We start from the raw sequence: 72,089 nt of genomic DNA, 5'->3' as shown, positions 1-72,089 counted from the left end.
CCTTATCTAGAGCCAAATTGGGGGGTTATCTATGCCTGCTTGTTTATTTATTCTCCTTCTGTTTGGAGACTTTCCTTGATTAATTACTTTCTAGTAATAGAGGCTGCTAACTAATGTCTCATCCGATTAACCTGTAATTTAGCCCTTGGTCCCAGAGGGTGGGCAGGCCATCCTGCCCAGGGAATGAAGGAGGTCATTGGCTAACGGCCTCTGGGATGCTAGTTCTGGGCTCATTTATTTACTTTAAGGCTTGTTTGCTATTCCTGCTGCAGTGACTGGAGACAGCCCCTCCTCCCCTCACCCCCAAGTCCCATCCACTCTAATTGGCCTGCTGAAACAGCAGTGGACATAAGATTTAAGAAATGTTTTCTTTGAAAACTTCTGGTCCGACAGACACTTTGAGCTCACATTTCACCCTGTTTCTATTGTACACCCTTCCCTGGGACTTCTGGGAGAACCTTTTTGAGTCTCACAGGAGAACGGCTGTTCTGTGATTTGGGGGATTGTGGAAGTAGGGGGCTGATGAACTGGAGGGTGGGGGGGGCAGGCTATGCTGAGGCAGCTTCGCATCTTCAGAATCTCAAGAGCATGCCAACGTTAACACATCTGAGGAGGTATTCAGTATCAAAGTCTCTAATATTTGGCTCCATAAACACGATACTGGTTGCGAAAACAAAGCTAAGGAGCTCATGCTGATTACTTCAATAAGAGCTGTTTAATTATGAACGTTTGGGAAATGAAGTTACCAACGGGACCAGGAGTGTTCTGGTGTCCCAGCGTTTCTGCCCTCGGCATCCCGCTGCCAAGCCAGATTGTCCACTCAGCTGAAAAGTCTGACATTGAGCAGGGCACGCCCTCAGCCCCACAGGAGACTACTGGCTTGCCAACAACTCCCTCTGACTACAGTGGCAGTTTTCAGGAACTTATTAGCAACAGAACCATCAAACTTTATCAGGGTTACTTTTGGTGGTGATCAGAGCTTCGTGGAGACTGGCAGTTGGGAAACCACTTACTCTTTGAAGGTAGTCTTTTCTTCCCGAACTCAGGGCTCCAGAACGGAGGGATGCAGAGCTGAATTGTGAACACAGAGATGATGGGTGTGACCATGACAGCAAAGTTTTAGTTCAGGAGCGAATTATTCTAAGCAACTTGGGGAGAAATATGATTTTATAAATGATTCTGAATAATTTTCTTCTGTGTTATTTTACATCAAGTGCAGTGAGCTGAAATATATATACATATATTTATACATATATAAAGTTTTAACTAACAAAAATGTATTTGAATTTGTGAAGGTAACAAGAGAAACTACAGGGCATACATAATGTCAACGAGAAAAATTTCTATTGTGGAATTTTAATTAACTGGTTATTTTATATGGCTGCTTTATATTTTATTTTTTGTTAAAACCTTTGAACATAAACATATTCATGGGCAGATAGGGATAACATTCTTACTCAACCCTGGTGGTTGTTTTACATAAGATAGTGAAAAGCTCATGAGCTAACAGTGGATCCCTTACTATTAAACCTCTGTATGGAAAGCCACTATCATCATCATCATCATCATCATCATCATCATCATCATCATCATCATCTTGCTTCATTGTGGAAAGCAAGACAAGTGCAACTGCTTCATGGAGCAATGATAATGGTGCTGATGATAGATAATTTTGAAAGTATATCAGACAAAACAGTGTAGGGTCCGGAGAAGTATCTCATGGGTGAACAGTTGCTATGTAGCCAAGAGGACTTGAGTTTGGATGCCAGCAATTCATACCTGCAATATCAAGGATAATGAGTAAAGACAAGCTGATCTCAGTCAGTCAGTATAGCCAACATTGTGAGTTTCAGGGTCATTAAAAGATCTGGGCTAGAAAAGTAAAGTGTAGTATGATAGATGACACTTGATGCTCTCTGGCCTCCGCGGGTGTGTGCTTGGGCTCGCACCCTTCCTCCCACAGATGTTTATTCCCCGTCTCCAAGCATACATGCTTAATACATGCACCAAAATTAAAATGGGTAAATATACTGTAGGATGAAAGCTACATTGAAAAATACATTTCTATTGATACTATAAAGATGGCTTCACTCTTGCTTACAACTTCTCCCTTATTTTATGATTCGAATGATAACTTGAGGTCACCAAAACCAGTAAGTAATAGAATATTTGAGTCATTCAAGCTACCCTTTGACTGGAGTTGCTCCACCAAATAGAGGAAGAATCATAGACTGTGGGTGCAGGTCTTTCTCAAAGTTGAGTATCTCTGAACAATGATCATCCCCAAGGTTAGTTTTCATGTTCTATATGATATATAAGTCATAATACACATTTTGTGAGGTCTCAGTTTTGCTGGTTGGTCTAGAAGTCTCCTAAGTACCAGTAGGCATTTCATCCACCAGAAGAGTTTTCCTTTGGTGGGTTATATACAGTTTTAGTGAACTGGTTGGGATTATTGATGTTATGATGATGAGGAAGTAACATATGATCATGGAGTCTTTTCATGTGTCTATTTGGGTCAGGATTTGTGTTAAGAATCTCTTTGTTCCTGTAACACTGGAGATGTTCTTGATTTCCTTTATAGATACGGATTGATAATTCACTTCTTTAATAGAACAAGATAAAGATTATAAGTCAGACAAAAAAATGAGATTATTGGGGCAAAGTGCTGACTTCTATGTTAATATTGCTTATTATTGTTTGGATTCTAAGTGTCCTCTAAGGACCAATATGTCAAAGACTTTGTGCCTAGCATGACATCACAAGGAAATAGTAAAAGTTTTAATGGTGGGGGGGGGGTCTAATGGAAAGCCTGCAAGCCTTTGTGTAGAGAGTTAAAAAGCAAGGGTGATATCCCCCAATCCTTTTCTCATCTTTTCTCCTGTAAGAGGTGAGCAGCTTTGTTAAACCCTGTGTTCCCACCATGATTTACCACAAACACAAATGCAAATTGTGGGAAAAATTATCAAGGACTGATAATTCTAGAACTGAGAGAAGCACCATTCCTTTCTTCCTTAGTAATAAATGCTGTTTGTCTTGGGTATTTGTTATAGTGAAAAGAAGCTGGCTAACATACTGCCAAAAGAACTCCTGAACTCATAGGTGGCTGGAGAGAAAAATCAGCAAAAGAAAGAGAATCTTGGGTTTGTGGAACATGAAGAAAAGATGAAGAAGGGAAGGAGAGGTAGAAGGGGCTCTCTGGTGCTAAGCTTCAGGCCTGATGGCATTTTCCAGAGAAACATGTGCCTATAACTTTTGCCTGACTTATTTAACAATTCAGGCTCACTTAACTTTTTATGCATGGTAAGCAAAGTTAAAATAACACCTTAAATTCCTCTGTGCGTGGTTTTGTTTTCTCTCCAAATGACCAGAGGTACTGAGAGAAGCTTAGACAGAATGAAGGTTATTTGAGGTTCACTAGACCCACTGGGAAGAGCCCACTTAGTCTGATCATCTACTGGGACTTGGGGAAAGGCAGTGGAGTATTTTTATGTAGCTTAATCGGTTGATGACCTCACTTGGTTTCTAGGAGCTGGCATGTGCCAGTATTAAGTGCAAATACCAGACCTAACTTGTGGAGACAGGGAAGGTGACAAGGCTTTGTTCCTTGTTTTTTGGTCCAAGCTCTCTTAATGTTTATATTTTCCAGTTGTAATTTATTAACTGCTCTTAGTATGTTTTCTTATTTGTTAAATATGATGAGTAATGCCAGTGTTCTAGTACTAGAGACAAAACAAAGTAACAAGCTCAAGATCATGAGAGATAATTTTGCAGTGATCAAAAAAAATGCTATGAAACCAAGAGCTTCCTTCTACATAATTTGGTCACATTTAAATCCTTCCAGGCTCTCTACATGGTATTAAGTATCAGAACAATGATAGTCTTGACTGTCTTTTCCTTCCAGATCTTATTTTTATATAAAGGTATCTAGAGGGGAGATGGAAAGAGGAAAGAACTTGTCCACAAAGTTATATGATGTGTTAGTGTCAAGGTTAAAAGTAGAGCATGGAGAGCTGGCTCTCTTAGTTAATTCTTCTTCTCAGGACTGTCTCTGAGAGGGAAGGCACATAATCGGAACTGGCGGAGTTCTTAAAATGGCTCTCCAAGAACTGTTGAAGGTCAAGGATGCCAGTTATGATTTTAACAGTATACAGGTTTGGGCTGGACTGCTCACTTTGGCAGGTGGATGATGAGCATCAATCCTTATAGATAACCACACTTCTCAAGGTTCCTCGCTCCATGTTGAACTCACTCATTACTGCAGGTGCATTGGGGTTTCATATAGGATTTTCTTCCAGACAGGATCTTATCTATGTTTTGGAGAGGGAAATGTGACAATATGGTTGCAACATTTCAGAATGTGGTTGAAATTCACAGGTGTTTGGAGACGTAAAGTGGTAAAAAGGAGAGGCTGCCAGTTTGTGAGTGATGGGGGAACTCCTGCCCCTCCCAGTAATATAAGGTTAATGGTTTAGGAGAAGATTCAGGAGTTGGACATCAGGCCTTCGGGCATTTGCCCAAAGGGCATTTATTTTATTTTAACTGTTTAAAAGTCAAGTTTCTGTAACATTTTCTGTCCCCCAAGAAAGACCAGACTTTGGCGAAGGTGCTAGGCTGGAGGGATATCATGGACAAAGAGTTTTGTTTTCTATGTTAGGAAGGTCTGTGAAAAGCAAAGTTGGGGCAATTACCTGCTCTTCTCCTGTCCTTTCATCACAGGATTGTCTTCCTTAATGAACTTGTGTTTGTCACTCTAGAAGTCGTGGGACCTGGAAGAATGGAGCTGCCAGAGGATGAGGCCATTTATACTCTGAGGGTTGAGAAATCTCACATGAGTAAAGTTCTCGTGAGTTCAAGCTATAATCAATGACAAGGACAAGCTGCACAGGGCAAAAGTATGTTTTTCTATAGAGGTAATTGAATAACATCAGCAAGCAATAACGAATACTCTAAAGTAAACTCATTCTTATCTGCTACTCCAGAGGAGCATAAAAACAGATTCCAAGAACAATTCCACGTTTTGAAGAAACTGAGGTCACAAGACTCTCATGTCTTTTTTACTTGGAGTTTCTAGCAAGCACTAAGAACTCTTGTCACATGATTCCATTCTTGGACCATGTTCTGACTGACTTACAGGTACAGAAAACCTTGCTTTTTTATATTGGATATTTTATTTATTTACATTTCAGATGTCATCCCCTTTCTCCATTTCCCCTCCTAGAAACCCCTTATATCATTTTCCCTCCTCCTTTTTGCTTTTATGCCATTTTAATTACATGCAAGTATTAAGGTCAGTTCTAACTTGAGGGTCTTGCAATACAATAGATGTAAATAGTCAAGGAACAAGCAAGACAATAAGCACAAATAATCAAAGAACAAGCAAGACAATAAACAAAATTCCATGAACACTGCCATGATCACTGTTTCTAAGAGCTTTTCAGGATGACCAAACATCTCAGCCAACTTCCCTGTCATAGCCCAAAGTCATTTTCATGTCTGAAGCCCACTTCCTTGTTCCAGCCTAAAATTTAGATTCCTGCCTGAAATTACTTCTTCGTTGTAGCCTAAGATTTAGATTCCTGCCTGAAATTACTTCTTTGTTCTAGCCTAATGTTAGATTCCTTCCTGAAGCCTACTTCCTTATCTTGACTAATGTCATATTCCTGTTAAGCAGCCCATTTCCTTGTCTTGGCACATGTCAGATTCTTGCCAAGCAGCCCCAAAGGTTCTCCACCTTCCCTTTTTTTAAATTTCATTAACAAGGCTGAGCTTGTCTTAGGTCTTTCTGAAAAGAATGCCTTCCCTATCTGTCATGGAATATGCATTATCAAAAGCAATGCAGTTCTGTCTTACGCTGGTGAGGCTCTGTGCAGAATCTTACCCATCCTTGGCTTGCCAGCCTGTTAATTTAATAACGCTGTCTGGGGGTCTATTTTCAGGTTCAAGCCATGTACTTGGCTGCCAAAATGTTGATGTTGTTGAAGAAAATCTTTAACACAATGGGCAGGAATAAAAGTATCCCCAGGACAAAAAGAGATAGCTGTCTGGGGGTCTATTTTCAGGTTCAAGCCATGTACTTGGTTGCCAAAATGTTGATGTTGTTGAAGAAAATCTTGAACACAATGGGCAAGAATAAAAGTATCCCCATGACAAAAAGGGATAGCATGAACAAGCTATATATGCCATTCTTGAAGCTTGACCAAAATGGAAATACTGACCTCAGGCCATGGGTAATTTTATCAGCAGTATATGCTGCATCAATGCTTAGCAGAGCAGCATTCCTGAAATTGATAAGCTCACTATGTAAAGTTAAAACATCCAGAGAGGTGTTAGAATTATGCCAAATACACTGCAAGTGTCTTTAAAGTTTTTCCTAATTATAGTGACTACCACTGTAAATTTTAGAACTAACCTGAATCCAATGGTATTTGGCATGACACTTGAGATGGCTCCTTACCCTTAAATTCAGAACCTCCTTCTGATAATTTGAATAGGATAAAGAACATCCATCCATTCTTCCAAATGCCTATCTAAATCCTCTTGTATATTTAACACATTAGTAACTTTTTTGCTAAATGATTAAAAAAAGTAGCTGTCTTAACTTCTTGTGTCAAAGCAACTGCAGAAGCAGTGGTGCTGGCAATTAATGTAATTAAAGTTGTTATATCAGCAATAATCAAGCCCATTGCACTCTTGCTTCTGCTTAAAGCCTGACTTATTTCTTCCAGTACTTACAAGCTATTTTTAGAATACCAAGGTTCTGTGACACTCAGGGCACTAAAACAAAAGTTAGTTGATAGATCTCTATAACTGCCATGCCGGATTTCAAAACACAAACACAATTAGAAGGTGTAAAATCAATGAAACTTACATTAAATACTGTAGAAGAAACAAAAGTAATTTTAACTTGACAATTAAAAGAGCTTTAACACATGTGCTAAAACCTGTTTGAAATCTAGATCCTGCCCCAACTTTATGTCTTGCTAACATAACATCATAGAGAACTGCAGCTAACTTCTATATATGTCTCTGAAAATGTTCAGAACTAGACTTCCAAATGAAGACTGTTATTTCCAATATTGGATTGATTTCTAGATCAGTTCATGATTGAGCTGAATAACTGGTCACACTTAAGAATAATACAAGTGTCATTATAACTTCTCTTTTTGATTCTCTTTCCACAAGATCTAAAACTTGAGGCAAGGCAGCTTGTCCCATCAGGGGTATAGGTAAGCAAAGGTGGGTTGGGAACATATGTCCAATACAGCTTCCAGTTGCCATTGTCAGGGCACTCAGCAAGCTCACAGGTCAGCATCATTCTTTGTCCTGGCATCAGCATGTCTCACCCCTCCATGTGGAGGCCACCATGCTCCTTCAGCATCTTGTAGAAAAAAAATACAAACATGTCCTCTTCCCTACATTTAATACCTGATAGTGATCATGCCTTATGCCAGTAAGTGGATCCTTCCCTTTCACATATGCATAAGTATGCCTAGTTGTAGAGTGCCATAGACACTCAGCAGAATGTTCCTTGGCCTCCAAATTTTTTTTAAAAAAAATTAAAATAAAAAATTAAAAGAACATGATTTAAATAAATTTGTGGTATATGGGGATATATCTTTCCCTTTTTATTTTATGAAGATATTGTTTTAAAGTTCCATGGAGGGCTATACCCTTAAAGAAAACTGACTTTACATCTTCTAGAAGCCATGAGCTGTCAATAGCTTCTCCATTAGAAGTCAGGGGAGTTCCATGAAATTGTGCCCCATCTATACTAGAATGTTATCTAGATCTTGTGCAGGTACTATACAGGCAATTAGAGATGCCGTGAGTTCACAAATGTAGCAGTGAGCAGCATACAAAAGACACTCTTTTCTTCTAGTCCTCTCTACCTTCTGCCACTTACAATCTCTCCATCCCCAATTCCATCATGGTCCCTGAGCCTTGTAGAAGGAATGTGTTATAATGTGTTGTAAATGTCCCACTTACACTGAGCATGCCACAGATATTCTTTATATACTTTAGCCAATTTCAAGTTTCTGTATTACACACACACACACCTTTTCTCTAATGAAATCTAAGATATAAATTTAGAGGGCAGTTTGATGCTATATTATTGTAAAATAATAGCAGTAAGTTCACTTCTGAAGCCTATGGGCTCCCATACATTCTTGATTAGTTTTATAGCATCAAGAATGCATTTTTCCATGGGGGAGCGGTTATGTCAACTCAGGGAGCAGCTGGTTACCTCATAACATTTGTGTTACTATTGTACCCAACACTGTATCTTGCCATAGAAACAGAAAGGCTCATCAATGGAATAAAGTCAAAGACCCTGAACTAAACCCACATAACTACAGACACTGGATTTTTAACAAAGAAGCCACAACTGACTATACAATGGAAAAAAGAAAGCATCTTCAAAAAATGGTGTTGATTTAATTGAATGTCTGCATGTAGAAGAATGCAAATAGATCTATATCTATCACTCTACTCAAAACTCAAGTCCAAGTAGATCTAAGACTTCACAACAAAACCAGATACAATATATCTAATAGAAGAGAAAGTATCAACTAGCCTTGAATGCATTTGCACAGGAGGCAACTTCATTAACAGAACACTAATGACTCAGGCTCTAAGATCAACAATGCATAAATGGGACCTCATGAAACTGAAGAGCTTCTATAAGGCAAAGGTTACTGTTAATAGGGCAAAACAATAGCCTAAATATTGGGAAAAGATCGTTACCAACCCTACATCTGACAGAGGGCTGATACCCAAAATCTATAAATAACTCAAGAAGTTACACACAACAAACCAAATAACCCAATTAAAAATTGAATGCAGAGCTAAACAGAAAATTCTCAACAGCAAAATCTCAAATGGCCAAGAAGCATTTAAAGAAATGTAACGTCCTTAGTCATCAGGGAAATGAAAAACAAAACAATTCTGAGATTTTACTTATATTCACTAGAATGGCTAAGATCAAAAGCTCAAAGGACAGCATATGTTGACAAGGATGTAGAGCAAGGGCGACACTCCTCCATTGCTAGTGGAAGTGAAAACTTGTACAACCACTTTGGAAACAAATTTGGTGTTTTTTAAGAAAATTCAAAGTAGTTATACCTCAAAACTCAACTATATCCCTCCTGGACATATACTCAAAAGATGCTCCACCACACCCTAAGGTCATTTGCTTAACTATGTTTATAGAAGATTCATTTGTAACAACCAGAAACTGGAAATAACTCAGATGTCCCATAACTGAAGAATGAATAAAAAATGTAGTTCATTTACACAATGGACTACCACTCAGCTATTAGAAACAAGGTTGTCATGACATTTGCAAGCAAATGGATGGAAATAGAATATATCATCCTGAGTTTAGCAACCCATACCCAAAAGGAAATATAATGTATATATTCACTTATAAGTGTCTATTAGGCATAAAATAAATGATACACATGTTACAATCCACAGTCCTCCTCAAAACCTAAATAAAAAGGATGGCCCAAGGGAGGATGCTTAAATCTCACTCAAGGGAAAATAAATAAATCATTAGAGGTGGATCTATGGAGTGAACAGGTTGGGAGAAGGGATGGAAAGGATAACAGGGGGAGGGTTTATGTAGTGAGAGCCAGGGAGAGAGGGCTGGGACAGTGAATGGAAATTAGTGTGAGGTGGAGGCAGGAGCACCTCTAAGATATGCTAAAGACCTGGAATTGGGGAGGCTCCAGGGAGTCTATGGGGGTGACTTTATCTGAGTCTCCTAGTAGTAGAGGACATGGAACCTGAAGTGGCCACCTCCTGTAGCCATACAGGACCCTCAGTAGAGAGATAAGATCACCAACCCATCCATCTATAAAACCATTTGATCCAAACTTTGTCCTGCCTACAAGGATTACAGGGAGAAAGATAGAGCAGAGACTGTGAGAATGGTCAGCCAATTACTGGTCCAACTTCAGATCCATCCCATGGGAAAGAGCCAATCCCTGACATCATTAATGGTACTCTGTTATGCTTGCAGACAGGTGCCTAGCAGTCCTTGTAGAGGTTATACCCATCAGCTCATCCTAACTGATGCAGAGATCCAGAACCAAACATTAGATGGAACTCAGGATGTCTTGTGCAAGAGTTGGGGACAGGATTTAAGAACCTGGAGAAGATAGAGATTTCACAAGAGGACCAACAGTGTCAATTAATTTGTATCCTTGGGGGCTCCCAGAGACTGAACTATCAACCAAAGAGCATACAAGGGTTGGACCTAGTCCCCGCCCACTTCTGCACATATGCAGCACATGTGCAGCATGATCTTCATGGGGTTCCCCCCCAAACTGGGGTAGGGTCTTACCCTGACTCTGATGCTTGCCTGAGGATCCTGTTTCCCTAACTGGGCTGTCTTATCTGGCCTCAGTGGGAGATGGTGTACCTGGTTCTTCAGTGACTTGAGGTGCCTGGATCCATTTTGCAATAAAAATAATGCTAGGTTCTCTTAAAAATGAAAAACGGCAGTGATTGAATGTATAACTTTAAGTTCTATGTTTTTTGTTTTTGTTTGTTTTGAAAAAAAGGTATTTATTTTTATTTTATGATTATGTGTGAATATGCACCTCGTGTGTCTGATGCTCTCAGGGGCCTGTAGAGGACATTAGATACCTGGGGGGTTGAAGTTATAGTTGATTGTAAACTGCTATATAGATTCTGGGAACCAAATCTAGGTCCTCTGTAAGAACACCAAACACTTTTAATTACTAAGCTTTTCTCTAGGACTTCATTTTCCAACTTTTAAAGATAATTTGAAGTTTTATATTATGAGTTAAAGGCATTTCTCTTCCAAATCCACCATTTCTTTGGATACAAAAACTAGAGGTAAGAATTTTGAGTCTTTCTTAACAATTTTAGATTGTAGTTCCAGATATAAAACTATATCTGGTGTTTCCTTTTGTTTGCATATAATATTATGGAAAAGATGACTATATGTGCATGTGTGTTTATGTATAGAGAACAAGAGTGGACAGGGTGTGTGGGTTAATATTACTATGTGTTGGCACACAGGACTTATTGTGTGGTCCCTGCAGTATGTTCCTATATTCTATTTAGTCTTTGGACAAATATTTATAGTCTTGCATTTTCAAGGAATTCTGCTTGTTTTGAGTCTATGCAGTTAATTAAACCCTGGTTCCTCCAGGTACATATATTGGGATACCTTCCATTTGGTATACAGAGCACAACATTTTAAAATTATTCATTATTATATACAATTATTCTTTATTTGATACCCAAACAATGATATAATCCATGTTTAAATGTACTTTTTCAAATTTTCATTTGGAAGTGCCTTTCCCATATAATATTCTTGCACATGGCTGTCTTAGTTTTTTATAGGAAAGGAGATTTTTTATGCAGATTTTCTTTATACATTTGGAGTCATTGATGAAGTGGCAAGGTTGGATGATTTAGTAGGTGGCAGAGAGATATACACAACATCTCTAGAAGTTGCCAAGATCAATATGAGCAAGATGTTGACTATCGTAAGTTTCAACATTTGGATTCATAAAAGAACTGTGGTTTAGGACCAAGAGGCACTGACTTTTATTTCATTATAATATAGTGAATCGAGTCATTGGCAGCAGAAGGTATCATACCATTCTTTTGGCAAGATAAAATAAAATGTGGTTCCACTTCATTCTGCAGTGATGCCGTCGATGGTCTGGGGTAGATTAAATCTGCTGATGAAAGTCCAGGGCTATGAGTCTTAGTGGCCTTTCTGATTATCAATTAGATCTCAATCACTTTCACATGAAAGCAATGGGAACTCACCTTCATCAGTGGATGCCTCAAATATGGCAGCCAATGCTAATGTCATCAGACGACATGGAAAGGAAAGGAGGGACGGGATGAGGTTTTGGCTTCTTTTCCCATTACCTCTCCAGAGCAGGGTTCATTGTGTTTTATGCACTGATTTTATCTGTATGGCTTTTAGAGCTTTTGTGAAATAAACCTAGTAATTATGGTAGAGTCCAACTCACTCTAAGCAGGCCAGGTGCCATACTGGCAAAAAGCTTTCTTTGTGAAGTAGCATTATTAATATATATATATATATATATATATATATATATATATATATATATATATCATATAATACAGTATGCATTTCAAGTTCATAAATCCAAGCATTCTTACTATGTTCTTTGGGTTGTGTAATCAACATCATAATTGATTTGAGAATATTTTCATCACACAAAGAAGAAGTTTCAAAACCATGAGTGATCATCCTCCTCCGTTTTTCTCTACCTTTCCATTTCTCTTTTGTCTTCTTGCCTTAAGTCCCTCGTCTTCATGTTTCTGGCTCCAGGCAATTTCACAGCCACTTTAATCTTCATATATTTGTCTTTTGACAATTGCATTGGAGGTAGTGATGACCTACTTTGTCCTTAAGAGATAGCTTTGTTTTTAAAATATAAACTGATAAGGTTGACATTTCTTATTGCCATACCATGTTCTACTTGTACACAATTGTCTGTGTTATGCCTCATTACTGGCAAGTGGTAGGTTTGTATTTTTGGTTTTTTTTGACATAAAAGTACTACCATCAACATGTAACATGTTGGACTATGACCTTACAAAAGATAAGCCATCACTAGGCAATGGGGATATTTTAATTTTATTGTAATCTTATGAGGGTACCATTGTATCTATGTTCTAGCATTGCCTAAGACATTGTTATATAGCATGTATTGTGATTGATGTATCAGTTGGAATCAACTAAGACATACCTCTAACATAAACTCATCTCCCAGAGACAAGGGTTTAGAACCATTCTTCTCTAAAGACCCCAGCTTTTAAAGATTCCTTGTCTACAATGGAAGTTTGTTAGGACAACATGATATGCAGACTTTTTTATAGGAGACTTTTGACAAAAAGGTTTACTTTATGAAACTAAAACAGTGACCTGGCATCAAAACAGAAATATGGAACCTGTTCTTGTATAGGTGAACTTGTTATTGTGTCCCTTAGGGTGTTCAGCTAGTTCTCTCAGAAAGAATAAAATTGCCAAAACTAAAGGCCAATGGAGCATATTTTTAATTACAGTAATCATTTCAGAACAGCTCCAATACTGTGGTCATTGCCCGCACCAAGGCCTGGTGATGGTCAATTCTAACCAGTTTCATTGCTTGATGATCATTTAGCATTTGAAGGCATGCCCTGATAGTCCATCACATAAGAAATGCTAAACAAGCATGATATAGTTATGGCTTTGTTTTTTTCAGTATGTAATACAATGAAATTATATTGTTTTATTATGTGGTGTTCATTTGTAGGATGTGCTTTTCAATCTCTTGATTTTTTCTCTAGCTTATTAGTATATATTCATTGTGCAAAATTATGGGGTTTAATATAGGTCTGTCAGATGATCCTGGGCCAGAAGGCTAAAGATCGGATGCTCCAATGTTCTGTAGTATAGGGACTGTCCAGGTGTTCAGCAGCCTCTATAAATTGGCTATGTTTTAGAAGCTATGCTTTGTGCTTCATATAATTCCATTTAACTCAGTCATTCTGGATTTCTTATGGGGTTAAAAACTTATAGTCTCACAGCCAATCCTTGCTATTTACTTTGAGAGAAAAGATTTGAGAGGATGGTTTTCAGCTGACATTCATTCTAAAGCCAAGAAAAAAAAAGCCAGGTTCAAAACTAAGTCTTTTATTTAGGAGAGATGACAGAGGTTCTGCTTAGTCAACAAAATGGTGGACTGGGTATTAGGTCTATCTTGCACCTTACTGATATAAATTGGTATAGTTATGCTCTAACTGTATTTTGAGAGAAAAGTTTTATTTTAACAGGAAGGGTGATATGTAGGAGGAGCTAAGGTGGGAGGAGTAAAAAGAGGAGGAGTAAGGAGAGGAGGAGGAGAAGGAGAGGAGGAGCTAGGTGATGAGAGAGATAGAGAGAGGGGGCCAGACATGGAGGCAGATGTTCACATGTTTCCGCCAGTCAAAGTTAGTTGATATATCTAGGTTGGGTATTAGGTTACACTTCTGATTGATATTGAGCATTACCAAATTTATAAATTCATTGGTTAACATTAAAAAAAATGTATAAAAGCAAAAAGGAGAAGGGGGTATGGGATAGGGTTTTTCTAGGGAGGGGAAATGGGGAAAGGGGATGGCATCTGAAATGTAAGTAAAATATCCAATAAAAAATAAAATTAAATTAAATTAAAAGGGAAAAAAGCAACATTTTTGTACATGGATATAGCACAGTTTGATCATGTTACTACTTATTAACTTCCATCCATCTCTCCTCCTGTTTGTCTTCTTCCTCTTTTCAAGTACTCTGTATTCTTCTATTTTCTCATTGTCCTCCACCTAGTTGTCTTCCCTTCTCTCCCTCTTTCTCCTCTCATATACCTTCTGTACATGAGAGAAGAATGTGCAGTATTTGTCTTTCTGAGTCTGGATTATTTTATTTAACATGATTTCTAGTTGCATCTTTTTCCTGACCTATCTTCACCCTTTATGACTAAATAATTTTCCCGCTGTGTACATACATCATATTTTCTTTGTACATTCATCTGTTGATGGATATTTAGGCTAATTCCGTAACTTAGCTATTGTGAATAGAACCTGGGTACTAGCTCTTGATTCTCCCTACGATACTGTTGCTGGCATGGTGCTCACACTGCTAGCACTGGATGACTCTCCATCAGGGTATGTTGTTAGCAGATGTTTGTCAATCCTGACTTAGATATCTTGAGTGAGCCAAGGTCCTTCTACTGTGTATACATGAACTTGTAGGTCTCATCAGTAAGTAGGCCTCTCGAGTGTGCTTTCCAAAAATGCTACCCAAGTTTTTATGCACCCTTAGCTACGTTTTTTCTTAAGACGTCAAGAGTTTTTACAATGACCTTCTTGGATAAAATGATATTACTCAACCAAATCCAGCTTCTTGCCAAGATCTTCTATAAAATACTTAACAGAACTTCCATATAAACATTAAACATATGTGTTTGGATTTTCTGTTGGTGAAGTATTCACTGAAGGGCTCATTTTTCTAGAAAGGTAGTATATGGTGGCTGGCAGTTTATTGGCCACACTTAATTGAAGTGAGTGTGGAGAATAATAAATGTATATTAGAAAGTTGCAGAAAAATTCATACACTTATTGGCTCTTCAGGAGTAAGGAGGGAGCCCATAAGAAGTAGAGGATATGTGTTCCTTTTCAATGTAATGCTAAAGCCATTGTTCAATTAATCTTTCCATTTTGAAAGAACACTACCTAGAAGACAGTCAGGATTAAGGAAAGTGGCTTTAAAAGCACTCATTTCTAATTTAAACAATCCCATATTTAGAAAAATTACAACTCCTTTCTCTTTTCTGCACACTTTTTTTTTTATGGTTGTAGGGAAGGGAAGAAATAGGGCCCAATTCTGATATTGTCCTGATCAGCCAAGCCCATTCCAAAGCAGAGGGCCCAGACCAACGTGTATCAAGAAGCAAAATCTGTATCTTACATCAGTGCCATGACATATATTTGGGGGATGCCTTGGGGTCCACTTCTGACACATATAGGAGGCTTAGGAAGGTGATATACTGCCTCAGAATCACCAACAGTAGAAGAGCAAAAAGCTCTAGATTTAACAGTTGATGTTAGGGTGTTGTGTGTGGCACACTTGTACCTCTGTATGTGAAAGCCTGAAAGATTACTGTATTCATTGGGATCTGTAGACTACCTGTGCACAGAACATAAGGTGAAACATTGTGGGGTATATGTAATGCTGAGGCATGCACCTAAGGGGATCAATCTGGAATAAGGAAACATGAGACACCACACAAGTGTCCATTGAATCTCTGACAATAGAGGGATGGGTCAATGGAGGAAGCAGTAGTTAGTGACTCCATTAGGGGAGAATGTAGGAATGATTAAGACATGCAGAAGGAGAGGTGGACTTGTCTCCTTATGTTAGCAGTTGGTGCTAAGACAGCACCATGGTGGGGCTTGGGTTCTTACCTAAGGCCATCACCTTGAATTTATATGTGAGTGTTTACCTGAAGTTCACCACCTCATAATGCAGAAGGGTTCCTTCCTTCCTTCCTTCCTTCCTTCCTTCCTTCCTTCCTTCCTTCCTCCCTCCCTCCCTCCCTCCCTTCCTTCCTTCCTTCCTCCCTCCCTTCCTTCCTTTCTCTCTTTCTTTCTTTTTCCTCCTTCCTTCTTTTCATCTATCTGTCTGTCTGTCTGTCTATCTGTCATCTATCTGTCTATCATTTGTGTATGTATGTATGTATGTGTCTATCTATCTATCTATCTATCTATCTATCTATCTATCTATCTAATCTTATAAATTTCATTGTTATTTGCTTCTGCAGGCTTAGAGAATCCCAAAGACTAGGTTTCATTCTCTCTGTTTACCTTGAGCTGCCATGTTTGATCTCTCCAGGATTTCCCTGGATCATTTCAGTGACAAGAGGGAATTTCCTGGTGGGGTTGGAGACTATATTTTTAAAATGTGGAAATAGGACAACTACTGCAAGATTTTGAAATTTGACAGAAGCAGACAGCATTCTCCATCTCCGTGATGAAACTTTGCCCAATTTCTTGGACCTTTAAATACCACAGATAAGCTTAGCTTTCTGGCTGTCAGGGAAGGGGCTCACACAGAGATCTGTGGAAGCTCAAAGTGACACCTGCCCAGAGGCTGCCAGAGATTGGAGTCTCAACCCCAAATTCCCCTATTCCCTAATTAGCTTGATGCTAATGCTCTGCTGTAAGACTTGGCTTCAGTAAATCTAGATGTATTAATAAATTTAGCATTACTCCTCTTCCTTGCAGTGTGATCTTCTTGTAGGTGAGTTCACATCTCTGAATTCTGGTTTCCTTCTTTGTAATGTCAGAATAAATGTCATCTAGAGCTCAAGAGGGTTAGTGGTGCTCACATTTAGTTTTAATGGCTGCATTTTATCCCCCCCCAACCCAGAAGTGCATAGTTTATCACCTGCAGGTTTCACAGAGAACCATTCAAAGGGTGCTCCAAATCCATCCAGAGGAATGTGAGGCAGTGTGAACAATGATTCATTAACTGTACATGTGCATAGTACGGTACATCCACTAAGGGCCAGGAGCAAGGCATCATAAAGGTAGAATCAGTGGATCAAGAAAATCCTAAAATTCCTAGATTCCTCCTAGGCTACCAAATGACAATGGGATAGAAGGAGAGATGTCTGGTATCTGCATTACCACCAAGTTTACTGTATATATACATTTTTTTTTTTTTTTTGTGAGGACCTTGTTAGATCCTAGCCACAAATGATTTCTAGACTAGCCATATTTCTTACTTTTTTCTATTTTTAACAACTTTAGGTATATATACAATGTACTGTGCCATTCAACCCCATACCTCATATCTCAGCTTATTCCCTCTCATGTGCACTGAGTCTCTCATCCCCTCCTACTTTCATGCCTGTTTGGTGCAGGTGGTCACAGCTGCTGTGCGTTCATGATTGCAATGGCCATGAAATAGCTGGAAGATACAATTTTATAGAAAATTTTTTCTCTGTTTTTTTTTAAAGTCAAATTCTTTCCATTTTCTCTTCCACAAAGTTCTACAGGCCTTGGAGACAGTGATGTAGGTGTCTCATTTAAGGCTTTTCCTCTATTGATAACCTACTCTCAGCACTTTGTCCAGTAATGAGTCTCTGTGTCAATTCTTGCTTACTTCAATGAAGATTTCAGACCAAGAATAAAAATAGTCTACTAAAATAACAATAAATACTTAGGAAGCAATTTGAATACAAGTTCACTTGGCAAAATATAAGTAGTGTATTTGCACCTAGGACTTGTGATTCCCCCAGTGACAGGCTTTTGACTGAGTTATAGCATCAGGGTATTATCTATCCCATGTAAGAGGCCTCATTAAATACTTCTATAAAACTCTGTTGAATGACTCTTATTGTTCTATTTGCTTTTACTCAAATGCTACAGACACATTTTTGTGAGGTTCAATGACGCTTGAGGGTGGCTTGTGCTGCCTAAGCTTCTGAAAATCTGTTCCATGGCCAAGGAACTAGGACAGAGTTTAGAGGGGGAGTTTAAAGCAACCAATGAGGGTTATGCATCCAGGGACTTGTAACATAGAAAGTTAGAAGTTCTGTGAGTGAGTCAAGGGAGCTATGACTTCTGGAAGCAGGTAAGACCTCAAGGTGTAAGAGTTGATCCATAGCAAGGGAGCTAGGGCTTGGCTAGAAAACAGACAAACCCAGAAAGAAGTTGTGAAAATTCTAGTGCATGGGAAACACAGTGGACAGCCCAAACCTCTCTTCCTTTGGCCATTACTTTTTATCTAGTGCTTCCCATCGACCAACAATAAAACAAATCTACACCCAGATCAGAGAGCTGGATAGATGACAAGGACCATGGCAAACAGAGAATAAAATACTATCACAGTGAGACGATACTAATACACCTAGAAAAATCCATCCGTAGAATACAGCAGTTATGTTTTTGTAGAGTGAGGAGTCCCAGACATCCAAATAAACATATCCCTGAAAAAAAAAATCAAGAAAGAAAAAAAAGAAAAAAAAAACCTCAACCAACCAAAACGCCGAAACAAACAAATACCCCCCCCCCCAAAAAAAAAAAAAAACCCAAAATAAACCTCAGGCATCCAGTGTTTTCTGGCCCCTAGTTGAGGTCATCTTTAGAATATCCTGACACCCCTCTCTTTTGGCCAGATCTGATCATTATTGTGTTAAGTGACTAAAGTCTCAGCATGCTATGTCTGTGCATTATTGTTTTTTGGTAATCTGTAGAGTTTTGAAGAAACAGATCCTCAGTTCTCTTCCAGGGTAACTTGATAACTCTGTGGAGAGTTATCCAGAGAGTTCAGAGCCAGTGAAGGAAAGGCCTGGTTTCATTGCTTCTGAGCCTCACCTATGATCTGGGTAGACCTGCACGACCTATCTGCCACAGCACCTTTTGAGACATTGAAAAGTTTCATTTTTCTGAATTGACATTCTGAATCTCTGCCATTTATTGAAATTGATATTTAAGTCTTATGTATGCCTGCTTAATGTATTTCAATTGCCATGTTTGAGTTTCTCTAGAAATCACTGAGGCCATCTTCATGTTGTGGAAATATAATCAAAACAAAATATTTGGAAGAAAAGCTAAGCTGCAAATGACATAGGACCATTTAGAGCACCATCTTGTTTTGCAGATGGAGCAAATGGATGCAGTTCCAGCTGACCGGCTACTGCCAAATGGCCCAGTAAGGTCATCAGGACATCTGCATCACTACTGGCATGCTTTCAGTGGCAGGTGGACATGTTCTGAATATGAACTGCCAAACAGATCATATTGCTATACTCAAGGGTCCGTGAGCTCTGCCTCAGCCTCTTGCATTCTTTATAAATGCTCCAAGAAGAACGGGGAATTCCTATCCCCTCATAGCATTCAGGTGGTGCAGTTCTGAGACTCATGTTTAGTGAGTCAGGCTGCTTCAATATTCTCCACTTCACCACAAAGCCAAGAACTCTCTGCTTGCAATAATGGAAAAGGAGTTGGCTTATAGTGGGAACTGACCACAAACTAGTCATTGTTTTTAAGCAATTTACATTGACTAATTGAGTTCTCAGACACACCCTATGAGATAGATACTTTTATTATGTCTGGTTTTCCTTATGAGGAACCTAAGCTAAGAGGTCAGGTGGATTGCTCAAATTCAAAGTTGGTAAGTAAATATGCTGAAATTTAAATTTAAATGCCAACATTTTACTGTTCAGCCCTCCTTGAGTAGGGAGCTCTGGGTGCCTCTTTTTTTTCAATATTTATGCTACTGTTGTCATATTACCATATCAATACGAAATATTTTCTTTCCTGGGTTTCCTCTAATACATAGCTCCAAGTTCTCCTGTCTATTTCACGAACAAGAGGGATTAATCTTGGAGTTACAATGACTGGTTATTCTCTGTGCAATATCATCTTCAGCCTCTAATTGTGGCCTCAGAGTTGACAGATGAATAGCCTTTCAGCAGCCCCTTAAACGGACAGCTTAATGCAGAGTATAAATTGCAACCTTGAACCTCCAAGTTCAAAGTACACTAATTTGATGGGACTAGTAAACATTGCACCGTGTTCTGAGGCTCTGAAGAATCTAGCCAAGATTTTCCAGGAAGAACATCATCTAACTATTGTTAAAATGTGAGAAAGCATAATATTTACAGCAATTTTTTTTCCTCACATGGCACTGATAGAAGGACACAGTACTTTTCCCTCTGTTAGAGCTGAGAAACAGAAATCTGGCAACCAAGTTGCTTCCATTGAGAAGCCAGGAGCTATGAGGTTGTTAGCTTCACACTGTCCCCAACTAGCTGTATGGTCTAGGTCTTGTCTATTTTTAACTCTTTCTGCAGCACATAGGCTGGTTTTGATTCCTGAGTTCTTTATCACCTTTGAAATTCTATAATTTATTAGGATGAAAGTGAGTTGATCCTAATTAAAAGTTGTTTTGTAGATGGAAGTTCCAAAATTGATTTGAGGTTAGTTTCAAGCACAAAAATATATTTAAACTGAAGGAAATGTAAAAGGTACAGAATTAAAAAGTAATCAAGAGCAACAAGAAAGATACTTTTGGTACCAAGGCTTAGCACTCACTAATGCTAAGTTTAGAATCCTACAATCTCCAGTGATGCAGCTAACATTAATCTGAGATCCCATTGGCTACATGTCATAGCTTTTTAACTTTTACCCACAGAACTTTTTGCTAGTGAGAACATGCTGCTTCCCAATGAAACCAGTCTGGAGGTATCCTGGTGACTCATGGGCTTGATGACTTGATGAACTCAGAGCATCTGGGTTGCTAAGATACAAAGAGATTGAGCATATCAGCCAGGACTCCCAATTTTCAAATCAGTACATTGTCCTGGCAGCACTCTACTTCCTCCAGTGACAGTGACTCATCACCCTACAATAAAGACAGAAGTCTCTGGTATAAACTTCTTTCTATAAGCACAACCCTCTTCATTTCATTTGTCCCTGTGGAGAAGTAGGAATGATAGATTGTTGCCATAGCAACAGCAAACAAGGCAGGCAACACTTTATATTTTGCCCAAGAGCAACTGCTAGCTAGTTGAAAACTGTACCTGTACATTCCTCAGCTTCCCCATTTCACCCCCCATTATCTCTCCAACCCAGTTCCCTTCCCCCATTTGTCTCCTATGACTATTTTATTCCTTCATTCTAAGTGAGACTCAAGCATTCTCCCTTGGTCCTTCTTGTTTAGCTTCTTTGGGTCTGTGGAGTGTAGTGTGGGTATCCTGTATTTCATGGCTAATGTCTACTTATGAGTACATACCATGCCTTTCCTTTTGGGTCTGGGTTACCTCATTTAGGATGATATTCTCAAGTTCCATCTATTTGCCTGCAAAATTCATGATGTCTTGGGTTTTAATAGATGAATCATATTCCATTGTGTAGATGTACTACATTTCTTTATCTATTCTTCAGTTGAGGGACATCTAAATTATTTCCAACTGATTTTTACAAATGAAGCTGCTACGAACATAGTTGAACAAGTGTCTCTGTGGTATTGTGGAGCATCTTTTGGATATATTCCCAGGAGTGATATAGCCGGGTCTTGAGGTAGAACTATTCTCAGTTTTCTGAGAAATGGCCAAATTGATATCCAAAGTGGTTGTGCAAGTTTGCACTCCCACCAGCAATTACGGAGTTGTTCTTGCTCCACATCCTAGATACCATGTATTGTCACTTGAGATTTTGATCTTAGCTCTTTTGATGGGTATAAGATTGAATCTCAGAGTCATTTTGATTTGCATTTTTCTGATGACTAAGGGCAAGCCTAACACTGGGTGGAGCTTGGGGACTCTGATGGAAGAATTTGGGGAAGGATTGAGAACAAAGAAGGGGATAGGAACTCCACAGAAAGACCAACAGAGTCAATTAACCTGGAATCTTGGGGGTTCTCAGAGACTGAAGCACCAACCGGAGAGAAAACAGACTGGACCTATACCCCTGGACATATGTAGCAGATAACCAGAGCAGGGGCTTTCCTTAAAGCTGTTGGCTGGCTGTGGAACACATTAACCTAACTTGGCTTTCTTGTCTGGCCTCAGTGGGAGAAGTGCCTAGCTCTTCAGGGACTTGATGTGCCAGGGTTGGGGGATACCCAGGGGAGTCTCCATTATCTGATAGGAGAAAAAAAAAGAGGGATTGGGGATTGGGGAAGGGACTTTGAGGAGGAGACTGGGAAGGGGAACAGAAATCAGCATGTAAAGTGAATGGAGAAAGAGGGAGAGAGAGAAAGAGAGAGAGGAGAGAGAGAGAGAGAGAGAGAGAGAGAGAGAGAGAGAGAGAGAGAGAGAGAGAGAGAGAGACTGCTGGCTGTTTCAAATCTGCAGGTTAGGCCCTTTCACACACTCTGGCAGTTTATAGATGAAGTAGATTTCAGGGTGGGCATGGATGGTAGTTGAGTTGATCAGTCCACCAAATTTGCAGCACCTGTACCAACAGTGCAATCTTTCTAGCACTGCTCCGGGTTAGCTCACTCAATGCTGCGGCTAGTAAGAAACAGGGGCAGCTCTCCTGTTCTCATGCCCTTTGTGCCAGTTCACTAGCACCCATGCCTCAAGAGCCTCTACTGCAGGATCTTCATGACACAGGGTAAAAGCAGGTTAGAATCCAGTATTGATGACATAGCAGAAGCCAGAGGCCTTAAACCAATGACTCATTGCAATTAACATTTCCAAGTAAAGATATGTGGACAAATGGTATACTGTGGGACACACTGTGACACACTATACCACAGCTTTCACGATGAGGTGTTTTGTATGCTTTGTTTTGTTTATTTTTTGTTTTTTAAAATTTTTTTGAGGGGGTGGTTGCAAGGTCGGAGGGCATATATGTAGGTGGGGAGATGAGAGCATTTGGAGTACGTGATATGAAACTCACAAAGAATAAAAAGTTGAGAAGGAGGAGCAGAAGGAGAAGGAGAAGGAGGAGGGGGAGGGGGAGGGGGAGGAGGAGGAGAAGGAGAAGGCAGAGGAGAAGAAAAGCAGAATGCACAAGTCATGGGGAGCAAGCCAATAAGCAGCAGTCTCCATGGCTTGTGCGTCAGCTCCTATCTCTAGGTTCCTTTGCTTCTAGAGTTCCTGCCCTCACTGTTTTTAATGATGAATAGTTACATGGAACTGTGAGTGAAATAAACTGTTTCCTTCTCAAGTTGCCTTTGGCCATGATGTTTCATTACAACAATGGTAACCCTACCTAAGACAGACATGGTGACTTTTTTGTTTATCAACTTTCATAAAGTTTATTATTTCCTGTGCCCTTCTGAAGGAGATTCTGTATATAATATCTCATTAAGTGTTTCCTGGAGTTCTGGCTTGATTATCATGACATTCCTTAGCTTGGACTTTGATTCTAATGCCCTAGTCCATCAGTGTTAAAAGATTGCTTTCCTGGGTTTAGCAGTTATAGTTGCAGCTGTTTGCTTCCATGGGATGAAATGCATTGTTCCATCCTTTCCAGGCACTCAGAGTTGCTGATGAGAGATCTGATGTTTTTTCCCACCTGATTGCCATTGTAGAAAAGTTGGCAATTTTCCCTTATAGATTTGGTATTATTGATTCGTTTCATAATTTTGATACCTTGACTACGATACTCTGTGGAGAGTCAGCTATGTCCAGACTTTACAATTCGGCTTAAGTTCCCATTATATATCAAGCAGATCCCGAGACTCAGGCTGATGATTTTTTTTTTTTCCTGAGGAAAAGCTATTTTGAAGCAGGTTTAGCACTTTTGAGCACAGCAGGGATCTTTCATCACATTCAGCAGTGGGGACCATTTCTCTGGACCACATTGCTACTGAGAATGTCATCAATCAATCATTGAATATTTCTTGGGACAGCAACTTGAGACTTAAGTGAGGTCATGGATGTGGCAAGTTCGAAGGCAGCATGTACAGAGGAGGGACATGGGCTTTGGAGGCATTCATAAATATGTTGGAAGCCTGGTACCACTTCTCATGAACCATATAAACTTGACAAAATGCCTTAAATCCACAGATCTCTGCTATTCTGCTTATATACTAGCATAAGTAGCTACCTCCTCATGGGGGAAAAGCACTAATTTTCTGTGTCTTTTTCAATATGTGGAAATTTAAAAAGTAAACTGGGGCATGGTGGCAAATGCCTTTGATCACATCACCAAAAACACAGAGGCAGCAGAATTCTCTGAGTTCAAGGTCAGGTTGGTTTGTTCAGTGAGCTCCAAGACCAGCCAAGTCTCTGTAGTGAGAACCTGTTACTTTTTTTTTTTATTAAAATATGATGAATTAAAATGTGATGAATCATTGTCAAGTGTAAGCTAATCCTTTGTAAGCTCTGGGTATTGCACATGACAGTGGGAGAGTGAGGATAGGCATGGCTCCCTCTCTCCTAGCAGATTCAAGACACACTGACAGATGTGGTAAGATAAAGGTATGGAAGTTGGCTAGAGGCTTCTGGGATTCATAACTTCACAGGGGTGATGAAGATGACATGTATTAGGTACAGAAGAACAAGCCATAATTAGAGAGAACAGTTTTGGTGCATGGAATTGTAGAAGCAAGGGATGTAGATTTTATACAAGGAAGCATAAAGGCTGCTATGGCCAGACTGGACATGAAGTAAAGGAAAACAATGAATGATGCAGGAAGGAGGTTATTTAAAACCAAGTTAACAAATTTACTTACTTTACTAGCTAGTACAAAATGGTTTAAGTGTTTTCAGTAGGAGGGTGATAAGATTGGGAGCTGGAACTATTAATGTTTCTTCTGTATCAAATTCCCATGGAGTTGTTGGCGCAGAGCTGATGTTTGTGGATACCCAGTGATGATATATGAAATAATGGATAGATGTTTATGGAGCACTGGTCTGGCCATGGTATGTGTAATGTTGACAGCTATATGAATGTAGACTCTCAAGCTGGATCTAAGTAGCTGATCTTGGTCAGCAGAAACAAAGAATGCTAAACAATTAATAAGGCAAATTTGGTCAGGCTGGGTTTGTGGTTGGTTTTGTATGTCCCAATTGATTTAGGCTCAATGGAAAAAAATTTTCTTTTCATTAATAGTTTTTATGTGTGCTTTTGAAAATATGAAATATATACATGCCTACGGAAAACAAAACAATACAATTTGTTTCTTTTTAAGGTTCCTGACATTTGCACACTTTTTCTCTTTCAGACTATTTTCTAGACCTGAGAATATGTGCATATGTTTGTGCATGAGTATATGTGCATATATATATATATATATATATATATATATATATATCACATTCTCTATTGAGAATGTGTTCGTGTGAGCACACACACAGAGCACACACATAAAACTACATAAATCATAAATATTATACATTCCATAATACCCATGATAAATGAATTTGTAAAAATCTACATGGCAGTCTTAGTAACTTTTATTGTAGTATAATTTTCATAAAATAAAATGTATGATTTTACATGTAGTGTTTATTGAGATTTTTCAAAAAATAATTCTAAATAATTTTAGAATATAGGAGTGGAATCATGCTAGCTATACAGGTTCTTAATCCGAAAGTTGGAATTCATAAGGTTCAAATTAATTTAAAAAAAATTGTTGCAAACAGGATCTACAAGTAGAAAATCTATTCATATTTTTGTAAACTGCTTTATGCATGAAATTATTGAAAGCATTACATAAAATTACCTTTAGTCTATACTTAAAATATATATGAATACAAGTGAATTGTGTGTTTAGATCCCTTATGATAATTTACATATAGCCCAATATTCTGTAATTTGGAGGAATCCAAAATCTCAAACATTCTAGATGAGAGTATTCAATCTGTATTTTATTCAGGCACATAGGAATATGCCATAGACATTTTGTTCATGCCACTGAGGTTTTCTAACTGATTGCATGGATCCTTAGTATGGGGACTACAGTTCATTAACTATTTCTCTGTCGATAGATACAGAAGTTTTTTTTTCACCTGTCACAGTGTAGGTGCAGCAAAGGTGAACTGTTCTCCACCTGACATGTTTTCATTACTTTTTTTTTTAGACTGGATTCCTAGAAGTAGAATCAATTAGATGAAAAGTAACAGGAGCAGAAATATTTTCTTCTGAAGATATCAGAACAATTCAAGTCCTACAGTTAAAAGCACACCCTCTTTCAATCATTTAAAGAAGTTCAGACATCACATTTTAAAATCTTTGGCAATCTGATGGGTGAAATGTGACAGCATTCAGTTACTTTAATTTATATTTCCCAAACCAGTAGAATGGGTAAATATTTATTATGTTTATTTTTTTATAGCTTTTTTGTCTGGAGATTGCATTTTATCACATTTTTAACCTGATTTTTTCCATTGAAGCTCCTTTTAATTAAGAAAGTTTTATTATTTTAAGAATATGAATGTTTTTGTCTGCATACATGTCTCTGCAATACTTGTGTGTAGTGTCTCTAGAAAAGGTCATTGAATCTTTTGGGTCTGGAGTTACAGATGGTTGTGTAACTTCATGGGTGCTGGGAACTGAACCTCAGGAAGGGTAATCAGAGCACTTACCTGCTGAGCCATCTAGCTCTTGGAACTCCTTTTAAAGCAGGTCGTTATTTTTCTCCACTAGAGGTTCAAGTCAATAGGCCATTGTACTGCACACGGTAATCTAGTTAAGACGGAGAATCTGGTGCAGTAGGTCAGGGATAAGGCAGAGGATCTGCATCTTCTAAGAAATTTTCAGGGACTTCTAGTGCTGCTGGTCTACATAAAGTAATTTGAGTAACAAAGTCAAAGAGTTTATGAGTCTCACCTGGCAGAGTTTCACTATGCTCATGAACAATGTGTGGTATGTTTTCCTTCTGTTAAATAAAGCATTAAGAAGGTTCAGAGGAACATGATCTGTGTGGAAATCAGAAACAACAGTAGTTTTGGAGGTGACTGGAACCTTAATATTTCTAAGGAGCTGACAGAATGCTGCTGGTGTGGGAAGAAGGCCTTTGACTTTTGTGTTCAAATTCTACTTTGACTTAGCTTTAAGCCTGTAAGAGTTCAGTTTCCATCTTTATTTATAGGGAGAATAGGAACACAATAGGATAGCAATATCTGCTTTGGTTTTGGAGAGTTTAGAACTCAAAATAGAACTACTGACATGCTATTCTAAACTATCAAAAGCAGGAATTATTGCTTCTGTCCATCCAAAGCCTTTGGAAGTCCGAAGTATGGAGTACATGGACAGTCAGCACTGCTGATTTGTATATCAGCATCACACCCAAATACACACAGAGATAAAAACATGATTACTCAGTAATTATGGTAATGGCAGTATAAGTAGAATTTAGAATGCAATATGTTCTAGTTGGCTGTCCATTGAAGACAGTGACAAACCTTTCACTAAGTGTTTCTCCTTCACCTATATTACATAGGCAGACAATTTTTCCCAGATTCCTTTGCATGTGGGTGATTAAGTTTTGAATAATAGGTCACAAGTAGGGATTTGTGTGCTATTTTTGTGCAGAGAAATTTTTGAAAATACACTTGTATTTATTATTATATAATTTTATTGCATGTACATGATATAAATTGATTATATCTACTCCCTATTCCCCACGCCAGCTCCTCCCAGGTCTTGCCCCACCATGTCACTCTCCCAACTTATTTTGCTATTTTATAATTTTTTGATTCCAATTAGTGCTTCCCATATGCTTATGGCTAGTATGCTAGTCTCTGCAGAATGGGGAACCTAACAAGAACCATATCCCTAAGGAAAACAGGCTTTTCCTTTACTAGAAGTCATTCTTTGCCAATAGCTCCCTAGCTAGGAGTGAGTCTAGAAGTGAGTTCTTCTAGCTCCTGCCATATATTTAAACTGGAATTTAACTGGTCTGATCTTGTGAAGGCATCCTTTTGACAATTACACTACTGTGATGTGACAAGTTCAAGAACCCAGTCATGTCCAGAGGATACCATCCAACAGCAAACTTCCCCAAATTTAGGTTCTTAAAGAATTTTTGCCTTGTTTTGTCCTTCTCTGGTTTTCTGTGTTTTGGCTAAATATAAAGGACTTTATGGTCCTGAAAGAGAATTTAATATGTGTAAAAATTATGTTTTTTTTGTATCCAAGATATAATGCTTGCTTATAAAACTCTATTACCTATTTTAGAAATTAGGTAAACAGTATTCATGCAAATTATACTTTTGTCTTGCTTATGAGTAAAGTTCCTTTAAAATAATACACTCTCTAGCTCATGTAAATTATTTGGAACCTTGATAACTATTAGCTAATATAAATACTCTGCTTTCCAACTAATCTATTAACTTTTTATATGAGACAGTTAAATAAAATTGAAAAGAGGAATAGCACACCATGCCCCAATGAGAAAATGATTGAGAAATGGAGTATTCAAGATTTTACTGTCTTTCCATTAATAATTATCCTGAAGCTTAGAAATTATACAGTGTTAACTGGTCAAAATGCTAAGAATAAGAGACTGAGTAGTCAGCCCTAAACAGGGCATCTGTGCGAACTCTTTTCTCCCTATTAAAACTCAGAGAACACCATAGATGAGGAGGAGAAAAAAATGTAAACTCCCAAGGTTGAGGAGGGCTGTTGTGATAGTGTCATCTGGGCATGGTATGGCTACTGTGCTCATGACATCACACAGAAGCCATGATTGTCTACAGAAGACCTTCACAATATCAAGCCAGCCAAAATCCTAGCATGGATTGTAGATGATCTCTAGGCTTTTTGCCATGGTTGGAAGCTAATGGCAATGTACGATTGCCTGGAGAGTGTCATGGTTAGCTTCAATTGTGATCTCGACACAACCTAGAGTCATTTGGAAAGAAGAACCTTAAATGGTGATTTCTGCTATTCGACTGATCTGTGGTCATGACTGTGAGAGCATTTTCTTGATTAGAGATTGATGTGGAAGTGCACAGCCCACTGTGGGCAGTATCATGCTTAGGCAGGTGATGCTGAACTATATAGAAAGTTACCTGGCAATGAGAAAGGGAGCAGTTCTGCTTCAGTTCTTTCTTCCAGTAGTTCCTACCTTAGTGTTCCTGGATGATTACTATAATCTATAAGCCAACTAAACCCTTTCTTTCCCAAGTTTGTTTTAGTCACAATGTTTATTCTGTTAATAAAAAGCAACCATTCTTTATTGACAATGTGGCCATTGGTAGTTTTTTACACTTCGGTGGATGGCCCTGCATCCATGCACATATTTGTGGCAGTAAATGTACTTGCAAGTTATTAAAATAAATAAAAATGAAACCAGAAAGGGAATATATTGTAAAGAATATGAAGTAAATTGCAGTGCAGAGATGGGGGAGATAGATCATATTTTATTGTATAGGTGCACTAAATTTTCAAAACTAAAGAAAAATTAATGAGGTACAAATTATAATTTAAAAAATAAATAAATAAGGTGACATGCTGTATAAAGAAAAGAACAAGAAATAGCACAGAGAAGAAATAGTGACGAATGCCACACAGGACCCCTCCCTTTAATTCCTTTCTTTCTGGCTAGGCTGGGAACAAGATGGCCATTCTTCAGAGAACGAAAACTGAGTAAATGCCGTGTAATGTTTCCATTGATGTTTTTGGCAGTGACGGTGAAAATTCTAGACTGAAATGATATTGTACGAAGTCTGCACTAATTGCCATGCTACAGTAGAATGAATTTCCTCCCCTTTTGCTGTCTGGATCCATTCTTGAAGGAGGGAAAGCATTTGGTCTCTGTTGAAGCAGCACACTGGCGTGATAGCGTGTGAGAGGATGGTCTGACTGGACTCATTGGCTTTTCCAACTTACCACTAATGTGAGCTTCAGGAGGGCTTTTGCAAAATAAATAGAGCTTATTGAGGGTTGTCAAGAAAGATTCCAGATTCCATTGAGCAAAATTGGAATGTTTAATACTTTACTGTAAAAATAAAATAAAAGTAAAAAAAAAAAAAAACCTCCTCGGAATTCTGAATCCCACCTGTTAAATTATTTGTCCTTCCAGTAGAAGCAGAAATGAAAGGCGTATGTTTAACATCATTTTGGATCCATTTTCTATGGCGGAAAACCAAGGTAAATACATTTTCCTGATGTCATTGTTGATATTAGTTCAGCTCATGTGATGCAGGCATGGCTGTGTGAACTATTTCACACGAACCTGTCCTCAGCTGGAGTTGGAATGATAATGAAAAAGTCTAAGGACTATAAATGCCTACTGTCTAAGAACCCTTGATTCTTTAGGGAGTGCCAGCCTTAAGTGTCACTTTCTGAGAGTGTCTTTTATATTCTTAGCCTTGACTCTCATTTGTACCCATAGGTGTTTGGGAACATTTATGTTATGTTCCTCACCTTGGTGTGTCAGATGTTTTTAAAAGAATTCATTTATTTTTAATATATTTTATATTGAAATAGAGTTACATCACTTTCCCCATCCCTTTTGTCCTTCCAGCCTCCCTTGTCCCTCCTCAAGTTGGTAGCCTTTCCTTGATTATTATTGTCATATATATCTATATATCTATGTATCTATGTATCTATGTATCTATGTCTATCTATCTATCTATCTATCTATCTATCTATCTATCTATCTATATGCATAAATTTATGAATATACTCCCCTGAATCCCTTTTTGTTGTTTTTAATGTATGTATCATTTTGGGGTTGACCACTCTCTACTGGACAATCATAAAGGGAATTCATTCCTGAGGGAGGCTAATTCTCTTTTTGTTGGCAGTCATTAGTTGTCACTTCTGTTATGGTTCCATAGATTTAGTTTTGTGACAAGAATTAAACATGATACAAACCCATGCTGAATGGTTTTCATTTTATAAGCAATGCACAGGAGTGTCTGGGAATTGGCTTACAGAGGTTTTAGTGAATCCTGATGAGGCCCTGTTTCTTAAATATTTTACAGTCGTGCTCTTTAATTTTTTCTTTGCTTTGTTATGTTGTCATTTTTGCATGAGTAATAAGTAGATTATTGTGTTCCACTCCACAAAGGGATAAACAGGAAGACTGAAAATTGGGAAGCAATTAGAAAGTCAAAAGGAGAAAGAAATAAAAATAGAGATAAAAAAACCCTCTCATTTGTTCTGTATAAGAGTTTTGCTCTTCTTGCAATTTTACACATGCAGTTGTTTACAAACACTAAATACTTTCTTTTAATTCTCTCCTTTTAACATTGATGTTCTTCTCTGTCCTACCTTCTCTTCCTACCTCTGTAGGCTTATCTTTAATGTTCATAAACGGATGTACTTTCTTTCCTAATATTCTCCACATTTACATATTTACTTATAGACATATATTTTCTCTCTTTGTATCATTAATAAAAACCCCTTTCTTTGTGCAGCTATTTTAACAATAGTTCCCAGAATCACATATAGGCTTTGTTCTCATACTAACGCTACAAACACATCTAGTCCATGATATAGTTTATTCCTTCATTTGTTTATCCTGCAAATATATTTTTGAATAATGTCATGTCCAAATGGCTCAGGCATTCTGGTTACACATGGGGACTGGAAAGAGACTCAGACCTAAGTGAGCCACAAATAAATGTACTTAATGCCAGGAGAAAGAATTCATGGGAGTCTAGAGCAAGGGCCCCTGGCCAGTCTGCAGGACTCAGAGACTGTTAATGGCACTAGACTTAATGTTTTGCTGTAAGAATATATTCTAATTCCTTGACTCAGGCTTAGCATACGAAAGGGATCTGATGTGGAATAAGGGCAAAAAAAAAAAAAAATGGTACAGCCCTGTAGAAATGGCAATGAGTGGGATTTAATGTCCCAGAAGTCTTCTCAACCGTGACGGTAAAAGGGCTCAGATAGAAAATGAATATTGAATCTGACTCTAATGCCTATGTTCTTCAGTATCAATAATGGATGAAATATTTCTGCTACCTTGGACCTTTCCAACTAATGTGGCAGGTAGGTATCTTTACTTTTCATTGGTAGAGATATTTTTAATCCTCCAAGATAAAATAGGTGGTTGCTGCTGGTAAGGCCTGAGACTCTAGTGTTGCCCTTTCTGGTCCCATCTTTGACTTTGTTCATTTTACTGTGACTTAGTAAATTACACAGAAGCAACTCAAACAGTGAAGCAGCCAGTTTGTCTCTGAGTTGCTGAAGAGTCCCTTAAATCAGTGGTGCTCAACCTGTGGGGTGACTCCCGTAGGGGTCAACTGACCCTTGCACAGGGGTCGTCTAAGTCTATTAGAAAACATTGATCTTTATGTTATGATTCACAACAGTAACAAAGTTACAGTTACGAAGAACAATGAAAATAATTTTATTGTTGATGGTCACAACAAGAGGAACTATATTAAATGTTTACGGTGGCATTAGGAAGGTTGAAAACAACTGTCTTAAATGTTAGGGAACTAAGCCTGCAGTATCAGGGGACCCAGTTTTTCCTGTCTTCTGTCTGGATCACTCACATGAGAGATGGAGCTCCAGGGGAAGCAAAATATATGTGTTCCCAAATGCCAGACAAGTCCAGAAACCCTACCACTAACAAAGCCATTTGTTTACCTGAGCGTTGCCTGCCTCAGGCTTCTGTTTAGGTCATAGGTAGACTCATACCTGTAGGGGTCAGAGGTATGTTTAGATCCATACCTGTAGGAGAGGAAGACGCTAAAGTGAAGGCCACAGGCGGTATTTTGATAATATTTCAGTGAGACTGTTTGGGATAGACATTAGTCTCCTTTGAGAGCACATGGAAACACCGTAGGTCCTACACATTTATTTGTTAATTTCATAAGAACTTTGTCCCTACCATTGAATGTGGTGGGTATGAGTGAGTATGAAGCCAAAGTAAGTGCAGATAAGAAATGGGAGAATAAAGAAAGATTTATGACTTGGAGCAGATAAGGAAGACACTATTTACAAGGTAATGTTTTTCTCAAAGGAAGGCATATTTTATCAGGGAATCCTATACATGTTCATGTAGGCAAGCACTTTGGGATGGGAACATGTCTGAGCATGTTCAGAATATGGTCCTGAATATGTTTAATTTAAGGGTTAAAAAGAAAGATGGTGGGCACTTGCTGGTGAATGCTTAGTTCTGGGTCACGTAATCCATTTCTGCAAAGTTAAATGGCGGGAGGGAACACTTAGGCATGCTTAGTTTGTGCCTCAAAGATGGTACACAGGAACATACCTGAGCATGTTAAGTTCCTATCAAAGTTTTAGCCTAAATTACAACAACCACAACTCTACCACTATCCCATAGCCTCCGTCTCTAACCACCCCCCCCACCAACCCATCACCCACTACCCACCACCATCACCCACCACAACAGATGCTTTCAAGGTGCCTTAGTTTGAACCAAGTTTGCCTCATGTACTCATGAACAGATCTATAATGTAATTTAGAAGAGCAGAGCTATGGCCGAATTATAAGGACGAGAATAGGGTGCCAAGAGGCTTAGAGATGATTTTACTATTTGCTTTTTGTGTTTCTGGGGAAGATGCAGGGATCAGAGTCCTTGAACATAGCTTACACTGAAAATGTACTGAGGAGTTAACCTGAGCTTTCAAGACTCTTCCATAGACAAGCTCTGAGTTACTTTCTTCTTTTTCATATTATAACCATTTTTAGCATGATAGTTTAACATAAAACTTCAGAAACGAAAGAAAAGTCTAAGACAAGTACCAAAAAATAAATCTGAATTAGACATGGTGGCACTGTGATTCTAGCAGTTGAGTGGTGGAGGCAGGAAGAGTTCAAGGCTAGCCTCATCTATACAGAGAGTTGAAAACAAGCACACAATGATAGAAAGACTACGCTCAGTTGTTGACCTTGTGCAAGTAGCTAACCTGGTTCTTGTCTAAGCCTTTGTATCAGCCAAATGCAGATAGGACTAGAAATTGGAGTTATAGGATTAAGTAAAATAATATGAACACAAGACTTACAGTAATGTCTGGTATTAAGTAAAAATACAAACACATCTATCTTAATTATCATCAAAAAGATTTCCCAGTACTTTTAAACAGGCCTGTTTATTTTACAAGGGCTGAAAGTTCACATCAAAATTAGGAAGGGGATGCAGATATTTTCCACCCATCCTTGCTTTGGCACATACATATTATCAACCACGCCCACAATATATGAATATATTGGAGACATGGATAATGATGATCCTTAAGTTTCCTTATAATAGTAATAGGTGGCATCACCCATCTGCCATTTTTATTCATTATTTTATTTATTTACATCTCAAATGTTGCCCCCAGATCCCCCCACACAAAGTTCTTCCCTGTCCCCTTCCCTATTTGCCTGTGAGAGGGTGCCCCTGGGTATCCCCCCACCTTGGGGCATCAAGTCTCTTATATTTTTGGTTGTGAGCCTAGCCTTTAATCACTGAGCTCTCTCTCCAGCCCAGGGCATCATGTCTCTATAGGATTCAGCACATTATCTTCCACTGAGGCCAGACACTGTGACAGATGCAGATACTCACACCAAAGCACTGGGTAGAGGTCAAGGACCCCTATAGAAGAGGTAGGGAAAGGACTGAAGGATCTGAAGGGGATGGTAACCCCACAGGAAGACCAACAGTGTCAGCTAACCTAGAACTCTGGGAGCTCCCAGAGACTGATGACACCAACCAAAGAGCATACACGGACTGGTCTGAGGACCCTGGCACATATGTACCCATCTGTCACTTTATGATGTATGCTTATATCTAAAGAAGAGAGAAATGGGACTTGGGACCAGAAGGTAATGTGAACAGTAATATGCCCATAGCACAAAGCAAACACTGTGTTGGCTCACATAGTAAGGTGAAGTTTATAAATGATGAAGTTTCATTCAATGGCAGCCTTGTATGCATAGTTTAATGTCCTCAAACAGATTAGAAAACATGTCTATAGAATAAAGTCAATGTACCCAGTTTCCCCTAAGTACATAAATAGGCAGGATCACACACTGATCATTTTTCCCTAACCACTTTTTTTCCTAATGTCCTTCCTAGTATAATACAACTTGAAGGGCAGCATTGAGGCCCAAGTAACTAAACAGTAAATAATTGCCTTCCAAGGAATTATGGGGTTTCTCTAAGTTTCACCTTAAATTCCTTATTTGCAATTAAGGCAAATTAAGTGGGACACTGCAACATCAGGTTATCATTTACATGATAACTTGTATGGGAAAATGTCTCCTCTCTCCTGCACAGAATAATTAGGAGCTAATCCTTTGGATTTACGCACACTGGGGTCAATATATGGTATTTTTAAAAATAAAGTTAAAGGGACAGAAGCTGATATTTTGTGGTCACTAACGAGAAACTGTAGAAGAGCCTGTAAGTGAGCACTACAACAACATTTGAAGAATTGCAGGTTATTTTTAATTAATGCCACACAACACACATCCAACCACAGCAGTTCCACAAGTCTGATGATGTCTGCAAGCATTATTGTCTGCCTATAATGCTCTGACTTCCTCTTTTGTGAACTAGACGCAGCAATAACTTACTGAGGTTACTAAGAATGATTAGGAAAAGAGGTGTCTCATCAGTTGCTGAAGAGATGTGAACGGTAGGTTGAGGTGGAAAGAAGAAGCCTGATCCAAGATTGAATCCATATAAAATATAGCTACATCAGGGGCATGGGGATTTACCCTCTGTGGTGCCGTTAACTGGTCAATCTGGCTTGGAAGTAAGCTTCTGGGATGGCAGCTTGCCAGAGCTGGATCTTCAGAGCATGAATATCTATCTTCATTGCCATGTTCACAGATGAGCTGTTACTAGGCTCTGGTAGGTTACAGAAATATCTTGTGGTTTAGTTGTGCTGTAGTTAGTTCTAGGAGGAAATCTTAATCATAAATATAGGTTTATGTGAACACGAGGGATAAGCACTTAGTACATTTTGATGTCTCAAAGGCTCAAGAAGTTCTTAGAAGTAGCAGGTCAAAGGGCATAGAAGAGCTGAGTGATGAATATATAAACAAATGAAGTAATTTAATATATGAAGTCAAGCCACATCTGAATTGCTGGAATAAGATTTGTCTGACTATAAAGGTTTAACTAGGCTTACATCTCAATAAACTTGAGATGCATTTGAAATTAGTCTGGTAAGTGTTTAAAACGTACACTTAACTTGGTTTAAAAGGCCTTATCAATTCTTAAGTCTTTTAAAAATATAGGTTAAATGCATACCATTCTAGCTATTTTACAGTAACATTTGCTTCTCATGTAGCTATAGAAAGATACATTTAAGATTAAATTTTGAATGAATTTTACAGAATTTAGCATAGGGGAAGCTGGATAAAATGGTATGATTTTGGATGCATACAGATGCAAAGACCTAGGATCAAGATAGGTATATGAAATTAATTCATAAGTATTCAATGACACCTACTATGTACAAAGCATAATGATAGGCTGTGAGAGGTACAGGTGTAATATGGACACTAAAACTTCATAGAAGACATAAGCAATGATAGTCTAATGTGACTATGACTGGTGTGTATGTAGAGAATGGAGATTATAATGGTCTGGTTAGTCTTAATGATTACATAAAGAAGGCAGTAAGGAGACATGGGACATTCTTTAACAGGTAAATGTCATGGCCAAAGGCATGTTCTATGTGTAGCTACACAGTTGGTCATTTGGACAGGTAGTAGGGAACTGCCTTACAGATTGGATGAAAAATGTGGTCCAAGATTTAGAAACCATGGTCATTAACTGTGCATAAAGAAGGAGGTCTCAAATGGAAGATGTGGGTGATTTGATGTAATGTTAATGGAACCAGTCAAGTGACTAAGGAAGGGCCTGGAGATGGGATTTTGAGGAGAGCTTTGGACATTTGGCTGCACCCTTAAGCACAGTGCATCTGGAGAAGTGCAGCTGATGTGTAGTCTTCATCTTGGCAAATGTGGTTGTAAATTGAAAATTTCAGAGTCCACTGTACAGTAGTGAGACCTGAACATGGGAGCTGGAAGAAAAGAGAAATGAAGGCAAACAACTGAGTTCTGGAACCAAAGTAATTAATCCCATGGTTAGAAAGTGCCATGTAGGGTTTGTTTATTCTGTGTTCTAGCTCCAGGGAACCTGAGGCCATGCTGAAGTAACCAAGAATAAAAATGGGGTAGCTGAGATTTCCTAGGAAGAATTATATCATTACCCTAAGAGTTCAATGACTTTAGTACGTCAAGTTGGCTGTGTGCTGACAGATTATCTTTAACTCACAATAAAAATGACTCTCCTGCCTATTTTCAGTCTTTGCCTTCCTTTTTCTTTGGCTTGGTCCTAAATACGTTGGCTTTGATTTACTATAGAAATTTCCTGTGTAGTTTGGTTCTGAGAGGTAGAGGGTCAGGTTTTGGGATTTGAAACCCAAACAAATCTTCCATTACTTCCTACAATACTTTCAACTTAATTTAGGGGTCAGAGGATAGTCTGAGAAAATATCAAGAGCAACCCAGACATTTAATTCTAAGAGATTCAAAGAAAATCATATCTGGATAGCTGCATGAGTGTATGCTGGGGTTGTCAGCTATTTCTGTTAGATTGTTAACCAGTCTTTGTGTCAATGTCTTTTTAAAAATTTTTTTAATTGTTCATTTTATTTTCATTTCAGATGTTATCCTCTTACCCCATTTCCCTCCTGTCCAGGAACTCCCTATCCCATTCCCCCTTCTCCTGCTTCTATGAAGATGTGCTCCCACACCCCTACTCCCACCTCCCCACCCTCGAATTCCCCCACACTCATCGTCCAGACTTCATGGGACCAAGGATCTCCTCCCCCACCTATGCCCTACAAGGCCATCCTCCTCTACATATACAGCTGGAGCCATGGGTTTCTTCCTATGTGCTCCCAGGCTAGAGGAAACTAGTTCCTGAGAACTCTGGTTAGTTTGTATTGTTGATCTCTTCATGGGGCCACAAACCCTTTCAGCTCCTTCAGCTCCTTCTTTCTAACTCCTTCATTGGGAACCCCTTGATCAGTTCAATGGTTAGCTGTGAGCATCTGCCTCTGAATATGTCAGACTCTGGCAGACCTCTAAGGAGACAGCTATATCAGGCTCCTGTCAGCATGTACTTTCTGACATCCACATCAATGTCTGTAACCAACTGTCCCTGATGCAAAGTAAAATGAAGTAAATGATGAACATAGAAAAGAGATACAGAAGATGGGTGTGGTATATTTAATTCTGACTAGATGATCAGGAATCTTTAAAAAGAAGGGGCATTCAAACCTCATTTAAGAGTAAAACAGTTATGAGCAGAATGGTGGGAGGTAGTGGTGAAGGTTATGACGGTGAAGAAAGTAGATGAAAACCAATAAATACTTATGTTTACCTGGCCATATGTGATATGCTCAACATATTCTATATCACTGATATTTCAAAAGATAAAGCAAAGGAAGGGTATTTCAGATCGTGAAAGGATGAGGAAGCGGGGCTTCAGAGATGGTTTAGTGGTCAAGGATTCTTTTTGACCTTGTAAAGGAACCTTCATTCTGTTCCCAGAAATCACATGGAGATTTACAACTGCCAGTAACTCCAATTCTAGGAGATCTGATGTCCACTTCTGACTTTCACTGGCCCCTTAACACATGTGGTACACATAAACTCATGTAAGCGTGCGTGCACACACATACACACAAATGATACATAGACTGTAAAGAATACAAGAAGCATTTTGTGTGTCAATAAGTACATAATAATTGTTTGATATGTTTAAATCAACAGTGCATGGAAGATTTCATAAATTGATTTCAAAAATATTGGAAAAGAATTAGAGATTCTATTGGCCAAAGGCATTGAATAACCTCATAAATTATGCAAGTCCTACTTAGTGTTTTGTGGACACCTGTGTGGTATGATGAATCCATGTAGCCTTAACTGGACATGTTCTGATCTGTATATCTATCCTTCAAAAGCCTAGAAAAAAGTTCTCTCTGGTGTTGTGTTCTGCAAAATATGTCCTACCTTCAGGTTAAGATGAAAATACCTTGACCTCAACATATGGATAGACCCAGGAAAGATGGCAGCCATTTTCAATACAGGACAGCCTGGTGCTAGGCATGATGGAGCATACTTCTAATCTCAGCAATCAAGAGGCAGACAGATCTCTGTGCGTTCAAAGCCAGCTTGGTCTACATAGCTAGTTTGAGGATAGTCAGAGCTACATTACAAGACCCTATCTCTTTCTCTGTCTTTTCCTGCTCCCCTTTCCCATAAACACACACACACAGACAGGCAGGCAGGCAGGCAGACAGACAGACAGACAGACAGACACACACACACACACACACACACACACACACACACACACGGGCAGGTATTCACACAAAGATGAGCAAAGCATCACAGGCAAAGGATGAGATGGGTTATTTTTTTCCCCCACAAGAGATATTAATCTTTTCTATCTTAATTCTTATGTTTCCTAAAACCTCTGGGATTTTTTTTTTGTTTTAATTAGGAATTTCACCTCATCCTAAAATAACCTGTGAGTACATAATTTTGATGAAAAATATTTTAAACTTATTTTCAAGATTAATTGGTTCTAAAGTCCAACCCAGTGGGAAAATAATCTTTCTCATGGTGAAAGTTGAGTCCCAGGAAAAAAATTCAGGGAATTCTGATAGCTGTGAAAACAAACCTGAGGAAAACAGAGAAATAATGATCCCAGAAAAGGATATTATATTTTAGAGATTCCTCAAAGTTTGTGATCATTTAGGGGACAGGGAGGGGACGTATGTGTGTTGGGAGAGGGCTTAATCAGCATGATAAGGCTGAAGCTTTATTTCCTTTGGGTTGACTCCAGTGAAGATTAAGAAGGAACATTAAGGTTTGTTGTAAAACAATTAGTGGCTTAGGGGAATATTCAGTTCTAGTTTTTAGTTTTACTAAACATCAAGCAAAATTCCAAAAGTAACAGCAAAGCAAGTAAGCATAGTCCAACCTTAAGACTCTTGTACTTCTATTTGCACTGGAGTTTAGACACAGCACAATCAGATACGTGATGCTCGCTTTTCTGGGCCACAATACAGAGAACACTTGTTTACAATAGTTAAATTCTTGCTGGTGCTCCTGAACATTCCGGGAGCAGCGGCACCATTAGATGCAGGCAATAATCCTGTTTCTGTGTTTCTAATTAAACCTATAAGGTTTAATTAATGATGAAATAAATTATCTTAGAAATTTCAGAGATTTTTAGACAAGCAATTAGTACGAGAACAGAATTTTTACTACTCTCTTTCAAATTTACCCACCCTCAAACACAAATGAACAGACTATGTGAAAAACCTGCAAAACCAAATATTTACCACCACGAGTGAACACTGAAAGATGAAATCTACATACAACACAAATACAATGGAAATGACCAAACTTAAAGTAAGAACATTGAAATATTTCCATGATGATTAGTGGAGAGCCACTTTGTGGACAGCATGAGTACTAGCATGCTCTCCTTGCTACACAGGTTTTTTCCACCTTAGTCCCCTCCAAAGCCAGCAGGTAAAAAGATAAAATTGTACGTAATAGGAAGGTTCCACAAACCTGGCTTCATTCTTCTAGCTAGTGTGGGCTCTAGTGGCCCATGCTGTGTTACTTGTTAAATAGTTTGAATTTCAGTGCTGTTGAATTGCCAGGTAAGATGGTGTGTATAAAAGTTCATTATTGTTATTTTATGTTTTTTTTTTATCTCAAATTAGCATCTCCCTCCTTCTGTTTATAGGACTGTTCTCATACTGAATGCATGGTTGTCATAGAAGGTGACAAACAATAAATAGATATATAATTCAAGTTAGGCCAATCAAATAACTTGTTTGCTCATTTACTTCTTAAAACATGAACAACTAGTCTCACTTTGCAATGTCTGGGCCTTGCATCTTTTCATAGTAATTACCCTCCATCTACGGGCTATATTTTGGGGAAATCTATATTACAAGGAGTCCTCAAAGATGAAGGAAAGAGAGATGTGGAAAAGGATTAGAGCAGGAAAAATATTCTATAGAATGACTTCAGATGACTTAGTACTCATATATAGTTGATTATAATGTTCTCATGGGGTTACCATCTTTCAGGATGCTTACAATCACCTTGGTGTGCTTGGATTCAAATTATTGCTGTTTCCAGTAATATTCTTGAGATGACAATCTATGAGCACTAATCTCCATAGAGCCTTGAGAGTACTTTAGGAGGAGAATGGGTACTGCCAGGAAGTTATCTTCCAAGAGCAGTCTATAAAACATAGTTCTATGTGAAGGTGATTGCATTTCTCTGAGACCCTGCTGGGGGATTTGGTTTCCATCCTCTGGTCTAGTATGAAGCTTCAGCTAAGTCAGCTTTGACTCTTCATTTCCTGACTCTCTGTACCCAGGATGCTCAATGTCTGAATTGGTGACTTACTATTAGTGTCTCCTTGTCCCCTTCTGCTTTGGTTTCTTTAGTCTGGAGTGTCTTCTATTAGTTTCCATAAGTTTCTAATAAACCTAACAAATCCCATCTGAATATGAGCCAACATCAGGTAACATTATCTCTCTTATTATGTGTTAGACACTACAATATGTATAGGGAGCTTTGTTTATTACCTGCGACAATGTTATGAGGTAGATGCTGGTATTTTAACTATTTTTTTTGATGGAGAAATGAAGGTGGGAGTAGGTCACAGAGGAAGCAGTGGTGGAGACATCATTTGATACTGAACCTTTAGAGTCTTAAGTCCACTAGTGCAAAGAATCAAGTAGTAAGGGAGAGTTCTCACATATCTTGAAATTCTGTAGTCTATATTTTCGCCAAAGCATCATTTTAACCTCATCTGTTTGCTATGTCCCTTGGAAGTCTCCTTAACCGAGCCTGGAATGGATTTTCACCATTTTTAACATCTGAGCAAAGGGTAAGTGCAAAAGACTGTGAGAGCTATCCATGAACACTTAAGTGAGGTGATTATTGGCTACAAGGCAAAAAGGCAGACTTCCTTCTTTGAATGACTAGACAGGACAAGAAGGTCAACATTTGAGAACATTCTGCATGTCGTGAAGAGGCTGCCAAAAACCTGAAATTCAGAACTGTTCATATAGAAGTAAATGCAATGCAAGAGAAGGAGTACATGAGAAAGTGTCAGATGATTATTCCTAATCTCAGTGTGAAAAACACAGTCTTAAAGGAACAAACCTGGGTGGACATTTTTTCTAAGTCCTTTGTGACAAAAATAGTGTTTCTAAAAGGAAATGGCTGATGGCACTGTGAAAGACAATAGAGGTTGAAATAGGAGCATGGAAAAAGTCTTCCAGAACTTTTTGGGTAAAGAAGACAGAAGATAAGTGAATGAATCAACAGATCTTCAGAGGAAACCATATGAAAAACTCTCTAACAGAAAATAGACAGAGGTACAGGAGATGGCTTCACGGGCAAAGCATGTGCCCTGCAAGGATGAGGATCAGAGTCCAGACCTCAGAACCTATGTGAAAACCAAGAAAGTGCAGAGGTCAACCTGTGGGATGCAGAGGAAGGAACTTCTTTGTAGAGTGGGTGAGTAGGTACACTACCTTAACCAGCAACCTCGAGCTCTGGGTTCAAGTGAGAGACTTCGCTTCTATATATACACGGTAGCGAATGATTGTGAAGGGCACACAGCCTCCATGCAGACCTCTGTGTCCTGACACACATGTAAGCGTGCATGTACATCAGATATGCATACAGATGCAGAAAGGAAGAAAGATCAGGGAAGATAGTACAAGAATAAATATAAATATAATAGAGGAAAACTGCACTGCAATGAGATTGCAAGAAAACAGAAAAAGTGTTCAAATAAGATGAAAAATCCCAGAAACAAGGATAAATTCAACACAAATTTTATCTCACAAGGAAAAATTAATCATATTGGTTTAAGTTAAATAGAATGTTTAAAATTAAATAGGATATTAATGTGTCATGTCAGAGAGGTAGTGTGGATAGTTTCAATCCTAAGAGGGTTGAAAAAAAAAAAATCAAGCAGTGGGCATCAATGTGTAGAGAAACATAAAGCAAATAAATCAGGCAGAAGACATTGGTGTCAAATAAAGTTGAGACTAGGATTAGAATCATGTAAAGAGATTGAGAAGTACTTACAGAAACCCATAAGGTCATTTTATATTGATAAATATTGATACGAAATAAACACATGGGCTCACAGAGTCACATGTTGCACATAATGTCCACACAGGAACCAGTTAATCTTAGAATGATTTAGGGAAAATTCATAGTCCAATCATGTTAGATTTGACTGCTGCACTACCAATTTATGAAAATAGAAATAGAGAATAACAAGTTGAGACAAGAAAAAAAAAACCACACACACAAGTAAAGACCGAGGGGCCAAGGGCATAAAGCAAGCTGAATTTTTACATGAGAGATCCATTTTATGTGCTTGGAGATGAGGTACTTTCTTTTCAAGTGTCCTTGGAACACTCATAAACATTGAATTATTCTCCCTCTATGCCACAGAGAACATCTCAATAAGAAATGTCCCCCAGGACCAAACAGAAAGTGTCCTGACCACAGCACAGCATCTGACCAAAACCTCTAATAAAAACTAACCAATAAAGCACCAAGTCATTACACAAGGCCCTGGGTGAACTCTTAGCCTCTTGCTCAGACTATTACTGCTTTGACTTTGAGGATAGGCATTTTGTGCTCTGCGCTGTTGTAATTTTTCACAACAAGAGGAACAATCTGAAATAATATATCCCAGCAGGGGAGCGTAGAAATTTACTGCAGGCAACTTCATGTTAGTTTCCAGAAAGAAGAAAGTATATCAAATGCTTTTTAAAAATACAGAAGTAAGATTTAGAAATTCTCTTTAATAGTCATTCTGCCCAACTCTGACTTTGCAGAGGAAGGAATGGAGACTCGGAGAGAAGAAGGTTTAGCTCCTCAAAGCACAGCAAATAAAACTTGTGTGAATCTACATAGAGTTTCCTGACTGAGTTCTCAGTCTCTCTCCTGCTTCAAGCTCCATCCTGGAGCAAGACCTGGGCACAGGTTGAGTATTCACAGGTCCCTGGAGCTAAGCATCTGTAGTCTGCTCATTTGCCTTCCAGAGGTGAGACTGGCTGCTTTGAGTGAGCTCCCTGGAGCCAGAATGCCTGCTCATTTTGCAAGGACAGCTGAAGCAATATGGTTGCCATTATTAGAATCAGAATCACAGGCCTTCTACCTCTGCCAGATAACCTGGTAAGAACCTCTGACATCATTAACCGCTGGAATCTTTAAACTGTAAACGTGTGTTGGGAGCTGTTTTCTGGAATGCTCTTGTGAACTCATTTTGTCGAGAATCATTTTTGTTCTTTTTCCTTCAGGATCTGACCTGTTTCCTCTCTCCACTTGTTCTTTTCTAGAAGCCCAGATATATTGCAGCCTCTACCTCTGCTCTTTGGCTGGGGTTGCTGAGAGCTCCATGTGTTTCTAAGTCACACCAGGTGGGCAGCTGCTTTCCTACATCATTGGGCCGAGTTATGTTTTCTCTATTGTTCGGGTGGACTGCAGTTGCATACCATACCTTATTACTAGAGCAGAGACAAGAGATGTAAAACTCATGCTTGATTTTCAGAGCTCTGTTGAACTAACTGTTTCAAGGGAGACCTTGTTTCTAGCCATGAACTTATGAACTGAAGACTTTATGAAATACAATCCTCATTGTTATTATAACATAATCCTCTTTTGGTTACCCACCCAATATTTCTCTAGCAGTCATTTCTTCCTTTCTTTTACTGATAAAAAGCTCTAGATATGAAAACTGGTAGTAGCCACCCACTGTTCCTATTTTCCTGGTGAGATGCCAGGGTCCAAAGCTCACAGAAGCAGATTCTGCCTCTAAATTCTCATTGGTGAGCATGGTGTGATACCCGTGGAGAACCTCCAGGCACAAGCACCTCTCCTGAAACACTGACAACTTAGTTTTATTCTTTTGGAAGAGTCCTACAGGAGGAGAACAATGACATGCAAGGGACATTAGAACAAGAGGACATTTCAGAGAACTTGCAGTCCACTGTCTCAATTTGAATTGCTGCATCACAGATCACCCCCAAACTTAGCTTAGCGACAACGTACTGTCTCCCAGTTTTGTGGTTTTGTTGAAGCTCTGTGAAGCTATCTTTGTTTGCCCCAGGTCTGGCTAGGAACCCTGGCTCTACTCCATCTGGCCCCTCTCCATGTGGTCACTCACCATTCAATTATCTGACTTGAATGTCTTCAGTTAGAGGGTAGATTCCAAGGGATAGACAGAAGAAGTTAGCCAGCTGCTACATTTGGATGGTTGAATCTAGCCAGCTTCTTGGGGAGGGGAGGTAAGCGAGAGAGTGCCACGAGCTTGCAGGAACAGAAGGGATGCTGACACTGTTGTTACAGACAATCCACCACATTCCCTGTTTTTCAGACAGATGTAACTTGAACCATCAGCACTGAGTAACACATAGTTGGACATTCTCCTGAGTATTATGAGAAAAGAGCTTACATGGCCAACTTTTGATGAGAGTTTGGAGTTTCCTCTAAGACTGATTCAAAATCACCAGGGAGACAGAAGCTACACTGACGAGAGATTAGAGCACATGGGAGAAGGACATGCAGTTCAATCAGCTCTGCATGCCTCACAGCTGTGGTTCGTCCTTTAAGTTCATGTTTTCGTTTGGATTTCTAATAACCTCCTCCCCTATCCTTCAAGTTAGACTTTATATCTGTTGAGTGACTTACTCAAGCTTCTTCTCAAATACTAGTTTCAATCTTTCAGTGTGTGAAGAAAGTATCAGAACATAAAGAGTGGAGGTGATTCATTCCCATACCCAAAAGCTGTATACTATGCCTCATGAGAATGGTAGCAAGATACTGAAGCAGTGCTCAAGATCTGGGAATATTTTCATAGGCAGGAAATGTTTTGGTCTTCAGCGTTCTTCAGAAGACTTGTAGATGCTCCCTCTATGAGGAGTTAAATTTTTTGGCCACTTTCATTTTTTCCTTTGCTCATTTGGGAGAGGTTCAGTAGATTAATGGAATTCTTTGGAGAATGTTATTCTGTTGAACATTGTGTTTTATATACTCTTGCAAGCTGCTTTCTTCTGTGCCAAGGCATAAGGGCATCTGAATGTTGGGTTTAGTTGAGAAGTAAGATGAAAATGGAGTGTTGCCATGGTAGGAATCAAAAGTTAGGCTTCTACTGATTACCCAGTTTGAGGGTGAGTCTCTATGACTTTATTGAGAATTTTGGGGGAGGGGCTAGAAATGTACATCTTTGTGAATCTAACAAATATATCCATTAGAACTCAGTTCAGGCTTTGTCAGATCAACTATATACATAACAGATCCTAAGACCTTGAGGTCAGTAGCTAGATGGGCTCCTTTGGTATAAGCATTACTCAGTGCAGCATCTTGAAGACTTATTTAACTTGGAACTTAATTGAGAAATTATAAGGATTGATTCAGTTGTGCTAAATAATTAACTAAAGAAAAAGCTCTGATTAATCACTTTTCCCCCCCATGTCTGAGTATGTACACATCTCCTGTAGTAACAACACCAGCATCTCCTAAGATGGGATGCTCACAAAAAACTCTTAAAATGCTTCCTCAGCTGAAGAGTTACAGAGATTTTAGTGGCAAATAAGGTAGATTAAGTAGAAATGACTGATGTGACCTTACTGGGGAGCTTTTCCCTTTGCAATACTTTCCTAATGACAAGGTAACAAACTATCATTAACTTAGTGGCTTACAACAACACAGACTTATTTTCCTACCATTTCAGAGGTTAGAAGTCTAATGCTGGTCACTATGCTGTATTTCTTTGGAGTCTCTAGAGAAAAATCCATTTCTTTGTCCTTTCTTACTTTAGAGCCTGTCTCTAATCTTTATCTAATGTACTCAATCACTGTGACATCTGTGGTAGTCACTGCATAGCCTCTGGGATTCTGACATCCCTGCTCTTTCTTGTAAGGATTATATTAGGGCCAGAGGAAAACTTTAGATGTTGACCTCAGGTGATGCCTGCCTTTGTTTTGGGACATGTTGGGGGCTGACTTTTAGCAGAAAGCGGCTATCAGCTTTGCAGCCATCTTGAACCATATACCCTGACATATGACTTGGATTACAATAGCCTACAACAGCTGAGCACACTCTGATAATCTTGGTTTAGGTACCTTGAGATTAAAGGTGAGTGAAATTAAAGGTGTGTGAGATTAAAGGTGTGTGACTTAAGAGTATGACTTAGAAGTGTAGAGATCAGATTTAGAGACAAGACCCAAGGGCATGATTAAAGGTGTAACTTAGAGGTGTGGCTTAGAAGTGAGACATATAAAAGGCAGAGGCAGATGGAGAGAATCAGACTGACATCAGAGGATCAGACATATCAGACATTAGGTAGAAGACACTTGGCTCTACAGAGAACCAGACACAACAGAGAGAAAACAGGTAGCAGGCACTTGGAAGAGAACTTGGAAGAAGTAACTTGGAACTTGGAGGGACTAGGAGCTAGGGACTAGGTACTAAGAATTTAGGACTTGGGACTTGGAGAGAAGAAGAGAGACTGAAGAATAAACAGGATTGAATTACACTCTGTCTGGTCTGCATTCTTCGAGTCCACCCTCACTCTCTCTCTTGCTGAACCCCGACCCGCGGACCGTAGCGGCAGCTTGGGCCGGGATACAGTGGCTGCCAAACGCGGGGCAGCCGGGGCCTCAACATTTTGCTCGGGCCGCAACATTTTTTGGCCACCCCAATGTGGGGCTAGTGCGGTTCCCAACATTTTTTGGCCGCTCAAAGTGGGGCCGCTCAGGTCTCGACAGGGACATGTTATTTCACTGGCTTGTAACTAACTAACTAACTAACTAACCATGTGGGCTAGGCTGACTGGTCTCAGGATTCACCTGTCTCTGACTTCCTAGTTCTAGGATTATAAGCATACTACTATGTATCAGATCAGAAAGCAAGCAGAGGTTCTGGGAACAAATATGAATCCCTGTGCTTGCAAATTATTCACTTTACCAACTGTGCTATCATCTCATTCCTCCCAGTTCTCTCTCTCTCTCCCTCCTTTCCTTTGTCTTTCTTTCCTCCTTAACGTTTAAAATTCATTCCAAGCAGTTCTGTTCTGTTTCATAATTGTTTAAAGATTGTTTAAAGACAATGGTACCATTTTTTACAGCTTCAACTCCTATAGAATTTATAAATTTGTTTACTTATTTGTTAATTTTTTGAGGATTAATTTTATACAATTCATTTTGAGCATATTCAACTCTTTACTCAAATACTCCAAGACACCTTTTTTTTTCCTATCCACCCAACAAGTATACTCCTTTTTTAAATTATTTCTTTTGAAAACTTATCAAGTCCAGTTTGTGCTGCCTATAATGTTTGGCTTTTCCTGGAGCATGGTTAAATACTAGGAAAAGGGCCACACATTTATGGAAACTACTTTCCCTTTCCCAGATGCTATCAGTTACAAATAGTTCCTCAGGTCGGGGTGCAATTCTGTGTGCTCACTCACATCTCTAGACTTTTGTCTGGCTTGTGCCTACAAGGTCTTGTGCAAGTTGTTATAACCACTGTGATGTCAGATGCAACTGGCCTGCGGTGTCCAGAACACTGTTTTCTTGCAGTCATTTATTGTCACTGACTCTTACATTCTTTCCACTCCTTCTTCCAAGCAATGGTCCCTGAGTCATGGGAGGGGCAGATGTTATAGAGATGTCTTATTTAGGGCTGAGGATTCTTGGTCTCTTATTATCTCTACCTCGGCCAGTTGTGTATCTCTGTGTTAACTGCCATCTACTGAAAAAAGAAGCCTCTCATTTGGGAGAGCTGTAAGTACGAATGAAAGTGATGTGGCTACATTTCTCTGGTGTTAAAGAAAACGTTATAGAGGTCTTTATCATTAACAGTTTTGGACATCCAAAAGTACTGCTGCTGAACTGCTTAATATTTGCTGCCATATTTTTTGTACTGCTCTAGTAAGTGAATTGTACAAAAATGAGTAGTCTTCCCTTACATCGTTTTCTCCCATTTCCTGGGGCTGCTTTCAGATGTGGATTTCTGAAATGTGAAGTTTATCAAAAACAGATATGTGCCATTCTAAAGATAATACCCTCTTGGACTTTCAGTGTTGCAATTAACCCCTTTCCCCTGCATTACTGAAAGATACCATCTGAGAAAGAGTTACTAGGTTTAGTTTTTCTTGAACAAAACTCCATCAATGAATACTCACCCTAACCAGAATGGAAGAACATTTTGTAGCTCCTTTGAAGATTTGGCAAAAATTTTGTACAGGTAATGTTTGCACTATTTAGTAAAAGTCACATAATAACTATCTGAGTACAAAGACGGGCAGGAGATGCACAGAGAAGTATAAATTTGACTTTTGACATCAAACCAAACAGCTGGACTTGCTGCTTGCACAGCATCTTGTTGAAAACAGGCATCGGAGATTTCCAGGACCACAGAAATTCTCTGTTTTGGAGGATATGGCTCAGGACTCTGATTTTACCTCCCCTGACCATCCTTATCCGGCTGGCTGGCACATATTTGCTGTTGATAGAACTGATTTGGGAAAAGTCACCTTCAGGCAAAAACCTTGCAGATTACTGGGGCTGTCGGCATTGAGACAGGCTCAAGGGAGGACTGAGGCTCCATTTATATGTGAACATTTTCATTTTAAGTTTATAATTGTTCTTTCATAAATCAAGAAAACTATGAGGGGGAGGGGGAGAGAGAAAGAGGCAGATACAGAAGGAGAGAGAAAAGAGAAGGGAAGGGAATAAGGCAAAAGGAAAGGAGGGTGGGTGAGGGAGAGAGGAGAAACTCAAACTCTACCCATAATTTCTCCCCTATATTATGATGGATTTGAGGAAAGGTTAACATAAAGGTCATTCCCAGGGCTGTGGGAGTGCAGCAGACTGGGGAATGGGAAGTGATGTGAAGCACACAGACCCTGTTTCCTCAAGGTTGGAGCATGCACTGAAGCAGTTTCTCCTGTTGGCTACGTTTTGAATAGAGGAGGTAAGAGGGCAGGAGGAGGTGAACTCTGGCTGTGCATAGAGACAAGTCAGACAATGTGAGTTTTAATTGAAATCATATCCACAGCATTTTACTTTTCAAAAGCTGTTAGTATGATCGAGGTTACATTTTCTTGTGACTACTATTATTACTGTCACACTGACTGTTCTGGGCAGGGGCTGAAGGTTACATGTGGGCTGAGAATGTTGGGCTGCAATGGGAGGGGTTGGCAGACCCATGATTTGGAAGGCCCCTACCCTCCAGGTTCTTTTTGCCTTTGCTCTGATTGCTAAGAAAGCAGGGAAGCAGCCATCTCTGGATACTGCCAGCCCTCCTTTTCAATAAGTGGTGATGATTTAGTCTGGTCCCCACTCTTTCCTGTTGTTCATATCTCTCAAACCTTCATCATCTCTTTCCATCTTGGGTAGCTGCATCCTGCCCTGCAGCCCATGCATCAGAGAGAATGTGACTCTTCTCTATCAGAGAAAGTTCATCCTCTGGGCTCTGCTGCTGGCATTTCTTTTCAAGAGGTGTTGAAAGGAGGAGACTATAACTTACCTGGGCACTCTGACCTGTAGTTTGTATCAGAGTTTCCAGAGCTTTCCAAAACATAGGCACTGGTTGAGTATATTCAAAATGGGCCTTTCAGAAGCTTCTGTGGGTTTCACAAACTCTCTCATGATGCCACACGATTACTAGCAACAACTTAGAAGGCAGATAGAAGATGTTCACTGTAGAGACTAGGCTGTATATATGTTTTAGATAAAAAAGCCAAGGGGAGAAAGGTCAAAGTTTGGAACCTCAGCGGTCTGGGGGAGAAAATCTGCCAGAGGTGATACACATAATTGTACTCCTATGCCCTGGAGAAACATGTGCCCTGGGTGGGAAAACGATGCCTCCACACAGAAGACACATTTTTATTGCTACTGGTATATCAAACAAGGGCTTTGCTCTGAAGTACTCTGCTGTTGAGAGTGGCAAGTAGTCTCAGGGAACTGAGAAATCTTGGTTTGAAAATACAGTGTGGGGCTGGAGAGATGGCTCAGTGGTTAAGAGCACTGACTGCTCTTCCAGAGGTCCTGAGTTCAATTCCCAGCAACCACATGGTGGCTCATAACCATCTGTAATGGGATCTGATGCCCTCTTCTGGTGTGTCTGAAGATAGCTACAGTGTACTCACATACATGAAATAAATAAATAAATAAATAAATAAATAAATATTTTTTAAAAAAAGAAAAAAATACAGTGTGTTTGAATGGGAGGGTAGATTAATTGTGGGAGCTGTTGTGAAGAACAATGTCCCTTCCTATTAATTTTATTTCCCAGGACACTAAGTCTTCTCTCGTTTCTTGATTTATAATGTCTCTAGTATACACAGTGGAGCAGGGATAGGGAAGAATATCATCACACGCTTGCTTTACTGGGTTGGGGGTACAACAAGGAACATATTCCTTTACCTGGGAACCAGTTTAAGTAATTAACATGTTCTGAAGCTCCTCCATGTTTCATGGAGTCTCTTCACAGCCTTGGCTATAGAGATTTCAGTAGACACTGTCTCCAGTTTGACATACACGTCAGTTTATGTCTTGGTCCCTGAGGGACTAAGAAACTACCTAGTATGGGCAACAAGTGAAAAATTTCAAAATTAGTTAAGGAAAAAAATTTTCTCCCATGGTTAGCCATTAAAAACTTCAAAATCTGGGGAACAATTAGGGATGATAATCAGTCAGGCTTGTTTGAGATTTTTCTGACAGACTCTCACTTCTTTTGTAGATGGCCATGTTTGGAGAAAGATACCAGCACGGTGCTCTAAGTCTCACTGGTTTTAAAGCACTTAAGAAAACAAGAGTCTTTGGATTTCTACTATCAGAAAAAAAAAATGGAACCACTTCTTTTCTTTCATAGTATGAATAGGTTAGAAGGGGATTGTTTTATAGGCTCAGATTCCCTCCTAGCCAGGAGGCATCCAGGCAATCATCTGGCGAGTAGCCACCTCTTGTGTATTCTGAACTAGATGAATCTGTCCTAGAGCTCATGTTCAGCAAATTGTACTTCAGGGGGTGTCATTGCCTTAATTGTCCTTGGAAGAAAAACCATGTTTTTATCATAGTCCTTTTGAAACCATTGCAAGACTAAAGTGACTTTGAATACTATTACTAGAAGTTCAAATGTTTAATGGGGCTTGGGCCGTCAAGCTGACATGCCAGTCATGTAGTCTCTATGATGTGTGCTGAGCATTCCTGCCTGGAGTGAAAACCACGAGTGTTATGTTTTTGGCTCAGATGTTGGCAGGTGTGTAACCTGATTCCTGATAGCAGGACAGCCGATTACATTCTGCTATAAAACCATTTCTAAGGCTCTTGGCACCTAAACTGTTATTGCATGTCTGCAGGTGTTTAGTAATTGGATTAATGTAGAGGTGAAGGAATGTCTGTTCCCCAGCCCTTAGAAACACTGAGGAAAGACAAATGTACTTCGAAGAGTGACCAGGAATGCACGATGACAGGCCTGTGCTCACACATAAAGCCAGATCTAAGCCTACACGTTTCAAATGAACTGCTATGAGCAGCCACCTTCCATAGGAAGGTTTATCCAAATGTAAATACAATAACAATGGCCTTGTAAGCCAGGAGGGATGGAGCATCAATGTGAGTTTTGATCCCCTTCCAAGAGCAACTCTGACAATTTAGGATTAAGCATTCCTATCATGAACCCTTCAATCCTAGGCTAATAATAATAATAATAATAATAATAATAATAATAATAATAATAATTTTGAAATTCCAAGGTAAATATAGAAAAGAATGCTAAGATCCTTGCTGGAAGTATAGAGACCACAGCTAGTATCCTGGATCATCAAACATTTGACAATTAATTCCCATCGCAACTATAAAGACACAGAGGTTATTGAGTGATTGGACTCTGAGGATGTGTTTGATAAAAATGAAAAATAGTGTTCACTGGCCACTCCAACTACAATCAACACAAAGAAGGGGCAGCTCTTGAGGAACCTTGTAACTATGACGTATTGAAACTCATGTTGTCCTCAGAGAGCAAGCAGCCAAACTCCCAAAGGCTCCCATCTAAGTAGATAAGACCTAATGGTTTGGTTTTGCACAACAAACTTTTTTCTCAGCTTTATGATTCAGAAGGGAGGTGGGCCACTTGGAGAGATACCAAGTCCAAGGGAGATAAGACTGAAAGACTTTAAATCCTAGAGGGGCAACTTGGAGTTCACAAAAGTTTTTACAGTGGGTGGTAAGAAGACAACCAGGACAGGAGAAGACAAGAAACTCATGGTTTCCAGAGCATGAGTTTGAATGAAAATGCTTGTGAAAAAGAGAATGAGATGTGAGTGTGTGTTTGTGTGTGTACACTAAGAAGCAGGGCTGAATGGTTGTTTATTTTATGAACAGAATATATAGAATACAGAAGCCCCTGAATGTGGGGGATCCAGAGCAGCCAAGTTGTACTTTTGAGTCTGAGAATTATCACTGAGGAATTTTAGGGCTGTGCTGGGATGTTCTGGAGGAAGTTATCATCTGGCTGGGGTACCTTGTGGAGTTTGTGTATGAGGTCTTATGCGCTATGAGTGTAGAGCGGAGGCATGTCTGCAATAGTGCTGCTCCCGTTTAGAGATCTCTGGTCCTCCTTGCCTAGTTAACAGCTCTTTGCTGACATTCCCCTGACTCCCAGTCCTCACCCAGAATCAGTAACATTGGGTGAGAAGATGTGCTGAAGATAGCAGGTCTGTTGAAGGTAAGTGGAAAGCAGGACTCCAGAGTACAGTGGTGGTTTGCTTGACATGGGGTCTTCTGGAGGGAAAAATCTGAGAGCTGTATCAAGAGAAAAAGACTACAAGGACTAATAGGTTCATTTAAATACTGAAAACAAAAGCATGAAATAACTACCCATGATAAGTTCCAATACCTCATGGGTTCAACTCGGCATAGTTCTTGCAGACTACAAGTTCACCCCTTCCCCCCATTGATTAGCTAGGAGAATCACAAGAAATAGACTTATTTCTGACTGCACTAGACTACTCAAGATTATTGAAGATTACAGGATGAAATAGAGGACTGCTTGAGTCAACAAGTGGTTGGGAATATTCTCTAAATGTTCATGTACTGCAAGCCTGCAAGCCTCATGTTCCCATGTACCTCTGAGAAGTGGTAGAAAATTTAACGTGTTGGGCACAATGAGAGGTAAATGATGATGTCCTTTAGAAGGTTACTGCTTTACTCTCAGGACCATATTCTTGTTCATGTAGGATTCTTGAGACAATTTGTTGCTTTGACTGAGAGTGCCCTGCCCCTCCCCTACATTTTTCTGGCATCCTATCATGCTATATGATATCTCCTCTTTCCTTCCATATGATTATTTCCATTTCCTCTTCTTAACTATGTTATGATACAAGTTGGGATGAAGTTCCTCAGCAACACATTCCTGGACATTCAGAACTTTGTAAATCATCATCCTCAGGTACTTTCTGATTGTAACCTCGAGCAGACTAAGAGAAAGGTTGGGACGGAGATGAGATAGATCGATGAGTAACTCTTGTTTTCTCAATTGCCCTGAGGAAATGACCTATTCAATTAGAAAGTTCCATTTAAGTGCAAAGCATTGTCAAGCATGCTAGAGTGCTGGTTTATATACATTTGTTTCTTTTAGGAAAGTCAGATAACCACTCAGAAAGAGAATATGTTGAATAGAGACTCTGAGAAAACAAGTGAGATATGATGTGTATGAGTGCATGTCGGCATGCATGTATGTGCATACATGTGTGCAGGTAGTGTAAATTTAGCACCAAAAAGAGATAAGCAAAAAGAGTGTTCTCAATGCACACATAGGCTAGTTAATTGGGCATCACTTATAATATGTAAAAAAACAAATGCTTGCTTTCTTTATGGGCACCGAGAGTCAGTTCTTAAAACAGATTGAAATTATATAAATTCTTGAAGCTGAGTGGCAAACGACCAGAGTCTCAATCCTGGCATCACTAACTTTCTGGTTGCTTCAGTGAAAAGGTGTCTTGTGAGGGAGGTACTTATATGTAAGTCAATGGTAAAGATGCTACTCATAGAACCTGTAGAGAGGTTTATCAGCTGTGAGTCCAGAATTAGTTTAGAGTCACAGTTCTTAACCTTCCTAATGCCACATCCCTTTAATACAGTTCCTCATGTTGTGGTGTCCCCAACCACAAAATTATTTTCATTGCTACTTCATGACTAATTTTGATACTGTTGTGCATCATAATATAAATATCTGATGTGTAGGATAGCTGATATGTGACACCCCCAACGTTGAAAACCACAGCTTTAAGAAGATAGTTAGATGCCACAAATGCCTTTTAAGATCCACTGGGTGGGTGGATGAGTGGGGGGAAAATCCACTGGGCCAGAGAAGACAAATGTGCTTCTGCCTCAGACTGCTATTCTTTATAAAATATTTCCTAGTACCACCTTTTCCTAGCAACCCCCAAATCTAAGAGTCCCCCCCAATTTAATATCTTTATTTATAAGTTACTTGAAAACCTGAAGTTAATACTTTTCTCTTTTAAAATGTTATCACACCCAACAGCTTGCTGAGAGATTGCTCTGCTACTGATATTGAAACATCATTGAGTCAGGTAAATGTTGACTCATACCTCTCTATAATCCTTGTCATTTGTGTTTCAAGTTCCTAGGAAAACACCAGGACACAGGCTATCTGTTTCTTTCCTACCCTGTCCTGGGGAAATACTTGAGTAAAAATACAGAAAACTCCCAAAGTCTATTTTCAACTGAAATTATACAATGCAATTAGACTTACTCTTCTCTCTAATGTGAAAGTAAATACAAGAAGACTTATAAAAAGTTGGATATTGACAACCTCTGAAGGCTTGGCACCCCTGAGTTACATGTAAGTTGGGTCTGGATTCTTCCAAAAATAATATGAGGTATAGGAGTGAAAGAAAATGGTCCACTTACTTTAACTGTAGGAATTTCCTCTCAACCACCTTCAATCGAACTGGGGAACATCTGGAATTCAGACAGTGGAGTCATCAAGGGACTGGAACACAAAGGAACCAAGGGTTAGTAACTTGAGTCACATGGTCACTTTGACTTCTTGCTACCTGGATGAGAGGCTTGGCAAGGCTTCCTTCCTTTGTGCCAATCGTTTCCAAGTACTAAGAAAGTTTCCAAGGAAGGGGTATTGTGGAAGAAGGTACGTGATAGCTCCAGACTCAGAACTGTCTGTGGTTGGTTGATTGATGTGTTGATCCATCTTTGCAAATCTCAAGCATTCTCTATGAGTCAGACCCAAACCCAGAGCCAGAGCAAAATACTGAAAATACCTTATAGTTTCTGTCTGGAGGAAGCTCCCAGTCTAATTTGAAATGCTGCTTCTTGTCAAGAGTTTTGAAATTCTGGGTGTAACAACATTTGGGCTTCCTTATTTCTTATGTATTAGATTTTCCAATGGCTTCAGAACACCAATATCATAATAGATGATGGAAATGTATTGCCAAAAACATTTAGGTACTAGTACTTGCTGATGGATAAGGAAAGCAAGCTGCCCAGGACAGAAAATATTAGGAGGTATTTATACCTGGCTGTTCAAGCTTAGAGTCTTTTAGTACTTAGACTTTACTTGCTGTTCTGTGATTTTCCATCTGCCTACTCAGAGTACTGTTGAAAAATTAATTTGTAAAAGTGTATTTTTTTTAACTGTCTTGTTGGTGTGATGCAATTTCAGACAGCATCAACAGAAGAACTGTTTGTTTTGGCTCAGAGTTTCTGGACATACAATCTACCCTAAAGGAGAGGGTGTGAAAGAAAGAACAAGAGGCAGCTGCTCACATTGTATCCACTGTCAGAGAGTAAAGAACTAATAGGAACTGGGGCTGAACTTTTAAAAACCCAAGACCTGTCACCCTTGACAGAGGCTCTACCCACTAAAGTTTTGGCATCCTTCCCAAACATTGTCACTAAGTGGGGACCAAGTGTGCAAACACATGAACCAATGAATTCATCCCATATTCAAACCATGTGTCATGAACTATAGCTATTTAAGGACATATATTTTTGTTAATATCAAAAATTATGGTTTATGTTTAAATTAGTTTTTGTCACCCTGTCTCTGTAGTCAATGTAAAACATTGTATTAAAAATCAGTGATAGGAACAGAAGATCAGGTCCCACACTTCACAAGAAGCTGTAGTGAAATGCAGCACCTTAGTAAGTCCAGTGAGAGATTTTTTCCATTAATTTAATTATTTATTCATTTTACATCCTCATCACAGCTCCCCTTTCTTCTAAGTATTCCCTCCCCCACCATCCCTCCTCTTCTCCTCTAACACCAACCCTGGTATCATATCCCCCCTAGATAACAACCCATCCTGGTACCTCAAGTTACTTCAGTGCTAGGAAGTTACATCCTCTCTCTCTGAGGCCAGTATGAGATTTTTAACCTATGGAGTAAGACTTGGATTTTGTTTTCAACTCTGTCACCTATGAATCCTTACTTTCAAAAGTCTCACTTTCCACGATCGTGACAAGGGAATAATAAGAGTTAGTGGCCATGAGAATTATGTGTGATGATCTCGTAGAAGGCAAAGAGCATTTTCTGCAATGAGTTCCTCTTGTTACGTGGAGATGTAACAAAGCCACTCATGAGACACAATAGAATATCTCTGGGGAAACTTTGCTTCTTTCCTTTGCTGAAGACATATCACATGGTCCTAAATTCCAAGAATATTTTTCTGCACAGGTTTGATTTGTGAAAATAATTCTGCTAATTCTTGCCCTCCTCTTTCTACATTTTCTGAAACTATAGAAATAAAAACATTCATGAAATCCAGTTTTTATCTTCACAACAATTTGGTGATGCATATGTTTTCTTTAAATATTGCAAATACTCAACTGAGGAAACTCGAATGGCCGAGAAGCACCTTAAGAAATGCTCAACATCCTTAGTCATCAGGGAAATGCAAATCAAAACAACACTGAGATACCACCTCACACCAGTCAGAATGGCTAAGATCAAAAACTCAGGTGATAGTAGATGCTGGCGAGGATGTGAAGAAAGAGGAACACTCCTGCATTGTTGGTGGGGTTGCAAGCTGGTACAACCACTTTGGAAGTCAGTCTGGCGGTTCCTCAGAAAATTGGACATAGCACTACCTGAGGACCCAGCTATACCACTTCTGGGTATATACCCAGAAAATGCCTCAACAAATAACAAAGACATATGCTCCACTATGTTCATAGCAGCCCTATTTATAATAGCCAGAAGCTGGAAAGAACCCAGATGCCCTTCAACAGAGGAATGGATACAAAAAATGTGGTACATTTACACAATGGAATATTACTCAGCTATTAAAAATAATGAATTCGAGAAATTCTTAGGTAAATGGATGGATCTAGAAAATATCATCCTGAGTGAGGTAACCCAATCACAAAAGAACACACATGGTATTTACTCACTGATAAGCGGAGATTAGCCCAAAAGTTTGAAACAACAAAGATTCAACTACCAGACGACACGAAGCTCATGAAGAAGAAAGAACAAGTGAGGATGCCTAGGTCTTTCTTAGAAGGAGTAACTAAATAACCAAGGGAGCAAATATGGAGACAAAGTGTGGGTCAGAATCTGAAGGGGGGGTTGTAGGGAGACCATTGTGTCTGGGTATTCATTCCATAGGCAGTCACCAAAAATAGACGCTGATAGGGATGTCAGGATGGGAAAGCTGACAGCAGCCTGATAAGGCTGTCTCCTTAGAGGTCTCTCAGAGTCGGACATACCCAGAGACAGATACCCACAGCTATCCATTAATCTGATCAAAGTTCCCAAAGGAGGAGTTAGAGAGTAAATTGAAGGAACCGTGAACCATAAGGGCTGGTGGCCCTGTGAGGAGAGCAAGAATACCAACCAGCCAGAGCTCCCCAGGGTCTAAACCACCAGCCCAGGAGCACATAGGGAGAGACACATGACTCCAGCTGTATATGTAGGGGAGGATGGCCCTGTTGGGCATAGGTGGGAGACAAGATCATTGGTACCCTGAAGGCTGAGCACTGAGGGGGGGGGGAATCTGAGGGTGGGGAGGAAGGCTGGGGGTAGGTGGGTAAACACCTTCATAGAGGCAGGAGGAGGGAGGATGGGATAAGGGGTTCCTGGGTGGTGGGGGAAATATGGTAAGGGGATAAAATTTGAAATGTAAATATTATATCCAATAAAAGAGGGGAAAAATAGAAAAGCGGTTAGAACCAACATTCTTAATAAAATGTCAGCCCTCTTTAAAAAAAAAAACTATCTTGATACTAAAATTTGTTTTGAGAATTGTATATTGCAGAATGATCAGCCTTGGTGTATCTACTCAACAAGCAAGCTGGGCAGACCTGCTCAAACCTCTGAGGTCCGGGAATTCCATCTGGAGGCAGCGAAGACACAGCATCAGAGGATTGTCAACTTGCTCTCCCCCCCACTCCTCTTCTAATATCTCAACGCCCATAATCAGCTTGAAGAAGCTAATGATGAGTCAGCGCCCTTATTCCCTGGGCATGGGGACTAAGGTGGTAAATGTTGGGCTGTCTCCCTAGGGAAAAGTAGTGGTTTTGTCGGAATAGAGAGGATTAGCTAGGGTTTATTGCATAGCCATAACCTATTAGTAGAAATCTGTATAATTAATATCAAGATGAAGATATAAATTCTTAAATGGCACCAATTTACTTTGTTTACAAATTTTAAGGTTTTCATTGGCATGAGCTTCTTAGTGATATAAGAGTGAGATGAATATTGTTACTCTCATAGGCATTGTACCAGTATAACACACTTAGGAATACAAAGCTTAGACCCAGTCCTTCTTTAACTTTTTTAACTGATTTGAGATGGTCAGCCTGTGAGTTAAGGGACTATAGCAAATTCATGACTTGGAGTTTATTATAAGGGTGTTCTCTATGTTTTATTTAGAAATAGCTGAGTGAAGTTAACAGGCAACAGTCCAGATTACCTTACATGGATAGCTGGTTTTCAAAACATCAGAAATCCTTAGAATTGACATGACAAACATTTCAGTATTAATGTTCATTTTCATTAGAGACCTGTCTGCTCCGGACAGCTTCCTATGTTAAACTCTAAGAAGAAATTGAGCATCCTTGGAGTTACTCCAGTTGTGGTGAGACAGCCACTAGGCAAGAATTGCCACTTTCCTTCTACAGACAAATTACTGTCCAGAAAAGGACACACTTGCAGAATAGTCGACTGATTATATCTGCCTAGACAGAGTAATCAGCCCTTAATAATTCTGCAGCACTAAGGTCTGTCAGATGATCCTGGGCCAGAAGGCAGAAGAACAGATGCTCCAACGTTTTGAAGTAGAGCGAGTGTCCAGGTGTTCAGAGGTCTCTATAAATTGGCTAAGTTTTAGAAGCTATGCTTTGTGCTTCCCACAATTATAGTCAACTCAGTCATTCTGGATTTCTGATGGGGTCGAAAACTTATAGCTATTTACTTTGAGAGAAAAGATCTGAGTGTATGGTCATCAGCTGACATTCATCCTAAAGCCAAGGAAAAAGCCAGGTTCAGAACTAAGTGTTTTAGTTAGGATAGATGACAGAGGTGCTGGTTAGTCAACAAAAGGATGGACTGGGTATTAGGACTATCTTGTACCTCACTGGTACAAATAGGCATAATTATGCTCTAATTGTATTTTGAGAGAAAAGTTTCCTTTTAACAGGAAGGGTGATGTGTAGGAGGAGCTAAGGTGGGAGGAGTACTGAGAGGAAGAAAAGGAGTAAGAAGAGGAGAAGAAGAAGGAGAGGAGAAGCTAGGTGATGAAAGAGTGATAGAGGGGGGAGACAGGGAAGCAGATGTTCATGTATCTCCACCAGTCAAAGATAGTTGATATATCTAGGTTGGGTAGTGGGTTACACCTCTGATTGAACAATACCAAACTTATAAAGCCTATGATTAACATTTCTTAAAAAAATGTATAAATGCAAAAAGGAAAAGGGGGCATGGGATAGGGGTTTTCTAAGGGGGGGGAATGGGGAAACGGGATGGTATCTGAAGTGTAAATGAAAGATCTAATAAAAAAATAAATATTGCAAATATAAATACCATAAAATATTTTCAATTTGAAATTCAGTATTTAAATTCAAAAGTACCAGTGAAGGATTAAGGGATGGTTATGACGAGTAGGTAGCCACTGACAAAACCAATGCAAAAGTTAAAGATCTTAAGCAATTTACCCAAGGTTGCAAACAATAGAGAGAAGTTTGAGGTTCCAATTCAGTTCTGTTTCATCAGTACATCTTAGTTGGCCTCTGAAACACATTACCATCCTACCAACTGGAGAAGAACATTTGTTAAAACAAATTATGATACTTTAAACATAATTTTAGTACAACTGTGTTTCAGGGGCAACTTGAACCTGCTGTGCCCTAGAACACAGAGAACAAAGCTAAGGGCTCTGGCTGAGAAGTCTAGAGTGTCTTTAATTCCTTTGAAGTTGGAAGTGTGTGTGTGCTTCTAGCTATGTTAGGGACTAATCCTCTACATCCCTCTCCTGAGGACTCTTGTACTGTAGCAGGGGGAGTTCATTAGGCCTGAAGGCACTCTGAGCAGCACTTTGGAAGATACATTTACTCCTTTGCAAGGCTGAATGCTTGATCCAACCTCCTGTGCTAGACCTTTTTCTCTTGAAGAATAGTCTTTCCATGCTCACAGTGCTTTTTCATGGAGCATTCCCTCATTTGTAATGGCTGTTGAGTGAGAGGCTTCCTTATGCTGTAGGGCTTGCTGCTTTGCAAGATATGTCTTCAGGACTGTATGCAGGAGGCTGTGAGCAGGTTCTGGCATGCTTGTGCTTGCTCAACTTGGCAGTTAAGACAAACGACTAGGATTCTGCCTTACTCCTCTACCATGAGTGTATTGTGAATATCCTTTCTAGAGAGTAGTATGGTTGGATCAGCCTTACTTAGGAGCTGTGTGTAGTATTCTCTCCTTCTTGACTCCTGGTGTTAGCCAGTTGTCTCTGTGCTAAAAGATGTGAAAATTGGATTTCAGCTTCTAGAGATGATACTGTTGTCTGAAATTGTAAAACTACTGCTGTGGCTGATGCTTTCTGTTCACTGTCATCCTTAAAAGATGCCTGACTCCAGAGGCACTTTCTAAGATATGGGGCAAATTGAGAGATGGGCTAGTTGCTGAAAAAGGTGGAAGTACCATCTGAAAAGGGGGTGTTTCCCAAGTGCCTTAGCCAAAAAGGACAATGTCCCAGAAAGCTCTCTATTTCAGTTCTTCTGAATGTGTGACCTGAACTGAAAAAAAAAAAATACCTCAGCCAGCCTTCCTGGGGCCACATTCAAAGCTCTGCTGTGCACGTGTTCCCTCTCTTTCCCTGCCTTCTCTGCGCCCTCTTTGAAATGAAAAATAAAGCCACCTGTCAAAGCTGGTGATATGTTCAGACCTGTAACCCACACAGATCCAGGAAGACTTCAAAGTGGAAACTCCTGGGGTCTGATTACATTTTGCTACAGATGGTGAATTTATGTCCCAAGCCCCCAACTCTGCTCTGACTTCTGTATTGTAAGTTTGGAACAGACTATACAATGGAGCATTTTCAGATTAATGAGTTACACGCCATTTACCCTAACAAACTTTAGAGGCTCTCTCTGGATTTCAACAGAGACGAAATTGATAGCTTTGTAGATATATTCTGAAAAACACTTGTTGATTAGAGGATAAACCTTCCAACACCAGGGTGACTGTCAGTTTCATAGAACTTCAACTTCTCAAAGTCAGTTGCAAGTCAGAGACATAGCTAAGAGTGGGTGCATTCAATAATTGGGTCATTATGCACAAAGCCCTCAGCACTGTGCCTGAGAGGAATAAATATTGTGTGAATATTTGAGCTTTTGTTTTCCTGCAGAAGCAGGCATAGACACCTATCGGGAAAGGAATGAGAGGATACACTTGGTGACTTTTCACCACAAACTCTGTTATCTATGGTTGGGTGAGACACCACTGGCAACCATTCACATCCACATGATCTGGCTCCAACTTTTCTAAAGCAGAAAACCATGGGTGGTCTGTGCTTCTCTACTGTGATGATTTCATTTTGGAAGGGACTATTTGTCATTCTACTTCCTCAGAGAAGCACTACCCAGTCTTTGCCATCTGTTGTTCCAGAACTTTATGCACATTTTCTGGACTGGAGAATTTGGTCTGGGTATGTGACCTCTCTTAGAGAGGTAATGTCCTTTTGTGACCCATCTTACTAGGCACTGTTTAGTTCTTTGGGAAACTTACATGGCTTTCCTGCTGTGCACATTTGTCAACATTTGATTGTGTTCCTATCTCAGATGAGATGTAATTATTCAAAAGGGGAAGAATAAATGTAGGAAGAGATGTGGGTTGATCCTGAACCATCTCCTTCTGACTATGGCTGAAATTGTTCATACCTGTGGGAAAAGCCTCAGGAGAACCTCTCTATAATGGCAAAGGCGGGACTATCACCACATGGAAAGAGAAAAGCCATGTGCTCTTCTGATTGGCCACAACTGGCCTGGTGAAAGAATGCATTTCTTCATGTCCACGGATGCCTCTGTATTTCCTAGATTGTAAGGTTCAGGTGCACCTTAGACCCTTGCTAGCTCCTAGAGCCCAAGGCTTTGAAAGGGAGGATCAGGACTATTTGCCTTTTGCTCCAGACCTTCTGCCCAGCTTTTCCTCTGGCTGAGAAAGTATATAAGAAGAGTACAGTTTGAGGTTGAGTAGCCTTGAATGACCTGTTGCCTACTAGCAGATAAGTGTCCTTGAAGAGATCAGAAGTTTCAAAAGCGTCCTTTGTCTGTACAGCTGAGCCAGCTTCATCATCTTCCATATTTACTTTTCTTTGGCTCTCCCACCCTCAACCATACAACAGCACTAATGACCTGGGTAATTTAAATATGCAATGATTCCACACTTAAAGTGGCTCCATGAAAGCAGATCTATGAAACATGGCAAGTTCTGGCAAGAATATAGAGAAACAGGTATGTGATTATACTATTGGCGGGGATTAAAATAGGGCAGCCATTATGGAAAACAGTATGGAGGGTTTCACCTATACATAAAAGATAGAACTACTATCCAACCAGGCAATTAATTTCAGTTCTGAGCATTTATCCACAGGGGGGAAAAATCAGAACATTAGAGAGTTCCTTGCTATCCTCTGTTTATTGTATCAATGTTTATAATAGCCAGTATCAATATATAGACAAGAAAATGTGACACACAGATGCACATGCACACGTTCATGTTCATACAATGTGCACACACATGCACAGAGAGGATTACTATTCACCAAGGAGAGGATGAAACCTTGAAATTTGCTAAAACATGATGTAACCAGAGATCAAATACAAACCAAAATAAGACAGGTGAAAATAACAACGAACCAACAATAACAACAACAACAACAAACACAAAGTTCAGCTCTTAAAATCGTTGAGTGTGGTGGTGTTTTTTTGTATCTGGGGAGAGAAGATATAAGGAACTGATGGGAAGGGCTTGTTTAAAATACAGCGAAGTCACAACAGGATACGAGAGGTTAGCATGGGTATTTTACTGTATAGAAAAGGAGTATTATGATCTAGATTGTATGATTGAAAATAGTTAGACACTTTCGACTTTTCTCATCAAAAGAAATGACCAAAAAGTTTGTGGGTAATCTAGGTATATCTATCGAGTTGATTTACATAATATATATGTGCACTGTGGCATCACACTCTATCCCAGGAAAAGGTATGTTAAAGTAGCAATTAAGAAGAACCTGAAATGCTTCTGTGTTCCCCCCCACAGTTTTATATCCATCAGAGTCCAGTCAACACAGTGTCCATAGCTCCAGTCCTTTCTTGGCATTTCAGAGTGTATGTAACCATGTGTAGCCATGTCTGTCTTTGATATTATGGTTTCCTATTTTTATCAGTTTAGAACACTGATGATATTTCCCACACTTCTGTGGGGGCTTACGTGTTGAATACCAGCTAAGTATCTATTATGATAACTTTGCGAAGTATTCTCCTGTTACTGTAGGTTAGTAAATTCTGATGGCTGCTGCAGGAGCCTGAGTAGAAGACAAAGGGCGGTTTAAGGGCTATCTGTCCATTTGTTACTCTCCAGATCACCCCTGTCTAATGAAGACTCCCTTGCTGGTGAGCTGAGAGATTGGAAAGCTGGGTATATGAAAGGACCAGTCTCATTTTAGGACCAGGGATTTTCCCTGAAATGGAATATTGCCGTTCCTCACTCCACCCCCAGTCCAGCAGTGTTAAGCTTCAGTCAAAACTTGCTTCAAATAAAGCGATGACAAAAGCAAGCCATTTGGACTCTTTTACTTATCATGTGACTTGGGGTCCTCAATATGGATTCAGCACAGCTGTGTTTTTTAATAATCTAGACCAGATTAAAGGGGCCTGTGTTTGAAACGTGTACTTTATTTAACAATGTGTTACTTATAGCACCTCAGACACAAGTGGGCTTCTACATTTCTGTTGAAGAAGCTGCAGGTATGCACAGTAAGCTATAGTTTCCACAGGGTATTTCTTTTCTAAATCCTATGGAAGGAAGAAAAATGAAAAAAAAAAAAAAAAAAAACCAAAAACCCCAAACCAAGCTTCTGTAGTTCCTATGTCCCTCAAATAAATGAACAGTAATTAACTTACACAGTTCAGTTCATTTAGTTTTAAAAATAGTTCCATGCTATTTTACTTTTAAAAAATCTTAAGAGATTTCCTGAAGAGATCATTACACCAAGTTGGTCCTGACTTGTGTAGGCAATAAAGCAAATAAAGTCATTAAAAATAATTTGAACAAAAGGAGTAACTTGATATTATGCCATCTACATTTGGTTAAAATGACATTTTAAAGTTTGCTTTCATCTTACCAAACAGATCTCTGAATGGAAAAAAAATGTGATTAATAAATTATCCTCCATAAATCTTATGATAACTATTATAGTCTTTGGAGAATTATGAATCCACATCTGGAAAAAGTATTTTATATGCTACTGCCTGTAAAACAGCATGCCATGCATTTTACAAGTGCACGTTAGTTAGTAAAAATACGGTACAGGTTTTTTTTTTTGTGTTCATCATTTTCCCCTACAAAAGAAGTATAAGCCTAGTTTATTTCATAGTAAAGAGTGCTAATAAAGTTTATATGACGCTTGTTTTCCTCCCTTACTTTGGTGCTAATGTAGTTTCACTGGGTTATTTTGAAGGAGCTTTCTAACCCAGCTCAAGGAAGCCATCATTAGGAGCAAAGTCAGCTGGTGCCCCTAGTAGCTAGAGTGGGCAGAAACCAGCTGGTCCAAGGGGTGGCAAAAACATCACAGGAGTGCACTGAAAACATCAGAGCTGCACACTTCACCTTTCCTTGTGTGTGTATTTGTGTGTGTGCACATGGGTCTGTGTGTGCACATGCCTGTGTGTGTGCCTGTGCACTCTTTAGCCTGGTTCGTTTTATTCTTTTTCAGATGCATAGTAGGTCTCCTGAGTTCCTGACTCAGAATGAATGCGAGATAAGATCATTTTTAGAATTAGAAATTTGATTAAACTTAAACATTTGTTTAGGAAAACGAGTAAAGTGCTTTGAGAGCCAACAGTGTCCCTTGGAAATAGAAAATGTTTTTTCGTTTCCAGGCAGCTGTTTGCAATAAGAAGTAGCTGCTGAGTGAAAGGGAAGGACGCCATTAAGTGAAGGTAACCCCTCCAGGCTTTTATGGAGCTCCACAGTCATGTGAGCACCATCAGTGATAAATATCACAATAGTGGTTACAGTGCGTCTGGTTTCATTTCCATGTGGATCCCCGAATACACTTCAATCCAAGTCACAGAATACATTTAACGATCACAGAAATGCACAAGCTTAATGTCCACAAAAGCAACCTCAGGGAAAATAAAAGATGGCCAAGTCTTGTTTCTAGAAGAATGACCTACCAGGATCCATAACAATAACACCTGTAAACCAAATTTTCTTTTGTTTGGATTCTGGAAAAGCAGCATACTAGACTTTTCTAAGTAGATCCCAGGCCTTCAGTCTCCAGAGAGTTTTAATGCATTTATCTTTGAGGCCTTATTTCCAAACATTTAGAATGACCAGATTAAGGGCTTGGGATGCTGCTGGAAAAATGAGGACCTGGAAGTTCCCTTAGTCTGCCTGTGGAGGTAGCTCAGCTCGTAAAGTATTCACTGCAAGAAAACCTGTGGTTCATCCCCCAAACCCCTGTTAAAAACAAACAAACAAACAAACAAACAAATAAACAAACAAAACAAAACCCAATCAAATAAACAAACTGAACAGAACTGAGTGTGGTGGCATATTCATGTAATCTCACCATTAAAGGAGACAGGCAGACTCTGGGGCTTATTGGCCAGTCATCCTAGTCTAATTAGTGAGCTATAGGCCAGCGAGAGACCCTATGTCTAAAGCACTGTGATATATGCTGAGGAACAACACTGGAGGTAGACCTCTGGCTTCTGTGTGTATCTCTCTATATAAATACACATTTCCTCCTGAATAAGATAAGTGCATACACACATAGCCACACAGACAGACACAGACACACACAGATACAGAATACACAGATACACACACACACACACACACACACACACACACATAGACACACACACATAGACACACATACACGGCAGGGGGGGAGGAGAGAGAGAGAGAGAGAGAGAGAGAGAGAGAGAGAGAGAGAGAGAGAGAGAGAGAGAGAGAGAGACACACACACACAAAGATACACACACACCTCTGTCCAGCATTATAACTTCTTGAATAAAGAATCTGAGGACCAGAGTGACACAGAAATAATGCTTAAAGGGCATTATCTAGCTAAATCAGGAGAGGAGCCTATGCTTCCTGAATTCAGGTCTCTCAACTTCAATGTAGTTAGTATGAAATATTTCTAGCTTAAAATGTGCAGGACGGCATTTGAGGAACCAGGTCTTCATTATTTTACTGGTATTATTAAAATTACCCTTTAGAATTTTTTGACATAGGTAGCTGATAATGTAGCTTAGAGTATCAGAAAAACATCCATTTATTGCTGTGGGATAAGTACATGAAGACAATTCTGGATAATTCGGGGGGGGGGAATTATGTTCACTATTGTAGTTTTCTAGGCTTATTCTTTGAATAACTGGATGAGAGACCACAGAATCCTTGCAGTGGCCATGTACAGAAATTCATTGAAAAGGAAGATTACAACAGGTGATTGCTTAGTTTCCTTTTAGATAAAATGGCATCTTAAGGAATTACTGAAAGCCCAGTGTAAGATTTGAAAGTCACCATGTCAGCAAGGCATTCAATGTGGTATTTCTCTTTTGAACTTAGACACTTGAGCCAGCAGCCATCTTCTTAGCCTGGAGTTATTCTACAAGTTACTTATTTTGTATGGATTTAATCATGTGCCTGAGATACTAGGGAGTACCTAGGCACTTTTTTTTTTTTTTAAATCTATGGGCTAGTCTGGGTTTGTTTGCATGGTAGCTGCAGGTTTCAAGAGGCAAAATAAAAGGCAGGGAATCAAGGTCCTGGAACACAATTATTTCCATATCATTGTATTGCCAAGGCACAAGATCAGGCAGAAGCAAGTAGGAGAGCAGACAGCTTTGGCTCATGAATTGAAGGAGGTGAATAGTTACAGTGTAAAATCTATGAAACATGGAAACTTGGCCAAATGGAGACCTTTAACCATTTTTCAACTTACAGTAGTGCTTAACTTATTGTTGAAACTACCATTTCTTCCATAAAACAATGGTGGTTAAGACCTTTAGATTTCTTTATAAATTTCATTTTATAAAGATTCTTTTATAAATTTCATTTTATTTCATTATAAAGCCTGGGAAGTAATCACAAATATTTAAAAAATGACATCGCTGAATGTGTGTATATTTACATATGTATACACAGGTGGATGCCAGAGATCAATTTTGAATGGCCTCTATTGTTCTCTACACCACTTTGAAGACCAGGCCTTGATTGTCTAGTTGGTGAGACCCCAGGCTCTGCCTGTCCCTGCCCCATAGCACTAGGGCTCTAAGCTTGTGCCACCATGCCCTGATACCTTCCTTGGTGGTAGAAATCTAAACTTAGGTCCCTCATTTTTGCACCCCAAAAATATTTTATCCACAAAGCCATCTTTCCAGCCTCCTAAACAGATATTTTATCACGTAGAATTAGAGTGAGATGAAGTCAAATGGCGGCTGTCCTATTTTTCCATTTTTCTACATGGGAAAAACAAAATTGGTTTACCACCAAAAACTGTAAGAAGAAAAACTGAAGAAATGACAGTCATGGGCTGACACTCTCTGCATCTAACATGTGGTTTTTATTTTCCTTGCATTTCTGTGGGCTGGCGGAAATGTCACCCAAAGTGCCACTGCTCTGTGTGGCAGAACTTGAGGAGCACTGATTGCCCCCAAGAGCCCTTGTGCTCATCATGATTGGGTGGAAAACAGCTCACCCTGTGTAGTTTTGTACATGCTTTCTGTGCAAGTCTAAGCTCCACATACATCCCATCTGTAGATTTGCTGCAGTGAGTGAAATACTTATCCTGAGTATCTGTCCCCATGGGAATCTTTATTTAATTTTCTAAAGTATCAAGGACTGTATGCATCTCTCATCTTAGGGCCATGATGCTGGAGTTTGGCACTATGGCGTTGTTCTTCCCTGGTGTGCTCTCAGGGAGCATGTTTCTTAGCTTCATTCTGCACTCATCAACTGGGGATACTCCATGAAACCTTTCACTTGGCCAAGTTTGATAGTTTTTCCATCTGTGAAATGAGAACACAGTCAGCACTTTCCTCTGTTATATTTAATTTTTGCATGCATTAAATGAAAACAATCTGTGTTAAGTGCCCAACAGTATGCCAGGATCATACAAAACACTTACTATAAATAACTGATTGTTAGAAGCTTGGTGTTTTCTAGTGTTGGTGATTTTGCACAGCCCTCCCATTGAGTATAGCATGCTAAAGACTTCTTTGTGTTTTAGCAACAATTGGGTCCTAATTTGTAAAAGCGTAGTAATAAAAGAAGTTTAAACTGTAGCCATGTTTTTTGAAATTAAAACAAGTACAATAACTGGATCTCTTATTCAATGATATTCAACTAGCCTTACTACTTTTGTCATGTAATTCTTTATCTTCCACTTACCAAGTACATAGTTTCTCAGACACCCCAGGAACTCTAGGAATTAATTTGCTAGTCTTTCCTTTTCTATAATTTTATAGCTACTATCCCATCTCTCTTCTCATCAGAACCCAGGATCTAAAGAAAGACTTGAAACCTTTCAGAGATTCTTTTTAAATATACCAATCTTATTTTATAGTCTGGTTAAGACAGAACAAATTAAAAGGAAAGTAGAATATGAATTGGTTAGAGGGAAACTGCTAAGGAGGGTAAATTGAGGTGGTATCTTGGTTTTTCTCAGTCCCTCATACCAGCTGTTTGGCACCTATGACTTTCTTAATTTTTAATCTATCCTCTGCAGAATCTTAACAACTTTAAGACAAGATTATAGGCAGAGCTGTTTCTTGATGGCACACAAGATTTGTGAAGATTTCAACGACATGAGACCCACAAAGCTTTTAAAACTAAGACAAACCAGGCATAGTAACAAGTACCTTTAATCTTATTTGTGAGGTAGATCCAGGGACATCTCTGTGAGTTCAAGGCCAACCTGGTTTACACAGACAATTATAGGCTAGCCAAGGCTGTAAATAATAAGATCTTTTCTCAAAAAAAGCAAAAAATAATGTTATATACTCACATCTGAAGATTTGCAACTAAGAGCCTCCAAAGAGAGAACATGTGATATTTATCTTTCTGGGTCTAGGTTATCTCACTGAATGTAATACTCTCAAGTTCTGTTCATTTATCTGTGTTTTTTTCATTTTTCTCTATACTTCAATAGTGTTACATTGTGAATATGTACCAAATTTTTATTGTCCATTTATCAATTGAAGGGCATTTAAGTTATTTCAATTTCCAACCCTACACAAAGAAGTATAGAGAAATAAAGACTGTTGAGAGAATAAATAGTTTGCCTCAGGGAAGAGCAGACTAGTTGGTTATCAGATATGAAATAGTTAGCATTGCAAACACATACATTAAAGTAATGTTATATAGACAGAACAGGTTATATTTATGTGTTTAAGGACACACAAAAACAATTAATGAAAAAGGAGTCCATGATTTGAAAGAGAACAAAGAGGGGTATTTGAGAGGGTTTAGAAAAAGGAAAGGGAAGAGGAGGATAAATTTAAAAAGAGGAAAATGTATAATTTTAAAAACTAAACAAACATGAAAACCAATAGAAAATGATATTTCATCCAATAGAAAGTTTATATCAACTTTGCTCTAGTGGTCTTACCATCCATTTATCAGGAGTCATTTGCCACTTCTCTGAAGCACACACGCACACACACTCACAGAGAGAGAGAGAGAGAGAGAGAGAGAGAGAGAGAGAGAGAGAGAGAGAGAGAGAGAGACTACCAGACAGAGTCAAGGCAGGTCAGGGTCTGTTGGCAGATTTCCTGGCCTGCTGAGGCATGGAACGATAAGAGGAGGTGCACTTGAGGCTCAAGGCGAGGGGCTGAAGATTCTATTGACCTTCGTGGAAGTAACAGAGAGGCTTTTGGATAGGAAAAGATGTCTTATGTGTATTTTTCAGCAAATTGTTTCTGTTAGCTTGTGGCTTTGCTTCCTGTGACACTGAAGTATAAAAAGCTATGAGAAATAGAATCGCTGCTGGTGTGGTGATGACCTGCAGCTCTTCCATTATCTGTCTCTTGCATCTCTTTTCTATTTTCCTATGATCAGCCACACTCCCCCCTCAGAGGACTGTTTGACTCTATACTGGCCAGACCAGTAAGATTTGGTCTCCCAACTCTGGGTGATTTACACAAGGAGAGAGAGCATGCACGTGATCATACACAATGAACATCAATGACCAACATATGTTCCTCTTACAGATGATTATCTTGGGAATCATTTACACTGGTAACTTAACACACTGCTCTTCTCCATTGATTAATGGGAATGGCTTTTTGCCTTTT

This window comes from Arvicanthis niloticus, chromosome 11, assembly GCF_011762505.2.
Source record: "Arvicanthis niloticus isolate mArvNil1 chromosome 11, mArvNil1.pat.X, whole genome shotgun sequence".
NCBI classification, from domain to species: Eukaryota; Metazoa; Chordata; class Mammalia; order Rodentia; family Muridae; genus Arvicanthis; species Arvicanthis niloticus.
Note: the sequence above shows the minus strand (reverse complement) of the source record.